The sequence below is a fragment of the Eutrema salsugineum genome, unplaced genomic scaffold, assembly GCF_000478725.1.
Source record: "Eutrema salsugineum unplaced genomic scaffold, Eutsalg1_0 scaffold_23, whole genome shotgun sequence".
NCBI lineage: Eukaryota > Viridiplantae > Streptophyta > Magnoliopsida > Brassicales > Brassicaceae > Eutrema > Eutrema salsugineum.
The window spans coordinates 795,419-867,507 of NW_006256805.1; the positions used below are offsets into that span (position 1 = coordinate 795,419).

At 39.8% G+C, this 72,089-nt stretch overlaps 2 protein-coding genes, 2 non-coding genes and 1 pseudogene across 4 annotated transcripts; all 5 read right to left on the reverse strand.

The window, feature by feature from the left end:
• Nucleotides 1-4,502: 4,502 nt before the first annotated feature.
• Nucleotides 4,503-5,978, reverse strand: LOC18015364 (pentatricopeptide repeat-containing protein At5g18475). Its single transcript, XM_006397400.2, has 2 exons — nt 5,925-5,978; nt 4,503-5,252 (listed from the first exon to the last, which is right to left on the reverse strand). The coding sequence occupies exons 1-2, from the start codon at nt 5,976-5,978 to the stop codon at nt 4,503-4,505; spliced, it is 804 nt and encodes a 267-aa protein (XP_006397463.2).
• A 16,243-nt stretch (nt 5,979-22,221) lies between these two features.
• On the reverse strand, nt 22,222-23,547 carry LOC112086118. Its single transcript, XM_024154894.1, has one exon. The coding sequence runs from the start codon at nt 23,545-23,547 to the stop codon at nt 22,222-22,224; it is 1,326 nt and encodes a 441-aa protein (XP_024010662.1).
• A 4,770-nt stretch (nt 23,548-28,317) lies between these two features.
• Nucleotides 28,318-30,351, reverse strand: LOC18015365 (annotated as a pseudogene).
• A 7,419-nt stretch (nt 30,352-37,770) lies between these two features.
• LOC112086171 lies at nt 37,771-37,878 on the reverse strand. Its single transcript, XR_002899349.1, has one exon. It is a non-coding gene; the product is annotated as a small nucleolar RNA R71 (small nucleolar RNA).
• Nucleotides 37,879-56,912: 19,034 nt separating this feature from the next.
• Nucleotides 56,913-57,018, reverse strand: LOC112086152. Its single transcript, XR_002899332.1, has one exon. It is a non-coding gene; the product is annotated as a small nucleolar RNA R71 (small nucleolar RNA).
• Nucleotides 57,019-72,089: the final 15,071 nt, after the last annotated feature.

The following is a 72,089-nucleotide window of genomic DNA, read 5'->3' on the forward strand; positions in this document are numbered from 1 at the left end:
CTTTTTATTAGGTTTACGATTGTTTTTAAAATCAGTTAGAAGTCCTCAACACACAAATCCCTGTGGGTTTGATCCCTAAGTACTACTGCGTTTGCTGTGCACTTGCAGCCTGTTTAGGGTAAAACTTGTGTTGTCCACTACACTCACATCAAGTTTTTGGCGCCGTTGCCAGGGATTTGTCGCTGTTGACTTGATTTCTTAATCTAATTTAAACCTCAAGATTTTCGAGTTCTGCTGGAGATTTTCTAACTCCTCTTTTTATCTTTGCTTTCTTTGCTCACAGGTGCATGAAAACTAGGAGAAATCCTTACGACATCGTATTGCCCTTAGACGAGATTAACAAATACGAAAGAGCACTTAGAAAACTCAGAAGAAAAACGCTCAAGATGGCCAATCTGAATGCCCATCGGTAAGATCTTTTAAACCATGATCAGGAGGATCACATTAGAGAAGCTGACCGTGATTCTATTCATGGTGACGACTTAGATGCTGCCCATGAAATAGATGGCCAGCCACAACTCACTGAAGAGGGAAACCGAGTCCCTCTGAATCCTGCTCAAGCCGCTGATGACCGAAGGAGACAAGACAAAAGCAAAGGCTATGAAGAACCAAAAAAAAAAAAACATAAATCTGTGAAGAAAATAATGATATGAAAAATTCTGAATGATCCATTTTTTCTTTGTATTTATTATTATTTTTAAATTAATTAAGAGATTATGATCATTTTATCAACCATTGCAACTCTTGAGTTTATAGTTATTTACTAAATATTGCAACTCTTGAAATTAAGGTTTTTTACTATTGCACCTATTGAGTTTATGATTATTAAACTATTGCAACTATTCAAAATTTAAACAATTTATTTTTTAATATTGAAGCATTGTATCTTCTCAAAATAATGACACAATTACTTATTGAAGATGCACAACTTTTCATTAAGAAGATACAACTTGCCAAATTATATTAAATTCTACGATTTTACTATTATTAAACAAAGAAAGTATTCTTTATTAAATAATATGATCAAATTTAGTTATTATATATTGGCTTTATCAGTTTTTAAAATTTACTCATGTAGGTTGCTTTAAAACTTGGCTGATAATGTTTGAATTGTTATTGTGTTATCCTCCATTTAAGAGTGTAAAAGTCAATATGAAATTAATATAATATATTTTTAAAAATATTTTGCTTGCGGTAAAGTATAAAAAATCAATGAATACCGGAAATTTAATAGAATTAGAAAATTTCTCCCAACAACAATATTCGATTAACAGTACATCATTTAAATTAAATATTTTTGTAAAAAAAAATATTTTTGGAACGTTAATTTATATATATAAATTAAAAATTCATTTTTGAATAGATGGTGATTTTCAACCAAAATCAAACGATAGCACTATCCAAAAAAAAGGTTGGAATTGTGAGTATTTCTATTGCTAGTCATAATATCATAAGTGTTTTTTTATATAAAAAATATTAAAACTAATAATGTTAAAAATTTAAAAGAAACAGAGGAACACCAGGAAAAAAGGAACTAAATAATAACTTAATTCCATGTCCCGATATGAATGATTGGATTTGGTCATTAGAAAGTACTGAAACCAGATGCAATTAGTAAACAACCATTGTTCTCAATTTGTTGCAAACAAGATCGTGTTTGGAGATTTTAATATTTCATATCATGATAGTGTTTTTAAAAATTTGTCATTGTAAAAGTATAACTATCAACGATTGAGTTCTATCGATAAAAGTGATCATGTTGATTATAATTTTTTTAAGTTCTTCTCAATGTCAATTGTATAATTGTCTTTTATATGGATGTATATGTTGAGTTATACATTGTTACATTAATTGTAAACTATGAACTCAAATATAAATGTATTTTAATTGATTTGTATGGCTTCGTTCGTCTTTGTATCTTTATATTTTTAAAAATTATATCTATTTATTTTTTATAATAGTAGGTATTTTTTTTTCAAAAAATTGAATATTTACATCTAAGTGTTATCACCTTTTGTTATATGTATGCTAACTTCTAAATATTTAAAATAATTAAAATTTAACCTACCTTATTTCCCTGCAATTTCGCGGGGGGCTCGAGACCTAGTTGCTCCAACGGAAGTTAGTCATCTGACCTTAGGGTGTATGTGGCAATTTGATCATGACACGTGCCATTATGGGGAGAAAACACTTACAGTTTCTTGTTTGAAATTTGCAAGATAATCCTACTTCTGACGCCAGAACTGTGTTCTCTTCTGCTGAATGCAAGCTACGTTAAGGTTTAATCTCTAACCACGAAAGCGGCTAACTCACATCAAAACCGAGTTTAAAGAGTCAAGATTTATGCTGGATCTGCTTCCTTCCTCAACCAAATCCACTACCGCCGATCATGCATTTCCACAGGCGTTTTCGAATCTTCTCCACGAGTTTACAGACATTTTTCCAGGTAATCGGCCTTTAAGTTTACCTCCTTTATAGGACATACAACATCAAATTGGCCTTGTACTGGGGGCTATATTACCAAATCATCCTAATTACCACATGAGTCCTCAAGAACACGAAGAATTACTTCACCAAGTGGAAAGTTTACTCGCCAAAGGAGACATTCAGGAAAGTTTGAGCCCTTGTGCTGTCCCTGCTTTGTCAAGTTCTATAAAGATGGATCGTGATGAATGTGTGTACGCAGTCGTGCTATTAACAAAATCACCATCCGTTTCCATTTTCCTATCCTATGTCTAGATGATTTACTTGATCAGTGATGTGTCGTGTGGTGAGGGTGTCAAGTTTTATCCTAAATGAAATTAATAGCCGCAGTGCACAGCTGATCGATTGTAGTACTTAGGGATTGAATTCACAGGGAAGGAGGATATTTCCTGCAAAAGCCTTCGAAAGAAATATAAAGTAAGGAAATCTAGAACAAGGCGATTTTTGTAAGGGTTTTGGTGGTGTCTTTAAAACGTAAAAACTAATATTAACGAGAAACTACAAAAATTAAAATGACCTAATAACTAAACTTAATAAAATCGACTAAAAACGAGAAAAACGGCTAACCTAATTGTTTAAATAAAAATCGACTAAGAGAATGAAAATGATGAACTAAAGCTTGAAATAAAATCTGTGAAAATCAATAGAAAAGAGGGGTTGGGTTTCAGGGAAATTCTCTCCGGGGTATGAATGATTCAAAACATTGCTAAAGAGTATATTTAATAAGATCATAGCTAAAACTTTTCGAACTCGAGTCACGGACGTATGAATAGGCCACTGTTGTGATCATAGACAACTATGTCTCTCAACCTTGACCTGTAGGTTTCCACTCTGGCCATAGAAGAGAAAAGATGCAATATGTTTAAGACTCCTCAGCATTCACAAATCGCCCATAGGTAGGTTTCCACTCCTATGTTTGTTTTGCTCTCCCAATCTATATCTGACACCAGATGAATACTTTCGTATCACCAAGGATCTGAATCAGATTGTAGTTTATGACGCTACTCCCATGCATTAAAAGTACATTCAGAAGAAAAATTTCTAGGACTCGGCTTCAATAGCTCATGGAACCCTCATCGAACACATTTATCCCCATTGAAAATCCCTTTCACCCAACAATAAAACTACTCAGACATAATGAACAAAATCAAAAACATAGTATTAAAAAGTTGAGCAATAATCAAAATTGAAGAAGAAAGAAAAAGGGTTCAAGAGATAGATCTCTATCTCCCTAAAAGCAAAAATATGAAAAATCTAAAAAGTATTCTAAAACAATAAGAAAATAAGATGGCATATGAATTAGGGTTCCTAAAACATGTATTTATAGTGCTCAATACATTTCTGGGCGTCACTTAGGGTTTCTCCAAATGAGAGAATCATTTTGGGCTTCAGAAATGGGCCTTCTAACTCGGAGATGGCTGGCCACGGTCGGAAGGCACGTGGCGACGGTGAATGGATGCTTGGCTGCGGTCTTGTTGCCTATGACCGTGGTGAAATGACTGTTGGCCGCGGGATGAAATGCTTGCTGGCTGGTTTACGGGACATCTTGCTCTTCGCGTTTGATTGAACCGTTGGATTGTCAAGCTGTAAAGTGTGGTGGAAAGCTGATAGTTCCATCTTTGAGATCTCCAAATTTGAGCTGGATCAGAGGTGAGAAGGCCTTCAATCGGGGGTGAACTTCTGACAGTTTGACTCTGAGCTGAAAATCTGGCCTTCTATCCATTTTGTTAAGTTTTTCCCTAAGTTTTCTGAAAAGAGTCTTAGAACTAAAAATACTAGAAAAACATAATAAAAGTACTTGAAAGCGATAAAATACATAGAAAAAGTATTTCCAAACGATCCACAAAAGTGGTCAAAATACGGTGTTATCAACTCCCCCAGACTTAAACCTTTGTTTGTCCCCAAACAAATCTTAGAGACATAAACTCCTAAACTAGGACCATAGATTGTGCATCAATCCACAACTTAGTCTAGAAAATTCTCACCAAGGCACAAAAGATACTTGTCCACTTTTTCTGTCATGCAAACCCATTCATTAGAGCCGAGTAATTGAACATGTTGAGGTTGCATCCATTCTTCTTCATGAATTCTATAATCATCTTGGCTTTTTGAACTTGCCTTGCACGACATACCCCGTTAATCATAACGTTGAAAGTCATGGGATCCGGCGAAATCCCTTCTTTCGAGATCATATCTTCGAACAATGCCATGGCTTTTTTCGACCTCGAGTGTGCAAACAGACATTCCATTAGCGTTGAGTAAGTGATCAAATTGGGATACGAGATTTCAGATCTTTTCATCTCCTCCACAACTCGAAATGCAGAGTCGACATCACCGTTCTTGCAGTGGTGCTTCACTAGAATGTTGAACGTGCAAGTATTTGGGTGCAATCCAAGATGATTTTTAGCATACAAGAGGAGCTCCCTCGCCAACTCGACCTCCCATGAATCGATAAGTAGGTTGAGACAAGTAGTTATGGCATTAAGAGAAAGCTTCATACGAGCAATCACTTGGATCAAGTTAAACATCTCCATGACTTTATCATGCAAATCGAACCTGGAGTAATGTCTCATTAGGTTGAGGAACACACCTTCCTGGAACCTGCAAGTCTCATACTTCATCTGGTTAAGAATCGCATCAACGGCTTGAAACTTCTTGTGCCTTACGAGATTATCCAAAAGAAAAGAGTATGTAGCACTGTTGTTGTAACATCCCAAACCCAGCCCAATTAGAGGAGGCCCAGCAAATTCAGGCCCACTCCAGAAACCCTAATATAAATAGGGAATTAGGAGTTAATGAGCCTCATTTTGCCTCTAATTATCCTAGCCCCCAAAGAAAAGAAAGTGAGAGAGAGAAGGAGAAGCTGCACGCCGCCGCCGAGGAGAAGAGCCGCCGCCGCCGGAGAAGCTTGCCGCCGCCGCCCCTTGCTGAGAGAAGAAGGAGCACTCGCCTGCCTCCACCTTCTCAGAAGCTGCTTGATTCTTTTGCCTCTTCTAGTTCTCCTTAATCTCAGAGGATTAGATCTAGGTCTTTCTTCTTATCCATTTATCTTCATCTAGTGTGTTGAGTCTAGATCTAGTGGGACAGGTCTGTCTTCTTGTGCATCTAGGCAGATCCATATATATATATATAAAACTAATAAGATCTAGGATCTCATTAGAGGAAGAACCAGCATGATTGATTCATAACCCTGATGATTAGTTAGTGATTGGTAGAAGTCCTAAAGGTCATAGTCTGTTTCTGGTATAGCGATGTGCCGAATGCAGGCTTGTTTGCTGGGTTATGTGCCGTCTGTGTGACCGTGGCAATAATCCATTCATCCGGTGGAGTGATGACCCACGGGGCTGTCCATGTGGCATGCCAGGATTGGATTGTCTGTGTGATAGGGTCTCTGTCTGTGTGACAGGGTGTCTGTCTGTGTGACAGGGTGGGATGTCGACCTGTGTCCGAGTGACAAGGTGGTTTGGCCTATTGAGGGGCGGGATCGGAGACATCGCTGCTTGTTAGTTGCTTGTGCACTTGTAGAGTGCTTGTTTGGTTTCATTAGATTTATTCTTAATATGTTGGTGGAAATAAATGAACAAGGCGGGAGGCTGGTTTGGTTCTCGCTGAGTAATTCTCCCAAATTACTCATCCCTCTCTCTCTAAATTCTGATGTGCAGGTGATTGTGATTGTGATTGTGATGATGTCTGGGAGGAACTAGACAAGTAGTTCTAGTGTGGTGTGCCTCCAGAAATGGAGGAAGTTTTATTGTTTTTAAGAACTATTTCACATTTTTTTTTAAGACAATGTTTCTATTTTCTTTCGGATTTAATAAGTTATTTCCTTTCTATTGTAAAACTTGGATTTAAATTTGGATTTGAATAAAGAACAACTGGTTATTTGAAATTTATTTAGTTTAGGTTAGTTAATATTCCGGTTTATTCTGGTTTCCTTCGGAACCAGGAATCGGGGTGTTACAATTTGGTATCAGAGCATGGTTCGAACTAGGTGTTAAGGGAGCTGAGTCTAGAATAATGGGAATGAGATTCAGATTTCAAAAGGAAAATGGTTTAAAAAGTTTTTTAAAAGTTTTCAAGTTTTCAAAGTTCAAATATTTTCCAAATGTTTTCAAAGAAAGAAAACCACCACCTAGATAAGCCTCTCTAGTTTTTGTTGTTCTTTTCTTTTGTAGGAAGTTAGTATTTACGGGACCGGGCTAACTTATCTGTCTCCATGTCTTGTCAGATGCCCCCGAGGGCAAAGAATGCGCGCAAAACCCAAGCTCGTCGTTCAGGTGGTGCTGATGAGTTCACGGACACATCAGGAAGTGTTGCCCCAGTGACTCAGCAGACTGTGCCTCCAGCTCCAGTGGATCAGCAGGGAGAGAACCTTACGAGAGGTGTGCCTGTTCAAGTGCCTCCAGCACCAGAAGCAGCTCATGCTGCAGTCTTGGAGGAGTTGCGCCGTTATCGGGAGACGTATGGCGACTTGAACCCTGGAGTGGGAGTGAATGCTCAGCAGGAGCAGCAGCAGCATCAGCAGCAGCAGCATGTGCAGCCGCCAGTGTTTGAGCCGCCGCCTGTGGTAGTGCCGCCTGTGTTTGTTCAGCAGCAGTATGTGCCTCCACCGTCTCCTGCGCCTGTCAATGTGTTTGGGCTGACCTATTATCAGGCCATGAAACATTTGAAGGATATGGGAATGGATGCCTTTGGCGGGAGGTCTAACCCAGTGTCTGCGGATAACTGGAGGAAGAGGTTGGAAAAGAATTTTGAAGCCATGAGATGTCCGGAGGGTTACCAGAAGGATCTAGCTGTTCAGTACCTGAAGGAAGAGGCGCTGATATGGTGGGATGGTGTGGTCGAAGCGACTCAGGGTCGTTATGAGTTGACCTACCGGGATTTTCAGGAAGCTTTTGCTACAGAGTATTTTCCACCTGAAGCCTTAGATCGGATGGAGAGTGCTTTTGAGGACCTGCGTCAGGAGAACCGTACTGTGAGGGAGTACAAGGAGGAGTTCAATCGGTTGAGGAGGTTCTCCAGGAAGCAGTTCACGCAGGCAGATTTGGTTCGTCAGTTTATGAAGGGCTTGAAGTTGGAGCTGAGGAGCAGGTGTTCTCTTAGGAGATATGCCACCCTGGTGGAGCTTGTGGAGACAGCTGCCATCCAAGAGACTTCGCTTCAGGAGCTGAGGAGAGTCAGGCAGGTTCAGTCTCGTCCAAACCGTGCTCAGGAAGGGCCAAAGAGGACTTGGGACACTATGGCAGCTCCAGGGGCAGCTGTAATGTGTCAGAGGTGTGGAAGGAAGCACCCAGGAAGGTGTGGCGCCCACAAATGTTATGGCTATGGTAGTATTGGCCACCATGAGAGGAATTGCACAGTCGTAGGAACTAACCGGTGCTACCGTTGTGGGAAGAGTGGCCATCAGATGAGGGATTTCCCGGAGAATGCGAATCCTCAGCAAGGAGTGGGAGCATTGCCAGGACCACCAGCTAAGAGGCAAGCTGTGGAACCCCGTGTTTTCGCCATCGGAGATCCCGAGAAGGAGCAGCAACGATCGCTGGTTAGTAATGTTTTGTGAGATTCTATATTTTTGCTTGTGAATATGAATGTAGAATGGAAATGCATGCCTAGATATAAGTAATCATGTAGGATCGGTCTCAGTAGGGGGCGCGATTGCATATACCTTGTTCGACACCGGTGCCACACATAGCTTTGTGAGCCCGAGGTTGACCAAGTGTTGGACCTTCTCTGGAAAGTTCACCCCCAGGTTGAAAGCAGTGGAAACTGCTGGAAGTGAGCAGGTGGAGACCATTGGAATCCATGAAGAGGTGCCTATCTTGTTGGAAGGAGCAGATTTTCCTTGGACTCTAGTGGAAATGAATTTGGGCCACTATGATGTTATCCTTGGAATGGACTGGCTGAAGCATTATGAAGTTGTCCTGAATTGCCGGAAGTCGAGGGCCTATGTTCCGCATCAAGGAGGTTGGATTGTCTTTCAAAGAGTAAAGACCGACACAAGAGTGCCAGTCATTTCGATGATTCATGCCGAGAATCTTATAGAGGAAGGATGTGAACCTTTCTTGGCGACAGTCTCTATGGTAGGAGGGGGAGTGATATGATCATGGCCAGCAATAAAGAAATTGGTCTTGCACCAGAGCCTGAACCAGAGCTTGGACCAGTGGATGAGCTAGAGAATGAGGCATTGTTTGATCCAGATGGTACTAAGACCCGAGTTAATGCCGAGAAGCTCAAGGGAACAAATGGAGGAATACTTGTTCAAAACTATATTCGGCCAAGACACTTGGACCAAGAGGAAGAAGAGGTGTTTACAACTACTCTGGTTGTAAAAGAATCCCAAGAAGATCAACAAATGGCTAAGTGTCCCAGTTGTACTCTTTTTCCCTTACCTTTGGTTTTGTCCCAATGGGTTTTCCAAAGGAAGGTTTTTAAGGAGGCAATGGTGATCACTTCTCTTCAAGCCCAGTTTGTTGATTCAAGACTTATGCCCAGCCAGAAGAACAATCAAATTTCGTCCAAAGGAAGCCTAAAGGTCATGGCAAGTGGAGATGAAGAGTTATTCAACCTTAGTCATTATTTCTAGTCTTTGCACTTTAATGCTTTGAGAATTTCGTGCCTTGCTTTGTTTTTGGCACTTTTATTTCTTTATAAACTCATGTAAGATCCCAGAAATAATCATCCTGGATTGGATCACCAAAAATTAATCATTCTTTTTTTATCAAAAACTCTTTCTCTTATCAAAACTGTGAGAAACTTCTCTTTGTCTTTTGAGAGTGATTTGTTGTCTTGTGCAACATCTTTATCATTTCTCATCTATCTCAGAGAGTGACTCGTTGCTTTGTGCAACATCTTTATCCTCTCTTATCTCTCTTTTGTGATCGATTCGTTGCTTAGCAACATCTTTATCAATTTATATCTCAGAACAGAAGTCTATTCCGCACCTTCTGTTTCTATTTTAGCTCTCTCTCAAGCCTCTTTGTGCCGATCTTTGGGAGGATCACATCAGTTGGTATCAGAGCACACATAGAAGCTTGGATCTGTTTGCAGAGTGGTCTTTTCAAATTCGGATCTGTCTTTTAGATCAATTGCTAGGTCATGGATGATCATCAAGATGAAAACAGAAGCAGCAATGATAACAACAAACTTCTGATGGAAGCATTGGCGGCTCGGTTGGAGCAGATGATGAAAACTCAAGTAGAAGAGATACATCAACGGATTCATCAACTACAAGGAGAGCCTAATCCAAGGAGAATTCAAGAAGGAAATGCAAATGGAGTGCCAGTCCAGCAGAGACAGCCTAGAAACGATGTTGGTGATGATATTTCTTCACAAGGCAGTCCAAGACGTGGGAGAGGAGCAAGAGAACGTGTTGATGATGACATGAGGGGCATGAAATTGAAAGTTCCTCCTTTTCATGGCAAGAATGATCCAGACGCTTACCTGGAATGGGAGAAGAAGGTCGAGATGATCTATGATTGTCAAGAGTATTCAGATCTCAAGATGGTGAAGCTAGCTGCTACAGAGTTTTATGGCTATGCTATAAACTGGGGGATCAGATCACAACAAGCCGCAAACGCAATAGGGATCCGCCTGTTGATACTTGGGATGAGTTAAAAGCACTCATGAGGAAACGCTTTGTCCCTAGTCACTATCACCGGGAGCTACACCAGAGACTTAGGCGCTTGACTCAAGGGAACAGCAGTGTAGAAGATTATTTCCAAGAAATGGAATCTCTGATGATCAAGGCTGGTATTGAAGAAGATCAAGAAGCAACCATCGCTAGGTTTTTGAGTGGGCTAAACCGAGAAGTTCAAGACAGAGTGGAGATGCAAAGCTATGCTGATCTAGAGGAGATATATCACAAAGCTATTTTGGTTGAACAACAGCTTAAGCGGAGAGGATCTAGATCAACTTTTGGAGTTAGTTCATCTACGGCTAAACCAAGCTTTGCTAAAGAAGAAAAACCAAGTGCTGAGTTTGTGGTGTCTACTAAATCAGTCCCTGCTAAACCAGAATTCAAGGTCAAAACCGAAGCATCAACTACTAGAGCTCGTGAGATAGTCTGCTTCAAGTGTCAAGGAAGAGGACACATTGCTAGTGAATGTCCAAACAAGAGAGTTCTGGTTCTCTTAGAAAATGGAGAGTACGAATCAGCAAATGAAAAAGAGATATCTGAATCAGTAGAAGAGCAAGAAGAGTATGCTGCTACAGGAGATCTTTTGATGATGAAAAAGATACTAAACGTGCAATCTAAGGCAGATGAGGAAGCACAAAGACAGAACCTGTTTCACACAAGATGTCATGTCCAAGGCAAGGTGTGCAATCTCATCATCGATGGAGGAAGCTGCACCAATGTAGCAAGCGAATACATGGTTAATAAGCTTGGCTTGACTGTGAAGAAGCACCCCAAGCCGTACAATCTGCATTGGCTCAATGATAAAGGTGCAATGCGAGTGAACAACCAAGTAACGGTTTCTCTAACCCTTGGAAAGTATGAGGACAAAGTTTTGTGTGATGTTCTACCTATGGAAGCAAGTCACATCCTGTTGGGAAGGCCATGGCAGTATGATAGACGAGTGACTCATGATGGCTCAACCAACAAGTATTCTTTTGAGTTCAAAGGCAGGAAGCACACTCTTGTTCCAATGACACCCTTCGAGATTTATCAAGATGAAAAGCGGAAAGGGAAAAAGGCTGAGGACAACATCCACAAGCGAAACAACTTCCTTGCTAAATCTGGTAATGTCCAAAGAACTCTAATCTCTCCATCACTTGGTCATAAGCCTGTTTACAAAGAAATTCTTTTGAGTTATGATGCACCGGAGCTGCCGAGTGGAAGATCTCTTGTTATACAGGACTATGAGGACCATCTTCTCAAACCCGATGAGCCTTTGGAAGAGAGTGGGTGGAACAGGATTCAGTTTGGGCAAATCGATTGCATCTTTCCTTTGAGAAACCCATCTGAAGGTCTTATCTTCACTAAAAAGAGTCTTGCACTCAAGGAGCTTCGACATAAACAAGACACTACTGCAAAAGTTAGTCCTGATTTGAGGACAAATCCTTTTCAACTGGGGGAGGATGATATGATCATGGCCAGCATTAAAGAAATGGGTCTTGCACCAGAGCCTGAACCAGAGCTTGTACCAGTGGATGAGCTAGAGAATGAGGCATTGTTTGATCCAGATGGTACTAAGACCCGAGTTAATGCCGAGAAGCTCAAGGGAACAAATGGAGGAATACTTGTTCAAAACTATATTCGGCCAAGACACTTGGACCAGGAGGAAGAAGAGGTGTTTACAACTACTCTGGTTGTAAAAGAATCCCAAGAAGATCAACAAATGGCTAAGTGTCCCAGTTGTACTCTTTTTCCTTTACCTTTGGTTTTGTCCCAATGGGTTTTCCAAAGGAAGGTTTTTAAGGAGGCAATGGTGATCACTTCTCTTCAAGCCCAGTTTGTTGATTCAAGACTTATGCCCAGCCAGAAGAACAATCAAATTTCGTCCAAAGGAAGCCTAAAGGTCATGGCAAGTGGAGATGAAGAGTTATTCAACCTTAGTCATTATTTCTAGTCTTTGCACTTTAATGCTTTGAGAATTTCGTGCCTTGCTTTGTTTTTGGCACTTTTATTTCTTTATAAACTCATGTAAGATCCCAGAAATAATCATCCTGGATTGGATCACCAAAAATTAATCAAACTCTTTTTATCAAAAACTCTTTCTCTTATCAAAACTGTGAGAAACTTCTCTTTGTCTTTTGAGAGTGATTCGTTGTCTTGTGCAACATCTTTATCATTTCTCATCTATCTCAGAGAGTGACTCGTTGCTTTGTGCAACATCTTTATCCTCTCTTTTCTCTCTTTTGTGATCGATTCGTTGCTTAGCAACATCTTTATCAATTTATATCTCAGAACAGAAGTCTATTCCGCACCTTCTGTTTCTATTTTATCTCTCTCTCAAGCCTCTTTGTGCCGATCTTTGGGAGGATCACATCAGGGAGCATCTAAGAACCTTGAGGAGATACCAGTGGTGAATGAATACGCGAACGTATTCCAACCATTGACTGGACCCCCCGCCAAGATGAGGAGTTGACTTCACTATCGAATTAGAACTAGGAACAGCCCCTGTTTCGAAGGTTCCATATCGATTGGTACCAGCAGAGATGGCTGAGCTAAAAAAGCAGTTGGAGGACTTGACGGATAAAGGATTTATTCGGCCAAGCAGCTCGCCATGGGGAGCGCCCGTGCTATTTGTAAAGAAGAAAGATGGAAGCTTTCGACTTTGCATTGATTATAGAGGGCTGAATAAGGTGACCATCAATAATAAGTATCCCTTGCCAAGAATTGATGAGTTATTGGACCAGTTAGAAGGAGCTTCATGGTTTTCTAAGATTGATTTGGCGTCAGGCTATCACCAGATTCGGATAGCAGAGGAGGATATTAGTAAGACAACATTCCGAACTCGATATGGTCATTATGAGTTTGTGGTAATGCCGTTTGGATTGACTAATGCGCCTGCATCTTTCATGAAGTTGATGAATGATATTTTTCGAGAGCACTTGGATAAGTGTGTGATTGTTTTTATTGATGATATCCTGGTCTATTCAAGGTCGGAGAGAGAGAGCATGAATGGCATCTAGGAATGATTCTGCAGAAGTTAAGGGATCAGCAGCTTTTTGCGAAGCTAAGCAAGTGTAGCTTTTGGCAGAGGAAGATGGGATTCCTTCGGCATATCGTCTCAGAAGAAGGAGTAGCGGTGGATCCTGAGAAGATCACTGTAGTGACAGAGTGGCCTGTACCTAAAAATGTTACTGAGGTCCGTAGCTTTTTGGGTCTGGCTGGATATTATCGCAAATTTGTGCCTAATTTCTCCAGTATTGCCAAACCCCTCACCAGCTTGATGGTGAAGAATGTTAAGTTTGAGTGGACGGATAAGAGATCTCGGAGTTTTGAGAAGTTGAAGCAGAAACTCACAGAGACTCCGATATTGGTACTTCCAAGGTCAGGAATACCATATGATGTATACACCGATGCCTCTGGATCTGGGCTTGGATGTGTGCTTATGCAGGAGAAGAAGGTCGTAGCCTATGCATCTAGACAGCTTCGGAAGCATGAAGTGAATTACCCGACTCATGATTTGGAGTTAGCAGCAGTAGTCTTTGCTCTTAAGATTTGGCGTGCTTACCTGTATGGGGAGAAGGTGCACATATATACTGATCATCAGAGTTTGAAGCATGTGTTCACTCAGGATGATTTGAACCTAAGGCAGAGAAAGTGGATAGAGTTGTTGGCTGATTATGATCTGGAAATTTCCTATCATCCTGAAAAAGCCAATCAAGTGGCATATACTTTGAGTAGGAGGAGAAATGTGGTTTCTGAGGCTAAGGAAACGCAGGAGCTGATAGTGACTTTGGGGAATTTGAGTTTGTGTGTCGCTGAAGTAGAGGATGATCCGTAGGATTGAAAGCATTGGACAATGCAGACCTGCTAATGAGAATTCGTCAGGAGCAAGCACATGATTTGTCCCTTAAGGAGATTTTTGAAAAGCAAGTGGTTGGGTACCACAAAGCAGACAATGGGACATACATGTATAGGAATCGAGTCTGTGTTCCCATGAATGATGAGCTAAGGAGGGAAATGTAAAGTCAGGCTCATCAGTCGAAGTTTTCTATTCATCCAGAGAACACCAAGATGTATCGGGATCTGAAACGCTACTACCATTGGTCTGGTATGAAGCGTGATATTTCTGCTTGGATATCTCAGTGTTCTACATGTCAGCAAGTGAAAGCAGTGCAGATGGCACCAAGTGGACTTCTCCAGAACTTGCCATTACCAGAATGGAAATGGGATATGGTAACTATGGATTTTATGACGGGATTGCCCAGGACACTAAGTAAGAAGAATGCGATTTGGGTAATCGTAGACCGCCATACTAAGTCAGCTCACTTCTTGCCAATTAAAAAGACGGATGGAGCGGATTGCGCAGAAGTATATTGATGTTATTGTGAGGTTGCATGGAGTTCTAGTGAGCATAGTTTCGGATCGGGATCCAAAGTTAACAGCTAGTTTCTGGCAAGCTTTCCAGAAAGTATTGGGAACAAAGATTCATCTCAGCACAGCATACCACCCTCAGACAGATGGCCAATCGGAGAGGACGATTAGGACCCTGGAGGATCTGTTGAGAGCGTGTGTCCTAGATTGGGAAGGAAGTTGGGAGAAGCATTTGCCTTTGGCGGAATTTGCTTATAATAACAGTTATCATGGTAGCATTGGAATGGCACCATATGAGGCTCTATATGGTCGGCCTTGTCGCACACCTTTGTGTTGGACAGAAGTAGAAGAAATGAGAGTGCTAGAGCCAGAACTTCTTGAGGAGGCGTCTAAGCAAGTGGAAATGCTTAAGACAAGGTTGAAAGAAGCTCATGATCGCCAGAAGAGTTATGCAGATCAGCGAAGGCAAGAATTGTCTTTTGAGGTTTGTGATATGGTGTATCTGAAGTTGAGGACCTTCAGAGGAAATGATAAGCATCGGAAGATGAAGAAGCTTAAGCCTAGGTACATGGGACCGTACCCTATCCTGGAAAGGATAGGAGAAGTGGCTTACCGCTTGGAGTTGCCCAAAGAGTTAGCTGAGTTCCATGTTGTGTTTCAAATCTCTCTCCTGAGGAAAGTTGTGAAGGAGCCAAAGCTCATTTTGCCCCAGCCGCCAGCAGATGTAAGGAAGGACTTCTCAGCAGCATATCAGCATGTGGCAGTGTTGGAATTTCGAGAAAAGGAGATGAATGGTAAGAGGAAGCCAGTGGTTAAGGTATGTTGGGAAAGGGATGGAATCCGCGAGGAAACCTAGGAAGTAGAGCAGGAAATGCGGAAGGAATTCCCGGATCTCTTTAAGGACAAGGGAGAAACCGGAGGAGTGGAAGAGAATTCGGAGACGAATTCTATGGAAGTAGGGGAGAGCTATAACATCCCAAACCCAGCCCAATTAGAGGATGCCTAGCAAATTCAGGCCCACTCCAGAAACCCTAATATAAATAGAGAATTAGGAGTTAATGAGCCTCATTTTGCCTCTAATTAACCTAGCCCCCAAAGAAAAGAAAGTGAGAGAGAAGGAGAAGGTGCACGCCGCCGCCGAGGAGGAGAGCCGCCGCCGCCGCCGCTTGCCGAGAGAAGAAGGAGCACTCGCCTGCCTCCACCTTCTCAGAAGCTGCTTGATTCTTTTGCCTCTTCTAGTTCTCCTTAATCTCAGATCTGCTTTTAGGCCAATGTGAGGATTAGATCTAGATCTTTCTTCTTATCCATTTATCTTCTTCTGATGTGTTGAGTTTAGATCTGGTGGGACAGGTCTGTCTTCTTGTGCATCTAGGCAGATCCATATATATATATATAAAACTAATAAGATCTAAGATCTCATTAGAGGAAGAACCAGCATGATTGATTGATAACCCTGTTGGTTAGTTAGTGATTGGTAGAAGTCCTAAAAGTCATAGTCTGTTTCTGGTATAGCGATGTGCCGAATGCAGGCTTGTTTGCTGGGTTATGTGCCGTCTGTGTGACCGTGGCAATAATCCATTCATCCGGTGGAGTGATGACCCACAGGGCTGTCCATGTGGCATGCTGGGATTGGATTGTCTGTGTGACAGGGTCTCTGTCTGTGTGACAGGGTGTCTGTCTGTGTGACAGGGTGTCTGTCTGTGTGACAGGGTGAGATGTCGATCTGTGTCTGAGTGACAAGGTGGTTTGGCCTATTGAGGGGCGGGATCGGAGACATCGCTGCTTGTTAGTTGCTTGTGCACTTGTAGAGTGCTTGTTTGGTTTTATTAGATTTATTCTTAATATGTTGGTGGAAATAAATGAATAAGGCGGGAGCCTGGTTTAGTTCTCACTGAGTAATTCTCCCAAATTACTCACCCTTCTCTCTCTAAATTCCGATGTGCAGGTGATTGTGATTGTGATTGTGATGATGTATGGGAGGAACTAGACGAGTAGTTCTAGTGTAGTGTGCCTCCAGAAATGGAGGAAGTTTTATTGTTTTTAAGAATTATTTCACATTTCTTTTTAAGATAATGTTTCTATTTTATTTCGGATTTAATAAGTTATTTCATTTCTATTGTAAGATTTGGATTTGGGTTTGGATTTGAATAAAGAACAATTGGTTATTTGGAATTTATTTAGTTTAGATTAGTTAATATTCTGGTTTATTCTCGTTTCCTTCGGAACCAAGAATCGGGAGTTACAGTTGTGGTTGAAACCTTTTTGCTGAGACATTCTGTTGAATACATCGAGCGCACGCTGAGGAGCTCTCTCGCGTTTGATCAGATTGATGGCAGATTCGTGAGAAATGAACTTGGTTTTGGGGTTTGTTTTCACAGGTGAGATTGATGATTCAGGTGGTGGGACTGGTTTCGTCTCTATAAAGCAAATAGAAGATACCCATGACCGTGACGATGATGAGAATCAGCGATGCTCATTGATAATCGAATTTGTGAGACGCATAAACATCTCCTGTTTTCACAGAAAATCAACTGTAAACTTAGGTTAAGAAAAAACTCGGTTCACCAAAATCGCTCAAAGTCATCATCTTAAAAGTCCCAAAATTTTGCTATAAACCCTAACTGCAATCAATTCAAACAACAATACCTAGTTCGAATCCAACTTATGGATTGACAGATTTTGGACTAAAATAAGAGATAAATCGAAAGTTTACCTTTATAGATCGAGCAAGGTGAATAAGCGATAAAGGGAATAGAAAAGGGTAGCCCAATTAGTCGGCTAACGAGGCACTCAACGGACCATGGCCGCTGCGATTGGCAACACTAATCAGACCATCAATCAACGATTATTAAGCTTAGTCGACGATTATAGCCACGTTAAGTACTTTAAAATTCATCTTTTAATGGGCTTCTAATCGGTATGTGTCCAATTGCAATTAATTTCTTAGGGGAAAAATGGTTATTTATAGAACCTGTTGAGCATCACTTTCATTCTTCTTTGTCGATGTGGGACATCTATCAATTCCCTTTACAACAAATACTTAATTACTGTAATAATTATATAAATATTAAATCTGTACTTTTTTGGAAAAGAGAATTGATAATGGCGATGATATTAAATTAGACAATTCAAAAACTGTTAACAGGTTATACTTATAATAATATGAATTGTGAAGTTGTATACATATATTTTCATGAAAGTGTATAAATTATTCAATAAATTTCAAAATTCTTCTTACAATTAAATTTATAATGTCTTTTACTTAACATCTATGTTTATTTTATTTAATTAAAACATTACTAATACATATTTCACATATTATTTATTCATTTAACATAATATTTTTTTAATAGAAATTAAATTAAATAAAATAAAAAGTAATCCCCGATTAACCCCCGACTAATCTCCAATTTTTGGTCTAGGCTTTAGACGGATCTCGGCTGCCCGATCAATGCCTAGCGCAATTTTGAACTTGGGGTAAAACCAAATATCGTTCAACTACATGAAGAATTGAGAAAGTTCTAGTTTTTCGGAAGTCCACAGCCTTTATCTTTTTTAGTTCTGAAGAAAATCTAAAACTCAAAAATGCTCTCCAATAGAGTCAGAGGCTGAAATATCATATATCTAAGAAAGTAGAAATTAGGCTTCTAGCAAAGACTAACTGATATTTGCAAAATTACTATTCACTATAGCTACAGTTGTTGGAAACAAATTCAATCTTTGCAAAAATTAGGCTGACGTCCATAATTTTTTGCTGGTATGACTCTCCTGGGCCAAATTAGGACGTGTATTAGACCGCCGGTCCACTACGCCCTAAGTTTATAGCACCGGACCGCCGATTCGATAGATCCCATATGATAGGCCACCTGTTCTCCGAATTTCTTGTGACTGATATCGCAGACCACGCTGTGAGAAATAAGAAAATCGGAAACTGAGTGACCAGGAGGAAAAAATGCCACATTCTTTTTTTTTTAAAAAAAAAAACCTAGAACGTATCGGCCAACCAAAACGGTGGAATCGAGTTTACATAAATAATATCTTGTGGATGGGCACGAGCGCTCCTCGCAAGGTTGTCCGCCTTCAAGTTCTTTGTGCGTGGAATGTATGTTAGAAGGAAGAAGCTGAATCTGTCCTTCATTTTTCTGATCTCTTCCAAGTGTAGGACGAAAGCTGGCCATTCGTCAGGTGTAGACACCATCTTCACCAAGTCTGAACAGTCTGTTGCAAATGCTACTTCCGTCTTCTGGTTCAGAAGCATGCAATGCATTGCCCAAATAAGGGTCTCTGTTTCTGCATGTAGAGGCGTAAGACTCCGTCTTACCTTCTGTGCACCCACTATTTTGTCTGGTATTCCTTCCTTAAAACAATATACCATCCTAGTCCCACATAAGGATCCGTATCTTTCCAAGAGCCATCAAGATAACACCACCAACCCTCATAGGGTGTATTAAGTGACAGGTATTGAGCATTGCGTGTATCTACTGTGGATGGATCTTGTCCCTCCTTTTGGGCTTCTTCCCACAAAGTCGCTTCTGTTTCCGCTATCTTTATTGTAACCCTCGGGTCGACGTCTTTATTCGAATATACTTTTTCATTTCGTGCCATCCATATGTACCATACAATCCAAGGGTAATATGTACTTTTCGCCTCTTGTGGAATTCTCCAGAAAAGATGATCAAAATTTGAATAAACCGATGACCCCGGGAAAGTCTCTGGAGGTGATGGGATTTGGGATAACGCCCAAGTTTGTAAAGCCGGAGGACATTCGAACAAGACATGATTAATGGGTTCCTCCTCCACTTACATTGTGTGTCGCACATTGTGTGTCGCATTGTATTCCTCGAGTACGTAATCTAGCTGATACCGAGAGACATCCAGTTATAGCTTTGGGTAGTAATTAATACCCTTACAAGTGGCTGGTCTCAGGCGAGAAAAAGGTATCCATGGATCATTCCAGACAGAAATAGAACATCCTGAACCAACTCTTTTGATGAGTCATTTAATAACCAGAGATCGAGCCGAGAGGATACTTCGCCATCCATAAGACGGTGAGTAGGATTTCACTGGGTCCAAAGGACTCATATTCCAAAAATATCGTCCTTTAAAGACCCGGGCGAACAGGGAGGTTGGTCTATCGATGAGCCTCCATAGTTGCTTTGCCAATAAAGCTGTATTAAATTCCTCCACATCATGGAAGCCGATTCCTCCTTCATTTTCGTTTTTACACAACTTTGTCCATGCCATCCAGTCCATACCTCGGTTATGTCCGTCTGAACTCCACCAGTATTTTGCCGCTGTACTAGTTAACTTCTTTGTTGTGGCTTTAGGAAACCGGAAACAAGACATGACAAAATTTGGCATCGCAGATGCTACCGATTTGATTAGGACTTCTTTACCCCCTTTTGACAACAAACGTGATATCCAACTGTTTACTCGGTCTTTTTGTCTCTCTGCTACAAAATTAAATACCTTAGTCTTGGCACCATCTAGACTTTCAGGGATACCGAGATACGATCCTGACCCCCCTGTCTCTAGAAATTCCTATAATCTGCCGCATCTCATTTCTAGTTTGATCTGGGACCTTGTGGCCGAATTGAATCGAAGATTTATCAACGTTAATTTGTTGTCCCGAAACACATTCATACTGCTTTAGTATGGCCAGTATCTTCTGACATTCATTTGTATTTGCTTTGCAGAAAAAAAGACTATCATCTGCAAAAAGCAGGTGTGAAACCGGGGGACTTGTCCGTGCAACCTTTAGACCAGTTAATAGTTTATCCTCTTCGGCCTTCTTAATATTTGCTATTAATACTTCCGTGCATAAAATAAACAAATACAGGGATAAAGGGTCCCCTTGGCGTAGACCTCTTTTCGGGATTATTTGGCCCTTTGGTTGGCCATTTAGAAGAACTCTATATTTTACTGAGGTAATGCATCTCATCACCCATATAACCCATCTTTCTGCAAAGCCTAACTTGCGCAAGAGTTCCTCTAGAAATGTCCATTCAACTCGATCATAAGCTTTACTCATATCCGTCTTGATTGCCATGTAATTACTTTTGCAAGATTTATTAGTTCGTAGACCATGGAACATCTCTTGGGCTATAAGGATATTATTCGAAATCAACCGTCCAGCCACAAAAGCTAATTGTGTTTCGGATATTAGGGCCGGCAGTAGTTGTTTTAACCGTTGACAAAGCATCTTAGATATAATTTTATACACGACACTGCAGAGGCTAATAGGTCGCAGCTCAGTCATACGTGTAGGGCGTTCTGTTTTTGGAATCAAACAGATGTTTGTTAGGTTTAAGCCTTCTTCGAAAAAACCCGTCTCCAAGAAGCCATTGACTAACCGTACTAGATCCGCCTTAATAATCTGCCACGAGCGCTGGTAAAATAGTGCTGTCATTCCATCGGGTCCCGGAGCCTTTTCGGGGTGCATCATAAATAAAGCTTATTTAACTTCTTCCTCTGTGGCTACCGCCGTGAGCATGGCATTATCTGTTTCTGAAATTAGTGGTCTAATCTGACCCAGCGCGTCCTTAAATTCCGTTGGGGAGGTGGTGGTGAATAGTTTCTCGAAGTATGTAACGGCCACCTGCTCAATCTCTTTTTCGGATGTAACCCACGTTCCCACCTCATTTATGCAAACCAATAATCCGGTTACGTGCTCTTCTTTGTTTAACTAGGGCATGGTAAAACTTAGTATTTTTGTCCCCCGCTTGTGCCCATTGAGTCCGACTTTTCTGTTGCCAGTATAATTCTTCATCTTGATAAGCTTCCTGTAACTTTTTGGCTATATCTTTCAGTTCCTCTTCCGATCGTGTATCATCGTTCTGTATTTCCTCTAATGTTCGTTTCAACTTCTCGATTTCGTCTTTCCCATATGGTATTAGGGTTTTCCTCCATTTGGAAATTATATTATTCGACGACAGTTTCGTATTTTTTCCATGAAATTCACTTCCTCACCACCAGGATCTAGGTTCCAACCTTTGGTAATGGATTCCATTAAACCGTTTTTTCCTAACCATCGTTTATCAAAATGAAATTGTGATTTTTTGCGACAATTGGCCTATGGTCCGACCCAATTATTGCCAAATACTCAACAAAGGAATGTGAGAAAAGCTCATGCCAATCTTCATTTGCCAGGGCCCGATCAAGTCTACACCGTACAACTTTTGCGTTTTTTCTCCCTCTCCAAGACATTGTATTCCCTAAACACGGAAATTCCAAAAAGCCACAGTCTCTTATCATAAGATTAAAGGGCACAAATGTGGACGCATGCCTTAAGTTGCCTCCTTGTTTTTCATTATTACCAGTAATTTCATTCATGTCGCCAATAATAAACCAAGGATCTGTCCTTGTAAGACTTATCCGCGTTAACCTTTCCCAAACTTGGTCCCTCAATTTTGCCACCGGGTCTCCATAAATAAAGGAAAGAAATACCTTTTTTCCAAGAATATTTGCCTCAATATCAATAATTCGTTTATTTGAAAATAAGATAGTAACATCAAAAGTATCATTATAAAATAAAGCAAGTCCATCACTTGCACCAGACGGTTCAACCGTGAACAATTTATTGTAACCAAAATGAAGTTGAAATTTTTGTAAAAAAAAAAATTCTTGCTTGGTTTCTGAAAGAAACAAAAACTCTGGTCTATGTTTCTTCCAAACCTCTCTAAGAAAACTTATTGTCCAATAACTCCCTAAACCCTGACAATTCCAACTCAAAATCCTCATATGATAAATTTTTATAGTTTTTGTTCCTCCTGCGAAAGTGAGGGACCTTTTGGAGCTGCCGGACGTGCTCCTTCTCCTTTGCGGTTTGTTGTTTTAGTAACCTGCTTCTTCCGCGGAGAGACCATCGCTTGAACCATTCTCTTTTTAGAGCCTCCACCAATGTATTGCAGACTGGATTTAGTTGGTTTCTTCTTTGGTTCTGGATTAGTTGGTGCAGCTAATTGCTTATTTTCCTTCTCCATTACGCTCGTCTGAGCACCGACCTCACTCTTATCCATCACCATAGTTTCCACCGGTGATTTAACCTGCTCCACTATCATCGGCATCTCCATTTCTGAGTCCTCAATAAACTCACCATCTTCTTCTCCCAGGTTACCAAAACTGTTATCAAGACAAAGTTGAATTTCACCTGGTTCAATTCCTGAGTTCACCTGTTGCAGAAATTCGGTTATGGCATCACAAGCCTCATAAGTATCGCCTTGTGCTTTCACCTCCTTGTTTAATACCGATGTATCTGCATTCCCATCTGGAAATCCCAAGTCCTCGATTTCCGTATCACCTTTGCCCCGAGATACAAGACTCAGCAAGTCATCATCCTCAAATGACAAGCTTTTCCTCACTACTGTTTTTTTAGATCCCGCTGTAACATCCATACCCGATCCGTCTTCTGTTCCTTGCATCATTACTGATCGTACACCATCGTTCTCTTTGATCACCTGAGCTGCTTGGACCGGCGAGGTTCCCTGATTCTCAGCGACAGAGATTGTTAAATGCGGCTGAGTCACCGTTTCAGTGTTAGCCGGTGTATCGTCTTTCTTCTCCTCCGTCACTGGTCCCTTTTTATGTTCCTTCGGAGGAGGGTGACTCGATGGCCTGTAGCTTCGTGAAGCTCCTTCGCCATATTTCCTCTCTGTTCTCCCTTTGTACGGCCTGCCTTCAATACTTCCTCCATTGTTTTTCACCACCTCCTTGCCTCCATTACCTCCGTATTTAGCCGCCGTTTTAAACAAAGCTGGTCCCTGCCCCTTTGTCTGTTCATCGGGAAATTCTTCTCGACTCCATCGCTCCTCCGAACCGATCCGAGTTGGGCACCGATGATAATCATGGCATAGGCTCAAGCAAGTCTTACATAAACCAGACAGATGCCCATACCTTAGGTACACCGTAGTTTCCTCACCACCGTTGAATTCCACCGTTGTTTCAAAAACTAATGGTTTGAAGCCGTCGATTATCACCTGGATTTTCCCCTCATCCAGATTGATTGCTTCCACTGCTCCAAGAGCCTTGCCGATACTTTTGAAAGTGACATCCGCCCAGTAGTGGAGTGGAACTCCCATCACTCTTACCCAAAATGTAATCTTCGATGGGTATTGTGGATCGACCACCGGACTCCACCGCACTAGCGACAACATCCAGTAATCAAAATGGAAGGGCTACATTTTCATCACCTCTTGAATGTCTTCCTCCCTCTCAAAATCGAACTGAAACTTGCCCATTCCGAGATCCGCACCGGCTACACGATCTTCCAATTTCCAGATTCTTGGAAGCATGTGTAGGAGAGCGTTCATATCCTGCATCTGAGAGTTCATGCATCTGCCAATGAGAGTGCGTGAATACCCTTCAATGAGGCTTTTGTTGTCGAATTTTGGAAAAATGATCTTCAGTCGCTTGATTGGAGCTTCAACATCTTTTTTTGAACCCAATTGTTTTAGAACCGCACTTTGTGACATCTTGTTTTGTTCACTGAGAGAAAAACGTAACTGGGAGAATAAGGATTGGAGATTTGAAAGCTCTGAATGGTGATGAAAAACTTCTCCATCCACCTCTTTTAAATACTGCTCGTGATTTCCTTGTTTATGGTCGTCATTGATTTCTAATTGATCTTCATTATTCTCCAAGATTATACCGCATCTTTTACCGCGTGTCTTAATTGTCCCCCGAGATTTCTGTCTGAATTTTATCACACTGGAATTCACATCTAGGATGAGATTGTGTTCCTGATTTCTCCCGTATTCACTCCATAGGGGATCGTCCTGTAAAACCATTGATAACCAGGATATCGATCTGATTTTCCTCCAATCAAGCCGAGTATTGGCCTTGCCGTTGCAGAGATCCTCGTTTCCTTTATCCGTCGAAGTTCCCTTTGTCATTTGATTTGTATTATTACACCGGATCTGCATTTCCATTCTCACCGTTAAAACCCATGTGCAAATCTTATCAGATCCACTCTGATTCAGACTCGCTCCTCCGTGATTAATCCGCGACACTGAAATGGGATCCTTAGGATGTTACAAAATCCCAATCAAATCCATCCTCAGTATGACCGATTTTCCTCAGTCTTCATTTCTATAGAGAGAATTTCGAGAGACAAAGTTTGATGAATTGTTATAATCACTAAAATGCCACATTCTCTATGTCCTATACCTAAATTCAGTGATCCGGAAGAGTCAGGATATAAAGAAGTGTGGTTCGCACAAGTGCCTAGAGAGCGAAGTCATCCATCCACGGCAGAACAGTCCCAGTATCGAAGGAACCAGGCCAGGTATGAATAAACTTCTTAAGCGGGAACACTATTCAAATTTCACTCCATTGGACAATAGGAATATGTCTTAGTCTGATTTGATTACCCATACCCTTACAAACCCACGAGATTGACACTTAATGTATTTTCTTTACGTGTGTCAGGTGACAGTGACCTTTCGCAGGAGCCAAGGGTAAAAGCAGAAGTTCAGCGAAGAGTCATACAGGAAAAAATGGAAAACAAGTCAGGAAAAGAAAAACAAACTGGCTGCGGGTAGCTTTGTCGCAGCCGCGGTGGGAGCATGTTCCCCTGCGGGTGAGGCGACTCAACCGCGGTAAAGTAAAGCTCGGTTGCGGCTGAGCTTGTCTTGGCCGCGGCAAATGGCTTCGGCTATTTTGCCTCTTTTTCTTCCTTCTTTCAATTTTTCAGGAAATTGCTTGATACTTCCTCCTATCTTTTTGTATGTTTTCTTTTTTTTTTAAATGTTTTTGGTTTTTTAGACACTTGATAAAATTAGGAGTGAGAAGAAGAAGCATCTTCTAGATTAGAAGTCCTTGGGGTCCTCTTAAGCTTGAAGAGGGGATCTCCTTCATCTTGTATCAAAATCTCCTTTTATTTTCTAAGGATCCTTGCATTCTTGAAGATATGTTTGATAAAATTGAAATAAGATAAAGGATTTGAGTATGAGAATCGCGACGAGTAGGTGATTAGTTTTTAATTATTTTATAATATCTAAATAGTATTTAATCAATTTTCAAGATTATATTTTTATTGATATATATATATATATGTATATATTTCAATTATTTTAGTTATTTCCTTTGATTTTGATGATCTACTCATGTCAATTTAGCTACCATCTTCCTAGTTTATTTGAGTGATGAAGAATTTCAAGAGTTTACAGTTTTGAGAGGGCTAAAGTAATATATATATATATATATATATATATATATATATATATATATAAATTAAAAACGATGATTTTCGAAAGAAATGATAATGCTAAGGCTTTGCATTTCGCCTAAGGTTTTTTCCATGGGCTTCATCCTCCTCGACCTCGATTCGGCCACAGCAAATGAATCAGCTCGGCCCATCATGAAGGGACGCATCTCGGCCCAATCAGGAAGAAGCATGGCTCGGCCCAATCAGGAAGAAGCATGGCTCTGCCCACTTATTATCCTTCACGTCTCGGCCCACTTGTTTTTCCTCTCACAGATCGGCCCAAGCATCGCACTGGGCGGCTCGGCCCATATTCTTTCACAGGCGGCTTGGCCCATCTGCTCTTTTCTCCTACGGATTTGGCCTACTCTCGTATTCCTTTGCTATGGCTCGGTTCTCCTGGATACTTAGCCGTTATGAAGATGGTTTAACCGCTCGGGGTAAAAACCGACCCCGAGAGTTAGCCCCCCAGCTCGTCAGTTTTAGAGACGGGAGTGACAAGCTTCATCGTTCTTAGCTGCAAGGTTAACCATCGGGCTGAGTCGACGAGGCGTTTCAGTTTGGAGTTGCCGATCCATGAAGGGTAACTATGATGAGGTTTTGTAAAACCATACCAAGCTGTTTAAGAGATGATGTGGCGCTCTTTGGTAGCAGATCATGCTGAGCCATTTCGAGCCGACGAGGCTTTCGAGACGAGTGATAATGCCGAGCTGTTTGTTTAACGACGAGGCGATTTAGGCAAAAGAAAATTCCAAGCCGTTTTGTTAACAACGACGAGGGGATTTAGTTTGGTAACGCCAAGCCGTGTTTTGAGGTAACGACGAGGCGATTTTGTTTGAAAACGCCGAGCCGTGTTTCAAGATAACGACGAGGCGATTTTGTTTGACAACGCCGAGGCGTGTTTCAAGATAACGACGAGGGGTCGTCGTACCGAGGATGTTGAGTCACGAGGCGTTTTCAATTAAGTAAAGCGGCTCGGGATCCTTTATCGAGTCTAAGTGGGCTCGGTCATACTCGAAGCGCTTCCCTTTTGATGATTTGCTGCGTGTGCATCGAACGCACTCTGTAGTAGGTACGTCTCTTAATGAGGCCGTGCGGATTCCATGCGCCATACTCATAATTTTGCTGATTCCCGAGGTTGATGTGGACCCTACATGCCTTGGAGCTTCTATATAAGGGACTTCCAGCCGTCATTTTCTCATAACTCCAGCTTCTCCAATTCTCACAAAGGTAGCTCTCCCTTCTATCTTCTTTCTCTCTCTAAATTATTTTTCTTTCCGGTTAGGGTTTTTGCCTTCTATGTCGGCTCTCCTCCGCGCTGTTGATATCACGCGGCAACAGGTTCCTGCACCATCGACTTTCTTCGGCCAACCTTTCAGATCCTAAGTGACGAGCCGAGCTGTATATTTGTAAATCATGTACCGTCGTACCCCACTATGTCGAGCCGAGCTGAGGAATCCTTGGATTCCCTTTTTGATTACGGAGCGCAGATCAGGACAAATCGAGGCGTCGCGATGAACACCGCTTTGAGCCGAAGCGAGAGGGACGCCGAGGCGGATGCGTCTTTGTTCCGAGGTGGTAACGGTGCCGATGCGAGCTTCTCATCCAACCGAGGCGATGAAGGCGCCAAACCGCGAAACCCTACCAATCGTGGCGATGATGGTGGTAACGGTGCCGAGGCGAGCGTCTCTTCCAACCGAGGTGATGGAGGCGCCGAAGCGCGAAACCCTACCAATCGTGGCGATGATGGTGTCGAGGTGAGCCCTTTCGCCGATCAAGGCGACGAGATCACCGACCGCGAAACCCTACCAATCTTGGTGATGATGGTGTCGAGGCGAGCCTTTTTGCTGATCAAGGCGACGAGATCGCCAAGATGGAATGTCGTGACAAATCCTTCGAAGCTGAGGCGAGATCCTGTGCGAACTCTAGTCGCTTCCATCATTTCAAAAATGGAATGTGTTCCTGCAAAAGGATACTGGTGAACCTGATGTTGCTCCCTCTATGCCCTCAACCAAACACTGTTACCTTGTATTAGAGCAATTTCATATTTACCTGAACGGGTCACATCACACAGGTTATAAGAGACCTCAGTGGAACCATATGTTGAGGATTTGCACATGGATACTGCAGACTTCAAGGACGTTCCTGAAGGGACAAAGAAAAGGATAATAGGCATTTTGCTTACAGATCCCAAGTTGATTGTATAATTTAAGCAAATTTTGTAAATGAATAATTTTGTCTTCTTTATTTTTGGTAGAGAATATAGATATAATCACACTCAGTAGCATGGGTTTCTATTCAATAAAACAAGATTTGTTGTTACATTTTTTTAGTTTTCAAAAAAAGTCAACACTATCTCCTAGAGTGGCATTAGAACGACCCATTTTTTTAAAGTTCCAAAAAAGGCTTGAGATGCGTTCGTTAGGTCTGGTTCTTTGTTGGATATCGTTTCTGGCCATATCAATTTCACTCTCTGTTTCTTCATCGGATGATCAATTCAACGTCGACGGAACAGTACTGGAGCTCACCAATATTGGACAATGCCAATATTAAGGAAAAGGGTCAAAGTTTGTGTCTTATGATAGCTTCAACTTCGATCACAAATAACTCATGTTCTTGATTCTGCAAAGTGATGTGTGGTTGTAATGGCCAGTTTATATCTATATTCTCTACCAAAAATAAAGAAGACAAAATTATTCATTTACAAAATTTGCTTAAATTATACAATCAACCTGGGATCTGTAAGTGGTTGTAACTAATATCAAATAAAGGGCTTTATCAAGAAATTAAAGAATCAACCAGTTCAACGACATGCAACAACTTCCTGTCTTGATTCAACGATGGCTCCCCAAGACTCAGACTCTGGTTTGAAACCTATCCCCAGAAACCCTTTCAGAACTCGAACACCGATGTATGCGTTCCCGGATCCGCAAAGCCGAACCACCAACTCGTTCTAAGTCGCATGGTGTGGCTAAACCCCTTTCTTCGACATCAAACTCAGAAACTCCACCGCTTTCTCGAGCTCGCCGTTCTTGCACAAGGCATTTAGTATGATCCTATAACTACCTTTGTTCAGATGAACTCCTTCGCATCGCCATTGACCCAGCATCTCAAGAGTTTGCCCTTCTCTTCCTTCGCTGGACAAGCCCCTGAGTATTACATTGTAAGTTAAAGCATAAGCTTTGCACCCTGATGCTTTCATCTCTACAAGTAACTCCATAGCCTCATCGATCTGACCATTTTTACATAAGCAGTTCATTAATGTGGTATAACCAACTGTGTCGAGTTTCAACCCGGTTTCCTTCACCTCGTCAAAGATTGATTTAGCTTCTTGGATCTTTCTCTCTTTGCAAAACCCATTCATTAGAGCCGAGTAATTGAACACGTTGGGGTTGCATCCATTCTTCTTCATGAATTCTATAATCATCTTGGCTCTCTCAACTTGCCCTGCATGACAGAACCTGTTAATAATAACATTGAAAGTCACGGGATCTGGTGAAATCCCTTCTTTCGAGATCATATCCTCGAACAATGCCATGGCTTCTTTGGACCTGAGTGTGCAAACAGACATTCCATTAGCGTTGAGTAAGTGATCAAGTTGGGATACGAGATTCTAGATCTTTTCAACTCCTCCACAACTCGAAATGCAGAGTCGACATCACTGTTCTTGCAGTGGTGCTTCACTAGAATGTTGAAAATGCAAGTATTTGGATGCAATCCAAGATGATTTTTAGCATACAAGAGGAGCTCCCTTGCCAAATCGACCTCCCATGAATCGATAAGTAGGTTGAGACAAGTAGTTATGGCATTAAGAGAAGGCTTCACACGAGCAATCACTTGGATCAAGTTAAACATCTCCATGACTTTATCGTGCAAATCGAACCTGGAGTAATGTCTCATTAGGTTGAGGAACACACCTTCCTGGAACCTGCAAGTCTCGTACTCATCTGGTTAAGAATCGCATCAACGGCTTGAAACTTCTTGTGCCTAACGAGATTATCCAAAATAACAGAGTATGTAGCACTATTGTGGTTGAAACCTTTCTGCTGAGACACTCTGTTGAATACATCGAGCGAATGCTGAAAATCTCTCTCGCGTTTTATCAGATTGATGGCAAGTTTGTGAGAGCTGAACTTGGTTTTGGGGTTTGTTTCCATAGGTGAGATTCAGGATACCGGTGGTGGGTCTGGTTCTTCTTCTCTATAAAGCAAATGGGAGATACCCATGACCGTGACGACGATGAAAATTGGCATTGCTCATTGATAATCGAAGTTATGAGGCGCATTAGTATCCCATGTTTTCACAGAAAATCGACTGTAAAATTAGGTTAAGAAAAAACTCGGGGGAAAAAAGATAATCTAATTCCACCATCAATAACATAGACTCATGAAAAACTCATTCTAAGTTCACCAAAATCGCCCAAAGTCATCATCTTTCTTTAAGATTCCCAAATTTTTGTTATAAACCCTTACTGCAATCCATTCACACAAATACAAGGCGTTTCTAAGCAATACCTAGTTCGAATTCAACTTATAAATTTACAGATTTTTTGAATGAAAAAGGTAAAAATGGAAGGGGTTACCTTTACAGATCGAGCAAGGCAATAGAGGGAACAGAATGCAGTGGAACCAAATATGGTTCAAATACGTGAAGAATTTAGAAAGTTGTGTTTTTTTTTAATGTCCACAGCTTTTTTTTGTTCTGAAGAAAGTCCAAAGCTCAAAAATGCTCTCTAATACTGTGTTTGACAAAAATTGAAAAAGAAAGATGATTTGATTATCAAAATCACGACGAGTAGGTAGACCGGAGAAACCCGAATAGAACCAAGAAAAGGAAAATTTGTTGGAATTGTGGTTTGTTTTCCTTTTTTGTATAGTAATTTGCTGATGTGTCATAATTTTAGAGCATTTTTTTTATGTGTTATTATTTAAAAGAATTTCTTTTAAATTTTGCTCACGTATCATAATTTAACTTAAAACGAACTGATTTAGATTTAAAATAGAACCAATAACAATTTTTTAACATTCTTGAATTATTTTGGTTTAACTTTTAAATCGGATTTGAGTATTAAGTCTATATAATCTGTTTTATTTGTTTTGATTGGTTGATCTTCAGTCGTAATACTTATTATCGATTTCTTATGATTTTTAAACTTGTATCAATTATCAGTTTTGTGTTTCGGAGAGCTAGCCGATTTATGTATTTGTCAAAGAAAAAAAGAGTCGAAACCCTAACTTGTTTATGTGTATAAATATAGGTTTTGTTCTCTATATTTTCGAGTTTCGAAGTACCTTCTTCTTTGTTTTATGTTGTTAGGGTTTTTTTAGTACATTCGCATTATCGCTTGGTTTTTAGAGTAGTTCGTTCTTCTCTGCTAAAAAATTGACTGTTTTTTTTTTTCATCGTATATGTGCCTTTGATTCTAGATATATCTACTCGAGGTTTGCATCTATTAAGCATTATTGAGGTATACATTTAATGTGTATCATGTCACCGAGTTTGATTGTATTACCATTCATTATTTTGTTTTGGTCTCAGTTCAATTTGATTAATCTAAGCTAGTCCTATTTGATTTGATTTTTCAAAAAAATATAACACCCCCATAATTTTAATTTGATATATGATAACAGAGAAGTGTAATTAGTTAAATAATCTATTTTTAAAGAAATTACGACAAGAATCAAAATTACAATGGAATAGTAAATCGCTCAAATTAAAATTATAAAAATATCAATATCATAATGTTTAAAGATTTAAAATTCAAATATTGAAAAGAAAAAAAATATTTGAAAATTGTAAAGATTACATATAGAGACGACGAAAAATTATAATATTCAAAAACTATGAAAAAAAATTCATAAAATCATTAGCAGAGAAGAATGCATGATGGAGCATATACTATTAGTTCGATAAAGGTTTTAACAATGTTAATATAAGTATATTAAGAGACCAATAGAGAGAAGGTGAATAAAAAGATGAACATTCATGTGATTTTTTGACTAGTGAAAAATTGGAGGATACTGAATTCATATTACTAAACAGTGACAAAGGGAGTTCGCCAATAGTAAAGACATTGGCATTGCATGTAAACTGTGAGAAGAAATGAGGATAAAAGGATAACAAGAAGAAAAGCAGGAAGAGGAAGATTGAGAATACAAATGGTAAAGATATAAGATGGTAATAAAAAGAAGAAAAACAAGATATATTGGATGTCATGTACAAGAAAATGGTAATGGAGACGTTAAAAATATGGTCGACTGAATAGAATTGGATTATTTAGATAAAATAAGATGATAATAAGTGAAATAAGAATGTCGGGTTTTTTTCTAGCATCATTACCAGGTTCAAAATGACTCATTTGAGCTATTTCTCACTTTTAAATATATGTATCGCAACTGACAACAATTAAGCTTATGAATCACCATAAAACAAATTAAAATGTTAAATGGTAGAATTTCCTAATTTAACTGAATATAAACCTAAAATCTCAGTGAATTTTGGTATTTGATGGTTATAAATCATTTATAAAATATTAACATCTTCTAATTATTTGGTTTAAAGTTTACTTAAAATGAACCAAAGTTATTTAAACTAAGCCAGCATTGTAATGAACCTAAATCAATTTTTTTTTGTTTCTATTGGTTCAAAATTCACTTAAAACAAACCAATATATATATATATATATATATATAAACTAAACCAAAATTGTAACAAACCGAAATCAATTATTATTTTTTTTTGTTTTGATGGATTTTATCTCCAATTGAAATACGGATTATCAATTTTTTATTTTTCAAAACTTATATCGGTTATTGGTTTTGTGTTTCGGAGAACTGGCTGATTTAGGTATTTGTGAAAGAAAAAAAATAGATGAAACCCTAACTTGGTTTATGGGTATAAATATAGGTTTTGTTCTCCACATTGTCGTGTCTCAAAGTTCTTTCGTCTTTGTTTTATGTTGTTAAAGGTTTTCTTTGTACTAGCAGTCTATATATATATATATATATATATATATATATATATACGTTCTTGCATCCTCGCTTGGTTTTTAGTGTAGTTCGTTCTTCTCTCCTAAAAGATTGACTGATTTTGTTTTTTTTTATTGTATATGTGACTTTGATTCTTTTACTCAAAGTTTGCATTCATTATGCACTTTTGATGTATACATTTCATGTGTTCGTGTCTCGAAGGACTTTCGTCTTTGTTTTATGTTGTTAAAGGTTTTCTTAGTACTAGCTGTCTAATATATATATATTTACGTTCTTGCATGCTCGCTTGGTTTTTAGTGTAATTCGTTCTTTCTCCTAAAAGATTGACTGATTTTTTTTTTTTATTGTGTATGTGGCTTTGATACTAGATATGTTTACTCAAATTTGGCATTCATTATGCACTTTTAATGTATACATTTCGTATGTATCACATCGCCGAGTTTGATTGTATTACCGTTAGTTTTTTTGTTTGTTTTTTATCTCAATTCGATTTGATTAATTTATGCCAATCATATTTGATTTCTTTTTTCAAAAAAAATATTTAACACTCTCATAATTTAATTTGATATATGATAACAGAGAAGAAAAATTAGTTAAATAATCTATTTTTAACCAAATTACAAAGGAAAAATAAAATGTTCAAATTATAATTATAAAATTATCAATCTTATAAAGTTGAAAGATTTAAATTTAAAATATTGAAAAGAAATAAAGTTAGCAAATTGTAAGATTAGATATAAAGACGACAAAAAATTATATTATTCAAAAAACATAGAAAATCATTAGCGGAGAAGAATGCATGATGGAGCATATACTATTAGTTTGATAAAGGTTTTAATAATGTTAATAGTGGTATATTAAGAGACCAATAGATAGAAGGTGAATAAAAAGATGAATATATATATATATATATATATATATATATATATATTTGTGTGTGTGAGATTTTCGACCAGTGAAGAAATTGGAGAATATTAATTTCATATTGGTGAATAGAGATATAATATGTACTTGTATTAATCTTTAGAATATAATTTATGTGAAAGATGGTTACAAAAGGAGTTTGTCAATAGTAAAGAAATTGGCAGTGCATTTAAATTGTGAGAAGAAAGAAGGATAAAAAGAAGAGAAGGATTAAGAATACAAACTAGGTGATTATCCGCATCTTGTGTAGGATAAATATTAATCACAATTTTTTTGTTCGAATATGCAAATATATATATATATATATATATATATATACAATTAAAAAATGTCAACTGATATTTATAATTACAAATTTATGTACTGATTATACAATTACAAATACTAGTTACAATTATATTTATTTTGTAGTATAATTACATAAATGCTAGATAATTGTTGGTTTTATAATTAACTATAATAGTATCTTTTATATAAATAAAATTTCACATTTGAATATACTAAATTGGATTAATACATTTTATCTAAAAGGTTCAACATCAGACTAAGATATTTAAATTTTAATAGAAAAAAATAATTATAGTATTGCATGAAAAAATTAATTTTTTTTATTAAATGGATAATGTGACTTTTTTAACAAAATTAAGGTCAAAGAAATATGATATAAAAAAATATGGTGTTTAGTAACCTAAGTACTATTATGTATTAAATTTTTATAAATCTGTTTATAAGAAATAGAAAGAGTAAATAATATCTTTACAAATTAAATATTAAGTATTAAATATATAATTGATATAAATAAATTTCTAACCAAATTAATGCTCATAGCAAATGATGTAATTACTCTAGTAAAGCAGGTATTTTTTTATGTGTTTTGAGAAGCTCTCTTATAATGATACATCAGCATGGCACTCTTGTAAATAACACATGACATAAAGGTCATTTTTAAAGTGTCATTCTCAAATAATAATAGAAGATAGTAAAGATGTAAGATGGTAATAAAGAAAATATATATATATATATATATATATATATGTCAAGTACAAGAAAATGATAATGGAGACGTCAAAAATACGGTCGACTGAATATAATTAGATTATTAAGATAAACTAAGATGGTAATAAGTGAAATCAGAATGTTGGATTTTTTATTTTTATTTTGTAGCATTATTATCGGGTTCAAAATAACTCTTTCGAGCTCTGTCTCACTTTAAACATATGTATCGCAAACGACAACGGCTAAACTCCTGATATAGTCTTTATACTAGACCAAGAGAGTCCAATATTGCATTTTAGCCTACCATTCTCAAGTGGAAACCACTTCTCTTCCTCCTTGTGAACTCCTAATGTAGTCTCATTGTTTCTTCTCTGTACCACCATCCATTGACGTCACTACAAGAAAATTAAGTATTCTTAGCACCGGAAAATTGCAATATAATGATACTATAGCGGTTTTAAAAGTGCTTTATTGATAATAGGTTTTTAGCCTACTAAGGTCAATTAACCTCTTGTGTTGTAGCATTTGAGGGTCAATCCAAATGGAGATTACCTAGACACCAAGACTATGAGGATCAATTCTTAATCCAAGTCTAATAAGCAGATGAGTTGGTGACAAAGTGATCTAAAAACAGGAAACAACATCAAGAAACAAGCAATACTTAAGAACTAAACAAGCAAGACAACAAAGAAAAGACTCAGATTCAAAATAAAGATAAAGCTAAACCTCTAGATGTGATCATTGATCAGGGTACTTTCCATGCCTAATTCATGATGCTAAGGAAACAATGCAACACTTGCAACTCTTTAGTCTAGACTTCCAAAGCAGATTAATTCATTCCCATGACAGAAATTCCTTTGCAAATTACTTAATCAAGACTAATTCCCATTAGTGAATAAGCAATCAACAAGCATAAGGTTCCAAGTCTAAAATGACCAGACAGCCTCTTTGTGCATGATAACACCGTATTTTGACCACTTTTATGGATCATAATTGTATCTTATGCAGGTGTTTTAACTCTGTTTTCAATTTTTTTAAAGTGTTTTCAATGTTTTAGAGTTTCAAAAGACTTTACAGGAAACTTGGAAAAAAGATATGCAATTTGGAACAAATGAGCAATTTTGGATAAATGCAGACCGTCAGAAGTATGACAAGCGATGAAGACCTTTTCACCGTCTGATCACCCCCAAAATTTGAGACAACATAGAGGATCCAACCAGCTTTCTAATGCACTTGGTTTGGAGACAATCCAACGGTTAGATCTTCAGATACTCCCGATGCAAGTATGACAGAAAATGCAGTTCCGCAAGAGAGCATGTGCCGGGACCGCGGCCAACACCCATTTTCCCGCGGGTAGAGCCACCGCGACCGCGGACTTTGGTCGTTCACTTTCCCGACGACTTAATTAAATCCCAGATCAATTCTTTTCGTTATTTTTGAAGCCCTAAGTGTCCAGAACCACCCCAGAAGCTATAAATACCCTCTTTAGGTCATTCTAAAGAGGCAGAGAAGAATGAAAACGAAACACTTAGAGAGAGAGAGAGTTCGTGTGCTTCACAAACCCTAGGAGCCGCCACCTTTGAAGGAGGAGCCGCCGAGGAGAGCATCATCGCGCCTCCATCTGCGATTCCGTTCTTCGTTCTTCTTCCTTCTTTTCTTTAGTTTCCTGCACTTTCAATTTCGTTTATGATGCTTTGTTACAATATGTTTGAGTAGTTACCCAGTTGGGTTTAAAGGGATTTTTCAAAGGGAATTTCATGTGTCATTGCTTTTTAATCGATAGATTTAGGATTTATAATCTTCTAGATGTTCTTCGTTTGCCTTTAATCTTACTGCGTGATTCTTTGCTGGCCACTTAGAAGACGATCTGATATGATATGTTGCGAAAGCTTTCATTGATTGTCTGAACTAGGGTGAAACGAGCAATTCTTCTATAGGAGTGGAAACCTACCTGTAGTTGAGTTGTGAATATTGATGAGTCTTGTTCTGCTATTGCATCTTCTCCCTTCCAGAATCAGAGTGGAAACCTACTGATTAGGGTTGCGAGAGATAGTTGTTTAGTGCTGCGAAAGTAGGTTATTCATACTTCCGAGCCTCGAGTTCTAGAACATACGTAGTTGATTACCTTTATCACTTGTTTAAAATTGACCTAGCATAGACCATGAACCCCTGCGAAACCCCTTGAGCCCCAACGTTTGTCTTTCATTGCTTACAACCTTAGATTTCCATTCTACTTTTTATTCGCTTTTACTTGCTTCAATTCACCTCTTGTTTAAATCGCTTACTACTTGCTTTACTTGCTTTCGTTTTTGTCAATTGCTTTTTAGTTTTTAATTGCTTTCTAGTTTAGATTTAGTGACAACCAAAACCCAAAACCAAAACCCAAACCTTTTTAGTTCTAGTCTGATTTAAGCGTTGCAGTGAATTCGTACTGAAACAACTAAGTCTCTGTGGATCGATACCCTAAGTACTACAGCGCACATCTGTGCACTTGCAGACATTTAGGGGTTATAAATTTAAAACCTGAAGCTTAGTAAAACGAAAACAACAAACCCCATTTACAACTCGCATCAAGTTTTTGGCGCCGTTGCCGGGGACTTAAATTTGTTTCGTTGCGAATCCCAGCTTAAATCCATTAGAACACTTGTTTACTTTTACTTTTTCTTTTGAATTTTTCAGGTTTCTCTGGGATTAGAGACCGGGAACATGTTCCCGGAACTCTTGGTGATCCACCAAATCGTGTGGATGGTGATCCAAGCGATGATGACCTGACTTGAAGAACCAATTTATGATGACAATGAGCTGATCGGATCGGTCAAACACAAAGATGATGATGAACTGATTGGAAGTTTCGATTCACTCGAAAAGTGCATGGGACATCGAAGAGCTATTCAACCAGCCTTACCTGAGGATGGCAAAACCGAAATTAAGGTACCCCATATCCATTTAGTTCAACAAAATCAATTCTCTGGTTATTCATTCAAAAACCCGATAGACCATATCGAGACTTTCGAAGAATTATGTGCAACCATTACAGCAAATGGGGATTACCACAAGTGTAGTCTTTTCCCATTCTCTCTTAGAGATAAGGCCAGCAAATGGCTAAAATCTTTGCCACCTGCTTCACTAAAAACGTGGGCAGCGTGTAAAACTGCTTTCCTAAATCGTTTTTACACTAGAAATCTTGCAAATCTCTTAAGAAAGAAGATAAGAACTTTTAAACAAAAATAAGATGAAGACCTTTTAGATACTTGGGAAAGATTTAGGGAATACCAAAGAGATTGTCCACACCATGGATATGCCGAGGAATACCTGCTAAGTATCTTCTATCGCAGTATAACTCCAGAGTTACGACACTTTTTTGATATAGCAAGAAATGGAGATTTCACAACTAGATCTGTAGAAGATGCTCACGTTTTCATTAAAAACTTAGGAAACAGCATCCGAAATCAAGTAACCTTTGGTAATTCTGCACTTCCTGAGAAGAAAGAAGAAATTTCGGAAGTTATAAAGTGTCTCCGTCACATAATGAGTCATCTTGGATTGCAACAACCAAATAGGGTACACAATACGTGTAACTTTGATGGCTGGGACAACCCAATGGATTCTTATGGTCAAGGGATGGTGAACACTGCAGAAGTCTATCAAATTCAAGATTTTCCATTCGTTTCTGATCACCGCGGGTCCATTCAATCGGACCGCGGCCAAGCAAGCTTTCACCGCGGTCGTGCTGGTTCTGACCGCGGCCAAGACATGATTCACCGCGGTCGTGAGCCACCTGACCGCGGGAAAACGTCTTCCGAGCCTGGTTGGACACCACCTTCCGAACCAATCTCGGCTATTCAATCTAATCCTGTTTCATACCCTAGTTTTCCCTCTTCTGAAGCTGAAAACCCAAACAAAAAGAATCTAGAGCTTGAAAAATCTATGTCTCAAGAGATTAGTGATCTTAGATCTGAACTAAAAGAGATGCAGAAGGATTTCGATACCCTCTTTAGCATAATGGTCAAAACTAATTCTAAAAACTTAGAAAATTCTGAAGAGGAGCCAAGTGAAAATTCTTTCGAAAGCTCAAGTGAAGCAGATCCCTCCGATCATGTGAAAGCTATCACACATAGGAGTGGATTAGCTTACAAAGAGCCTGAATTTCCTAAAGATCCCGAAGTTGAGGAAAAGGGTAAGGAAAAGGAGAAAGAAAAAGAAAGAATCACGAATGAAGATGTTGAAAAAGAAGTGGATGCAGAAGAAGTAAAAGAAGATACATCCCGGGAAATCCTCGTAGAAGACCCAACTCCACCTCCACCAACTAGTGTCTACAAACCTAAACCTCCATATCCTAGAGCCTTAGGAGCCCCTAAGAAAGAAAAAGAAAAAGCTAAGCTTAAAGAGCTAATCGATCAGTTAAATGTGAGATTACCTTTTGTAGAAGCTTGTGCTATGATTCCTGCTTTAAGAAAATACATGAAGGGTATTCTAACAAATTCTTTAACTCTTGAAGAAGGCGTTATGATGATAACCCATGAATGTAGTTCTATCCTGCAAAGCCAAATCCCTGAAAAGAAATACGATCCTGGAAGCTTTGTACTTTCATGCACCATCAATGATGTAGTTTTTGAGCGTGCTCTCTGTGAGGTTCTAGCATAAACATGATGCCTCTTTCAGTAGCAAAACGTTTAGGACATCACACTTTCAAGCCCACTAGAATTTCTTTAGTATTAGCTGATCGTTCTGTTAGACAACCAGTAGGTATCCTAGTAGATGTTCCTGTAGAAATCGAAAAATGTTCCATACCTACCGATTTCGTAGTTCTAAAACTAGAAAAAGAGCCTAAGGATCCACTTATTCTTGGACGACCATTCCTATCTACAGCCGGAGCCATAATCAATGTTCCTGAAGGAAAAATCGACCTTCATCTAGCCGGTCTAGTTATGCAGTTTGACATGAACAAAAGTTTCGATAAACCAACATTAGATGGCAAAATTTGTTGGGTTGATGAGTTAGACGGAATTATTGAGGAAGTCTCTGAAGATCTGCTTCTAGACGACCCTTTAAGTGTCACGCTTTCACCCGCAAAAGATGAGCGCAATTTCCTTGAAGAAATTTCAAGTGAGTGCGCACGTATGCTTGATAAATCCGAAACTTATAGGAAACCTCTACACTATCTAGATCTTAAGGACCAAACAAACATTCCTACACCTCCTAAAGACAATGCTGCAGCAATTAATGATCCTTGGAGCGAGCTTAAAGCCCCAAAAGTCGAGCTTAAACCTCTTCCCGTCGGACTTAAGTACGCTTTCCTTGGACCAAATTCTACTTATCCTGTCAAAATAAACTCTGGTTTGACGGAAGAAGAAACCACAATGCTGTTGATTGAGCTGAGAAAGCATAGAAGAGCCTTAGGATATTCACTTGATGACATACCTGGAATTTCTCCAGATCGTTGTATGCACAAGATAAATCTAGAGGATAATGCTAAAAACTCAATCGAAAGTCAAAGGAGACTGAACCCCAATCTCATGGATGTTGTCAAGAAGGAGATTATGAAGCTTTTAGAAGCTGGAATAATCTTTCCTATCTCAGATAGCACTTGGGTTATCCCAGTTCATGTTGTTCCAAAGATAGGAGGATTCACTGTCATTAAAAATGATAAAGATGAAATGATCGTTACAAGAACAGTAACTGGACATCGTATGTGCATCGATTACCGGAAACTGAACGCAGCAACTAGGAAAGATCATTTTCCACTTCCCTTCATAGATCAAATGCTAGAAAGATTAGCTAATCATCCTTACTATTGCTTCCTTGATGGATACTCCAGATTTTTCCAAATTCCTATTCGCCCGGAGGATCAAGAAAAAACGACATTCACTTGTCCATATGGCACGTTCGCTTACAGACGTATGCCTTTTGGATTGTGTAATGCACCTGCTACCTTCCAGCGGTGCATGATGTCGATCTTCACAGATTTTATTGAGGATTTCATGGAAGTGTTCATGGACGATTTCTCTGTCTATGGATCTTCTTTTGAAAAATGCCTAGGCAATCTTGGTAAAGTTCTGCAAAGATGTGAAGATAAGCACTTAGTATTAAATTGGGAAAAATGTCACTTCATGGTACAAGATGGAATCGTGCTTGGGCACAGAATTTCCGGAAAATGTATTGAAGTTGACAAAGCTAGAATCGAGGTCATGACAAGCCTACAACCTCCCACAAACTTAAAAGGAATTCGTAGTTTCTTAGGACACGCAGGATTCTATAGGCGATTCATAAAAGATTTTTCTCAAATAGCTAGACCTCTTACGCGTTTGCTTTGCAAGGAAACGAACTTTGAGTTTGATGATGAGTGCTTAGCCGCGTTTCATAAGATCAAACCAGCTCTTGTCTCCGCTCCTGTCGTGAAAGCACCTGATTGGGAACTCCCATTCGAAATCATGTGCGATGCAAGTGACTATGCAGTCGGAGCAGTGCTTGGCCAACGAAAAGATAAGAAACTGCACGTAATCTACTACGCAAGCAGAACTCTTGACGAAGCTCAATGCAATTATGCTACAACAGAGAAAGAACTTCTAGCTGTCGTATTTGCATTTGAGAAATTCCGTTCTTATCTCGTAGGATCTAAGGTCATAGTTCATACTGATCATGCTGCAATCAAGTATTTAATGTCTAAGAAAGACGCTAAACCGAGATTGATAAGATGGATCCTCCTACTGCAAGAATTCGACATCAAAATTCGAGATCAGAAAGGAGCAGATAGTGGAGTTGCAGACCATCTTTCACGAATTCGAGTTGAAGAAAGATTGCCTTTAAATGACAGTTTGCCTGAAGAAAACATCTATGCAATAGATACTACCCCCACCAATGCCAATACCGCACCACCACGTCCACTCATGCGACGAGCAGATGCTTTCAACACCCCATGGTTTAGGCACATAGCAAATTACTTAGCAGCTGATGTAGAGCCCCCGCAATTTTCCGGTTATAGGAAGAAAAAGTTCCTGAAAGACATAAGACATTATTTTTGGGATGAACCCTATCTCTATAAGAGATGTGCTGATGGGTTATTCCGAAGATGCGTGGCTGAAGAAGAGATGGAAGGAATTTTATTCGGATGCCATAGCTCGTCTTACGCAGGACATTTTGCAACCTTCAAAACTACTTCAAAGATCTTACAAGCAGGTTTTTGGTGGCCTACTTTGTTCAAAGATACTCAAGCTTACATATCGCGATGCGATAAATGCCAAAGGATGGGCAATATAAGCAAAAGGAATGAGATGCCTCAAAATTTTATTCTCGAAGTCGAAATTTTCGATGTCTGGGGAATAGATTTTATGGGACCCTTTCCTACCTCTTTTGGAAACCAATACATCTTGGTAGCAGTAGACTACGTCTCTAAGTGGGTTGAAGCAGTCGCTAGCCCCACAAATGATGCAAAAATTGTCATGAAGCTGTTTAAATCTGTTATATTTCCGCGTTTTGGAGTTCCTAGAATTGTGATTAGCGACGGAGGATCGCACTTCATCAACAGAGTTTTCGAGAACCTTCTTAGAAAGAATGGAGTTACACATAAAGTTGCTTCCCCATACCATCCCCAAACCAGTGGTCAAGTTGAAATCTCAAACAGAGAAATCAAGTCGATTTTGCAGAAAACAACTGCAGTTCATCGCAAGGATTGGTCTACAAAGCTTGACGACGCATTATGGGCATATCGAACAGCATTCAAGACACCATTAGGAACAACACCATTCAACCTAGTTTATGGAAAAGCATGTCACCTTCCAGTAGAACTCGAGTATAAGGCGCAATGGGCTATCAAGGAGATGAACATGAATCTGAAAACAGCTGGAGAAAGAAGACTACTTCAACTTCATGAGTTAGAAGAAATCCGACACAATGCCTACGAAAAGTTGAAGATCTACAAGGAGAAGACTAAAGCATATCATGATAAGAAGATTATTCATAGAACTTTTGCTCCTAACGATAAGGTACTTCTTTTCAATTCTCGTCTTAAGCTTTTTCCAGGAAAATTACGTTCAAGATGGTCAGGACCCTTCACGATAAAGGAAGTCAAACCATACGGAGCTATTCTCCTTTGGGACAGAACCGGAAACTCATTTACAGTGAATGGACAGCGTGTAAAGCCATATCTGGCTGAAGAAACCGAAGACGAGAGAGAAGTGATGTTTTTGATTGATCCATCATCGTCCAATGATGAGACCAAAGAGTGTCACGACCCCGGTTAAGTCTAATCAAGCAACAATGTCAAGCTAACGACTTGAAACAAGCGCTTAGTGGGAGGCAACCCACTTGGTATTTTATCTATTTCCCTTTGACCTTTATTTTCTATTTCCATTGCTTTGTTTCTGTTTCATTTAATTTCAGGTTTTCAATAAGGAAGAATAAATAAAAAAGACGAGCAGCACTCTCCAGCACGATAAGTTCACTTAAACATTTCAAAATTTCTATTTTCTTTACCATTCTTTCCAAGATTTATCACACTGAGGACAATGTGAAATAAGTCTGGGGGAGGATGTTCATCCGTTACTAATGAAATTTGATTTGTTTTGAGTTTGTTTTGGACACATAAAATTTTTCAAAATGTTTTTCAGAAATTTTTTTCAAAATGTTTTTCAAAAAAGTTTTCAAACCAGGAACACAATAAACAATACTATGATGAATTAGACCAGTGTGCTTCTACGCTATTTCCTCGTTTTTTTGCTCTTTTTGTGATTTAGGCCTAGACTAGGCGGTAGCTAAGTACTTGCATTACGAAATCCCACCAGAGGACTTCTATTCATGGAGATTCTTTCTGATAGGATATATTAGCTCATTTTATCTGGACTTAATTTTCTCATTAAAGCGTTAGATCAGGGAAACGAATCATACATTCAGGACTCCTTTACCCTTTTACCACTCTTTGTTGATCCTGAATGGCTAGTTTATCTTTAGCTAGTTCCCCACCGAACCTAACCTCTTTCGAACCACATGCACTCTTGTTTTTCATTGTCCTATATGCAGATATGTGCAAAAACGTCGGAGAAAGAGGATCAACGCGGTTTTCAGTCACTGAAGACGGAGACCTGCGATTTCATTGGAACGATTCAACAAAAGGAGATAATTCAGTTTGCCTTGGAAAAACTTCAAAATCTTGGTACAGTTTTGTCCCTTACACTCTCTCTTTATGAAAGGTTATTTCCTCTTTCAAAAAAAAAAAAAAATCCGAAAAAGAAAAGAAAAATATGAAGGGAGAGGAAATTTAAAACCTTAGAGAGTCTAGGAGGATCGAATTTTATACTTGAGGCAAGCTTGATCTGATTATTTAGAGTTTTGGAGATTATCTTTCTGATTCCCGGAAAAGATCTAAGTCTGGAGGAACAGCTGTTTACAACAAAGGAGGAAGATTATGCAGCAACATTTGGCAAAGGAGAAGTGACTGAAAATCTGCGGTCATCAACAGGTCCTTCTCTCTCTTGCGGTTTTGCATAATATCTTGCATCCTCCATATTCTTCAGGTAACCCGAAACACTTAAACTCCACCACTTAGCCTTTAATGCCAAACGCCGTCTACCCTGAATAATGTCTTTGATGAGAATTCACTACTATACTTAATGAATGTAGAGAGCTGGTTGACTGGAAGTTAGATCTAAGTGTGTAGATTTTCGCATGACGGATTAACGGACTAGTTTGCTTGTATTTTGGTGAGAATTTTCTAGACTAGATCCAAATAGATGTTTCACGATAAGTTATGGTTTAGAAGGACGGTCACTGAGATATTGTTTACTTCCTGTGATTTTCAAAAAAATTCTTTCCTGACTTAAGTTTGTTTGAGGACAAACAAAGAGTTAAGTCTGGGGAGTTGATAACACCGTATTTTGACCACTTTTATGGATCATAATTGTATCTTATGCAGGTGTTTTAACTCTGTTTTCAATGTTTTTAAAGTGTTTTCAATGTTTTAGAGTTTCAAAAGACTTTACAGGAAACTTGGGCAAAATATATGCAATTTGGAACAAATGAGCAATTTTAGATAAATGCAGACCGTCAGAAGTATGACAAGCGATGAAGACCTTCTCACTGTCTGATCACCCGCAAAATTTGAGACAACATTGAGGATCCAACCAGCGTTCTAATGCACTTGGTTTGGAGACAATCCAACGGTTAGATCTTCAGATACTCCCGATGCAAGAATGACAGAAAATGTAGTTCCGGAAGAGAGCATGTGCCGGGACCGCGGCCAACACCCATTTTCCCGCGGGTAGAGCCACCGCAACCGCGGACTTTGGTCATTCACTTTCCCGACGACTTAATTAAAGCCCAGATCAATTCCTTTCGTTATCTTTGAAGCCCTAAGTGTCCAGAACCACCCCAGAAGCTATAAATACCCTCTTTAGGTCATTCTAAAGAGGCAGAGAAGAATAAAAACGAAACACTTAGAGAGAGAGAGAGAGTTCGTGTGCTTCACAAACCCTAGGAGCCGCCGCCTTTGAAGGAGGAGCCGCCGAGGAGAGCATCATCGCGCCTCCATCTGTGATTCCGTTCTTCGTTCTTCTTCCTTCTTTTCTTTAGTTTCCTGCACTTTCAATTTCGTTTATGATGCTTTGTTACAATATGTTTGAGTAGTTACCCAGTTGGGTTTAAAGGGATTTTTCAAAGGGAATTTCATGTGTCTTTGCTTTTTAATCGATAGATTTATGATTTATAATCTTCTAGATGTTCTTCGTTTGCCTTTAATCTTACTGCGTGATTCTTTGCTGGCCACTTAGAAGCCGATCTGATATGATATGTTGCGAAAGCTTTCATTGATTGTCTGAACTAGGGTGAAACGAGCAATTCTTCTATAGGAGTGGAAACCTACCTGTAGTTGAGTTGTGAATATTGATGAGTCTTGTTCTGCTATTGCATCTTCTCCCTTCCAGAATCAGAGTGGAAACCTACTGATTAGGGTTGCGAGAGATAGTTGTTTAGTGCTGCGAAAGTAGGCTATTCATACTTCCGTGCCTCGAGTTCTAGAACATACGTAGTTGATTACCTTTATCACTTGTTTAAAATCGACCTAGCATAGACCATGAACCCCTGCGAAACCCCTTGAGCCCCAACGTTTGTCTTTCATTGCTTACAACCTTAGATTTCCATTCTAATTTTTATTCGCTTTTACTTGCTTCAATTCACTTCTTGTTTAAATCGCTTACTACTTGCTTTACTTGCTTTCGTTTTTGTCAATTGCTTTTTAGTTTTTAATTGCTTTCTAGTTTAGATTTAGTGACAACCAAAACCCAAAACCAAAACCCAAACCTTTTTAGTTCTAATCTGATTTAAGTGTTGCAGTGAATTCGTACTGAAACAACTAAGTCTCTGTGGATCGATACCCTAAGTACTACAGCGCACATCTGTGCACTTGCAGACATTTACGGGTTATAAATTTAAAACCTGAAGCTTAGTAAAACGAAAACAACAAACCCCGATTACAACTCGCATCAGTGCATCAAAATAAGAGGTAAGATAGACTGAATCTTACACAGAAATATATAGAAAGCAATCACATGATCTCAATTCCAATTAACTTAGAACTCTAAACTAGACTAATCCTCTCATGAAGGCATTAATCTCTATACTAATCCACTTTCAAACCAAATTCCTATTTGTAAAATATGAATCAATAAGCATTAAGAGACAGTTCTAATATGTCATTTATGCATCAAACAACATTCCCATGTCGTTCAATTAACATAAACCCTTAAGTTAGCTCATTCAGGCATTTCATCAAACACCTTGTGGGTGGAGAAATGTCTAAGCTCTAGATCAAGCTTATAATGAGAGATCTAGCATTAAGAGCAGCTAACTAAGGAAAGGAAATGATAATCTAGAACCTAAACATCATAAATCAAACATCTGAGCACCCTAATCTACACACCTAGAAGCTTAAAAGAAGATTACTCACTAATCATGCTTAACACATCTAATATTTTGCAAGAGATGATGTTAAACATGATTAGGAGCAAAGATAAGAAGATGAGATGATAAGTAACAGCTTTGGAATGATCAAGTGCCTTAGATATCTCTTAAAAAACTCGGTTTTACACAAAAGAAGTAAAGAAAACTAAGAGAGAATGAAAAGTTACTTAGGGTTTTTTCCAATAAACTATTTATAGCAAAAGGGTTTGGACCGGGTCAGCCCAGGAAAAACTGGGTACTGACCCATTTCAGCTGGGTCTTGTGTCTGATGTGCTGACACCGGGATTCTTTTTCCAGGTGTGGAGGCCGGTGTTGTGCAGATAACTTGGACGGTGGAGCTAGCATCGGGATGCTTCTAGCCGATGTTGATGCCGGTGCTGAAAAAATGCTGAATCGATGGGGATTACACCGGGCAGGCTTTGGCCGGTGTTGGGAAGATGCTGGAATGCTGGGATTAGCACCGAGGACTATTTGTTCGGTGTAGAGGTCGGTGTGGCAGAACAGGTTGAAACGGAGCAAGTTACACCGAGGTGCTCTTCTCCGATGTTGTGGCCGGTGTGGACCTGAAAAGAGATTGGTGCACGGTTTGACTAGCACCGGGGTGCATTATCTCGGTGTGGACCACGTTTTTAGGCTCAATGTAGCAAAATTCTCAAAGTATGACCAGCACCGAGGTTAGTCTGCTCGGTGTTCATCTCGGTGCCAGGAACCTCTACGCACTTAAACCGTTATAACTTTCTTCTCAGTACTCCAAATTACACAAGATCAAGTCCACATGAAATATGACTCAATCATCTCAAACTTTGGTGAAGACCTTGATTGCATCCGGGGAAAGAAAGGTCTCCAGGAGGGTCGATCTTTGAAGTGTATCGGATCGGTAAGAAAGTAGCTCATGGACCCGTGTTCACTCCGGAGATGGTATCTCTTAGCAGACAGCTCTAAATCGGCTGATCTCAGATTATATGGAATGAGGACTCAAAGATTTTGAATCATGATGAAGGCCCTGACAACTGAATCTAAACGTAAAGGCATCGTCCCTCGCAATCTCTGAAGCTCATCGGATCGGCTTAAAACGGATGCGAGACAGGCGTATCTTCTGATGGCCTTAACTCTCTGCTCACTGGTCCGAATTCAGTAATTCCAACTCTTATGGAACCCCGCCTCGATTCTCTCCAACTTTGATGAGGACCCTGACAACTTAATCGGACGGAAAGGTTCTCGGGACAGGCAATCTTTCAGACGTATTGGATTGCTTCAGAATGGGTGCAAAACAGGTCTATCTCCCATTGGCCGTATCTTTCAGCTCGCTGCTCCAAATGCATTGATTCTAACTGTTCTGGAATCTAGACTCAATTATTTTGATCTTTTCTGAATACCTCGGAAGTTGAATCGGCCGGCAAGACCTTCCGGTAACGTGATTTCGGAGATGTATTTGCACCCGAGATTTTTGGCCGAGAAGCTTAACCAGACTGTACGTATTTTGGCCGAGAGATCTACCCGCAGAATGGATTTTAGCCGAGAATATTCGACCATCAGTACAGAATTATGCCGAGAAACTTAAAATTGCTCCTCTACACCATTTTTGATCATTTCCACTCCATTTCTTCATCTGAATCACACTCTCCACTCCAAATAGGCTCCAAAAACACCTGAATAACACTCCAAACCATGCAAAACTCTCTTGGACCTAATGAAATCTCCTAAATCCTAAAACAATGCCTAAAGACCTAAAATGTCTGGAAATGAGACATGATTTGGATTTAAATATGTACATTAAATGATGCAATTTATGAATATATCATTTATCATCACCCGCGATAATAGCTCTGACACATTAGATAGCGATTTTTGGCATTTTTATTGTTTCAACATTAAATATAATGATTTCGTGCCTGCAATTGTATATTCTACAATAGCACTTTCAATTTTTTTTTATTAATGTTATCATTTATATTGATCTGGATTTGAATTTTAAATTTTAAATTTTGAATCTTTATTTTAAATTCTAGAAGCTTCAATTTTAATTAAAAGGGACAAAAGTAATTAATAATAGTACTAAAAATATTACAAAAGATCTAGATATGGTCAAAGACTTCATCTATGAAAGAGACAAATACCTGCAACTTCATCTCTCACCAGGTGGGAGAGACATCACAGTCAAAGACTCAAGCTACATACAGAGCCTTTGACCTGTGTCCCACTTTGAATCCACTCCCTTAACAGTTTTCATCTCCTGCACTGCAAGAAGGAAGAAGTCTGAGATGTTCCCAAGAGACCTCTCGAGACAATATGACCGTCTCTGCAGCAAGCTTATCCCCAATCCCTTCTGACCTACTCCAAAGCAAGGATCCTTCTGTCATGGGCCAAAACAAAGATTCTAACCAAGGTGACCATATCTCCCCTGAAGAAGAAGGTATAGCAACTGGGCCGCAACCAAATGTAACAAAGAAAAGGGGTCGTTCACCATCAAGGAAATCGGCAAACAATTGCCCTCTGAGACTCCATAGGGCTTCCTCTAGAAAGATATCACACAACAGAGGAACAACTGTCCCGACAATTCAAATAGGAGGGAATAGACAGTCTACTACATCATCTTCAGAGATCAATGGTCGGAGTGCACCAGAGGGAACTACCTCTCGCGTTGCAATGAATGGATCTAATTCTGCAATCAGAACTTCTCCTCCGGCGTGCACTTTTGTTCCAGCAACCAAAAAGAAGGTGGCAAATTTTTGGACTCCGCCTCATCCTCTTCCTTAAAGATGTCGAGTTGGAACTGTTGTGGGTTGGGGAATCCCATGATGGTTCAGCGGCTCCGGAAAATGCAACACAACATTTCCCCAGATATTCTATCCTCATGGAGACCAAAAACCTGGATGCTTTTGTTATTAAAACTTTAGATTTTTTGGCTCCCTCGTCTCATGTTTTTGTCCCTTCACATTGTCATGGTGGGGGTGGACTCGCTCTGTATTGGAAACACGAAATTGATTTGGAAAGTCTCTATTGCTGCAACAAGTATATCGATATAGTCATCTCCTACAAAACAAGCGTTTCTTTAAAAGTTTCACATATGAAGAGCCGGATCAAACAAAAAGGAAAGATATATGGACTGAGCTCACAGATTTGGCAAAAACTCGCGATGCTCCTTGGTTTTTAACCAGGGACTTTAACGATATCATCGACAATTTCAAAAAGATGAGAGGACCAGCTAAAGCCGATGGAACTTTTGGAGATTTCAGAGCGTTTATGCCAGAATGTGATCTCTACGATCTCAGACATTCGGGATATCCTCTCTCATGGAGATGCATGCGCCATACGCATCTTGTTCATTGTTGGCTTGATCGGTCATTATCGAACAGCTCCTAGGCAGAGCTCTTTCCTTTGAGGGCTCAGATCATTGGCCCATAATATCTTACTTTGAATCAACTACACCACGGAAAGGAAGACTGTTTCGCTATAATAGATGCATGAAAAACAACGAGCAGATAAAGCTCCTAATAGCCAAAACTTGGATGTATTCTGCTTCTGCATCAGTGGAACAGAGAATCTCTCACTGTCGAAAGGAAATTTCTAGGTGGAACAGGGAGCACCACAACAACAGTCAGAAAACAATCGAAGGAGAAAAAGCTAAATTGGAAAAAGCAATGAGTTCACACATTCCCAATGAAGCCTTGATCCGTGAGAATAGTACAAAAAGGAGGAAGAGTATTGGAAACAGAGGAGCAGAAATCTCTGGCTAACTCTAAGACGGCATGCCATGAATAAATTTTCGGTGATCAAAGATAAGGATGGATGCATCGTTTTGTGTAATTGGAAATTTCCATAGTCATCACAATTCATACTTTCAAGACCTGTTTGTCTCCCAATCAACAGACAGCACTGAAACTTTTCCACCAGGCCCTCACACCGTGCATCTCGGAGCAAACAAACGCAACTCTCATTGTTCCTCCATCGCCGAAAGAAGTCAGAGATGCTCTTTTCTCAATACATTGGGACAAAGCTTTGGGTCTAGATGGTTTTTCAGGGAGTTTTTTTTTCCACTCTAACTGGAAGGTTGTGGGTCCAAAAATTACTGAAGAAATCCAAAGGTTTTTTTCTTCTGGATCATTGCAGAGCTCCATCAATCACACACATGTTTGACTCATTCCCAAGATCAAGAGCCCGAAAACGGTCTCGAATTATCGTTCTAAAGCGTTGCGTAACATGTACTACAAGATCTTCTCCAAAATCCTTACTAGAAGACTTCACAAGGTTCTCGCGGCTGTGATCCCGGAAAACCAATCAGTTTTTATTTCGGGCAGGGCAATAGCGGATAACGTCATGATCACACACGAAACTCTTTATTTACTCAAGCGATCGGGTGCAAAGAAGCACTGCATTATTGATACAAGCGCCAAGCTGTCAAGCACTTGTATAAACTCGGAAGCAAAGCTATAGATCGATTGCCAAGGGGTTGATCACTTGATCCAAATAATGAGCAAATCTAACACTTGAATCTATGGAAGCGGCTAAGTAACAAGGTGGATCGATGTGTACCACACAAGTTGTGAAAAACCTGTGACAAAACACGAGAACTTTGATCTAGGATGTATTGGTCTCGACTAGAGCAAAGGGTTAAAAAAAAATTCTCTCAAAGAAAACTGGTTTGAAGAAACGTCGATTTTTATTGATGTCAAAGGTGAAAAATTACAAGGCTGTAATGGGACCTTATATAATGGTCCAAGCAGCTTAGACTCACAGAAATAAAAAGACTCAAAACAACAGGACTTTTAAAAATAAAAACTCGAAACAACATGACTTGTGAATTGAAAATGCAACATTAAAGGGAAATAAAAAAGAAAGAGAGACTGTCTAAACTATATGGTTTCTGCGAAGAATCAAAGACAAGAAACTCGTTAGTCAAAGGAATAAAGACTGACTGAACACTTACCTAATTTGATGGCTGAGACTAGTGTGTCTTTGACTAGACTTGAATCTTCCCTCTTAAGTGTCTTGGTTCATTGGCGAGATGGCCAGCATAAAGACTTGGGCTTGATTTGGCAAAAGGGGGCACACATCTTGATTCTTTGAAGCCGGGCCGTTTGTTAGCTCTTGGTATTCTTCAATTAATCCGATCCAAGCTTGTTGTTGATGGGCTTCATTATGCGGCTCCACTTGATCATGGTCTTCTCTCGGCTTCTCTTGATCCACTTGAGACATTGCTTGCAACATACTCTGGTTGTACTTTTGTTGAAGGATCTTAGCTCTTTGTCTTGTTATTGGGCCTTCATGAATGACAGGTACTTCGACATCTTGTAGTTGTGGTTCGGTTAAGTCTGGCTCAGCTTGAATGGCCTCATCAACTATGGCGGTGATGACGGATATGAGCAAAGATTATGAGCGACTTAAGTGAGTTTTCATCGATAAGGTGCTCTCACGGTTTGAATTTCACCCAAAGTGGATTAACTGGATAATGCAGAGTATCACTACGGTCGCTTACTCAGATCTCGGGTCGGCTCAAGATCATGTAATGACGCAATATGGAATACGACAAGGAGATCCACTCTCACCATATATTTTTTATACTTTATAATGAGGTTCTCTCAGGTTTATGCAAGCAATCGCAGGCTAATGGACTTCTCTCGGAGATATGTGTGGCTAAGAACAGCCCCCGCATAAGCCATCTGCTGTTTGCTAATGACACTATGTTTTTTTGCAAAACAAAACCTAGGTGTTGTGAAGAACTTATGAAAATATTATGCAAGTATGAAGCAGCCTCAGGTCACCAGATCAATACGCTCAAGTCATAAATCACATTCTCTAAAAAGACACCGCCTGAGGTTAGAGATTCAGTAAAACAGTCTCTCGGTATCACAAAGGAGGGTGGTCAAGGCAAATACTGAGGCTTGCCAGAGCACTTTGGTAGACAAAAAAAAGGACTTATTCACACTCATTATTGACCAGATCAGACAAAGAGCGATTAGCTATTCCTCAAGATTCCTGTCAAACGCCGGGAAAGTCACTTTGCTGAAGTCAGTCCTCTGGTCCACTCCCACATATACTATGTCTTGTTTTAAGCTGCCGGCGAGTTTGTGTAAAAATTCAGTCCACTATTACTCGCTTCTGGTGGGATTCAAACCCAGAAAAGAAAAAGATGTATTGGGTGGCATGGACAAAGCTCACAAGGTCAAAACAAAACAGTGGGCTCTTGGCTTTCGCGAAATTCAGAGCTTCAATGATGCTCTGCTTGCAAAACTCAGTAGGAGAATCCTCCAAATCCATCTTCTCTGATTGTTCGGGTCTTTATAGGTCGATATTGCAGTAAGGAAGGGTTTTTAAAGGCTTCGACACCAGCATCAGCCTCTCACGGGTGAAGAGGAATCATGATAGGCCGAGAACTTCTAGTTACTCAGCTTGGAGTTGCCATTGGTAACGGAAAAAACACAAACATCTAGTCTGATCCATGGTTATCCCTTTCTACTCCAACGAGGCCTTATGAACCGCCAACTTATGCAAGCAAAAACCTATGTGTCTCAGAACTTCTTATGGATAGTATTAAGGAATGGAACATAGCAAAAATAGATTAGATACTACCAGTATTAGCCTCTGATATCCTTTGTCTAAAACCAAGTCAAAAAGGAGCTGAAGACTCTCATATCTGGCTCCCTAAAAAATCTGGAGTCTACTCAACAAAATCGGGCTATCACGCTGCAGTGGAGAGAAGTCTGCAGTCCATTGCAGACATTGTCACAGAATATAACAACAACTGGATTAGAGATGTATGGTCGGTCAAATGTTCTCCCAAGTTAAAAGTCTTCTTATGGAAAGTTGCACAAGGAGCTCTCCCAATTGGCGAAAATCTTCTAAGACGAGGCCTTGCTGCTGGTGCTCAGTGTCCCCATTGCGGAGAGAATGAATCCTCCATCCATTTGCTGGTCCACTGCAGTTTTGCTCAAAAGGTTTGGCCCAGAGCTCTTCTTGGAGAAACCCTGGATTCAAATTCCATTGCTGATTTCCCTTCAGAGATCAGGGCTGGCAGAGACTTGGTTTGCTTACCACCATCTAGAATCATGGGACCGATTTTCCCTTGGTTATGTTGGTATATTTGGACTTCTCAAATTCTTCTTCTATTTGAAAACAGAGCTATCTATGTTGATAACACCGTATTTTGACCACTTTTATGGATCGTTTTGAAATACATTTTCTATGTTTTTTTATTGCTTTCAAGTACTTTTATTATGTTTTTCTAGTATTTGTAGTTCCAAGACTCTTTTCAGGAAACTTAGGGAAAAGCATAACAAAATGGATATAAGACCAGATTTTTAGCTCAGAGTCAAACCTTCAGAAGTTCACCACCAATTGAAGACTTTCTCATCGTCTGATCCAGCTCTAATTAGGAGACCTCAAAGATGGAACTATCAGCTTTCGAGCACACTTTACAGCTTGGCAATCCAACAGTTCAATCAAAAGTTACGCGAAGAGCAAGATGTCTCGTAAACCAGCCGGCATGTATTTCCAAACGCGGCCAACAGCCATTACACCACGGTCAGAGGCTACACGACTGCGGCCAAGCATCCATTCACCGCGGCCACGTCCCTTACGGCTGCGGCCAGCCACCTCCGAGTTAGAAGGCCCATTTCTGAAATCCAAAATGATTCCCTCATTTGGAGAAACCCTAAGTGACGCCCAAAAATGTCTTGAGCACTATAAATAGATGTTTTAGAAACCCTAATATATGCTCTTATTATTTTAGAATATTTTTCGGTTTTTTCATACTTTAGCTTTTAAGGAGATAAAGATCTATCTCTTGAACCCTTTTTCTTTCTTCTTCAATTTCAATTATTCCTCAGCTTTTTAGTACTATGTTTTTGATTTCGTTTATCATGTCTGAGTAGTTTTATTGTTAGGTCAAAGGGATTTTTGATAACACCGGATTTTGACCATTCTTATGGATCACTTTAATATCTTTTACAGGTGTTTTTACTCCATTTTCAAAGGTTTTCAAAGGATTTCTATGTTTCCGGATTTTAAAAGACTTTTCAGGTAATTTGGGATAAAGCCGCACAAATTGGAACAAAAAGACTCTTTTGGATAAATGCAGACCGTAAGAACTCTCATGGAGAGACGAAGACCTTCTCACCGTCTGATCACCCTCAAAATTGGACAACTTATAGAACAATCAACCAGCTTTCAACACTTGGTTTGGAGACATTCCAACGGTTGGATCTCAAGATATTCCATTAGCCCCGGAGCCACTCGAAGATGGCCAGCAAGTCACGCGACCGCGGCCAACAGCTTATTTCCCGCGGTCAGAAGCCTCCCGACCGCGGCCAACCACTAAATCCCCGCGGTCACGTCACTCCCGACCGCGGCCATCAAGCTCTGAACTAAAGCCCATATTTCTAAAGCCCAAAGTCATTCTCAGCCTCAATCCCGGAACCCTAGAGACCATGGAGTATTGAAGACTATAAATACTTGTCACTTAAGTCGTTTTTAGAGAGAACCCTTGATACTTTACAGAAACCCTTTTTCCTTTAGCCGTTTTTATGCGATTTTTGTGGAAGATTGTTCAAGACCGAGTTCTTCAATAGAGAAGCTTTCTTCATCTCTGTTCTTTACTGTTTTTCATTACTTTTATTAAAACCAATGATGATGTCGACCTCAGCCATGTCTGAGTAGATCCCGAGTTGGGCTTAGGGTTCCCAAAAGGGGCTCTCATAATCGATTAAGACATCTAGGTTTATAGATCTGGGATTTCGACTTGTTCTCTGTTTATTCTTGTTCTTATTGCATGTATGCTTGAGTGACCACCTAGTATCTGATCTAGATAGTTAGTGTTACGAAAGTTTTCATTAAGTATCAGCCCTAGAATGAAACAGGCGATTTTTCCGTAGGAGTGGAAACCTACCTGCGGCGAGATCGTGAGTATTGACGAGTCTTGTGCAGCTCTTGCGTTCTCTCCCTTCCAGGGCCAGAGTGGAAACCTACTGGTCAGGGTTGCGAGAAACATTTGGTTACGATCACGACAGTGACGTAGTCATACCGTCGTACTCTAGCTCTAGAACCCTATATATCGATATCCGTCAATCCCAATCTATCTACCCTAGTGTCAAAACCGATTATGTTCCCTTAGAGTTCCCAAAAGCTCAGCGTTTTTAGCCATAGTTTACAAACCAATCGATTTTTATTTGCTTATTTAGATCTGCATTTCAATTGCTCTAGTTCGATGTTTACTTGCTTTACTTGCCTTCCATTCGATTTTTCTACTTGCTTTCTAGGATAGATTTATTTGCTTTCTTTTGTTTTAGTTTAATTCGTGACAAACAAACCTTTAAATCCAATCTAGTCTAGACATAAAGTTAAAAACCGTAGAAGAATACCAGGCACACAAATCTCTGTGGATTCGATCCCTAAATACTACAACTGATTAGTTGTGCACTTGCGGCTTTCATTTGTTTTGTTAAGGGTAAAACTTGTTCCCTCAGGCAGTTGACACGACATCAAGTTTTTGGCGCCGTTGCCGGGTATTTGTTTCGCTGCCTTTTGCTATTTTTTTGTTTTAACTTCTGTTCTAGACACCTGATCTCTAGTTCTTTCTTAAAGTTTTGCTGAATTATCTTTCACTTCTTTTGTTTTTCTCTGAATTGCATGAATACCAAGCGCAGACCTGTAGAAAACATTCCAATTCTAGACGAGATAGACAGACACGAAAGAGAACTTCAAAGACTTAGACGAACGCAAGGAATGGCCAACGACGACCAGCCTGGAGATCCTATCAACCAAGCTTTAAATATGGACCAAGACGGGTCCGAACATGGAGAAAATGAAGAGAATGATCACATAGGAGGTGATCATGCTCGACAAGATGGAGAGGAGGATGAGGTTCCTCCAAGAAACCACCAGAACCGCGAGAGAGAAGAACGTGAAGACCTTGATGCACCCATCAATGCAGCCGATGGTGACCACCAAGGAATGCAGCCGAATGGGCGCGTTAACCGCCCTGTACAGCCAGCAAATCAACACCGAAGACAAGCCAGAAACCATTGCATAGCCGATTTTGATGCACCCACTCAAAATTTTCAGAACCGATCTGCAATTCAAGTTCCATTTCCGAACCGGAATGAGTTTGAAGTCAAGCCTCAAATCATCTCATTGGTGAAGCAAAACCAATTCCATGGAGTTCCTTCTGAACATCCAATGGACCATATCGAGCTCTTTGAAGAAATCTGCAGCATGATGAGAACAAACCAAGTTCCACCAGACTATTTAAAGTGTAAGTTGTTCTCTTTTTCATTAGCAGATAGAGCTCACCGTTGGTTGAAATCTTTGCCTGCAGGATCGATCACTAATTGGGAAGAATGTAAAACTGCTTTTTTGAACCAATTCTATACTAAGTCAAGGTCGAATCAGTTGAGAACAAAGATCTCAAACTTTCAACAAGGGCCAACTGAATCTTTCTATGAAGCCTGGGAACGTTTTAAGGAGTATGAACGTGATTACCCTCACCATGAATTTCATGGATCAAGCCTGCTAAGCACATTTTACTGAGGTTTGCAACCAAAATACAAACTTTCACTTGATACAGCTAGCAATGTAGATTTTGGACAAAAGACAATAGCCCAAGGAAGAGCCTCATCGAAAATTTGGCTCAAGCCAATAGCAATGATTGTCCTGAATAAGATCGATCGACGAAGCAAACCGGTACAGAAAACAAGGAGATAACCGAGTTGAAGAACATGATGAGCCAGCTTTTGAAGAGCAACAATCGCCCAATCCATGCTTGTGTGACCAATAATGGCGCAGAAGATGAAGGACCTAGTGATATTGATCACATTAATCAAGCCTTTCAAGAAGAAGATGTGAACTATGTAGGAGCACTAGTACCATATCAAAATCGCTTCAACAATGGCTTCAACAACAACTTCCGGAATGCAAATTACAACAATCTCTCTTACCGTAATCAAAATGTGGAGAATCCTCAAAATCAGTACTACCCACCTCAGAAAAAATCCTTCCAAAACAAGTTTCAAGGTGGAAACTTTGGAGGAACAGGACCATATCAACCGTGACAGCCATATAACTACCAAGGTACGGGTTTTAACAATCAATTTGTACAACAGCAGGGAGTCACGACGAACCAGCTAGCTTCACAAATCGGTAGACTTGAACAGTCCATCCAACAGCTCGTTATGACGAACGAAAAAGCATCTAAAGACGTGAACGTGAAAGTCGAATCCATGTACAATGATCTGAACGGTAAGTTAGAATCTCTATCTTCGCACGTCAAAAAGCTAGACGTGCAAGTTGCCCAAATAGCCGACTCTATGAAGAGGCAAAGTGGAGTTCTTCCAGGAAGAGTTGAAGATAACCCTAAGAGGTTTTGCAATGCCATAACCACATTGCCAGAAGAAGAGGCCAAAACCGATGGAAAGAAAGAAGAAACCCCAATCTTTGTACCACTGTACAAAGATGTCGATGCCAAGCAGCCACCATTTAAGGTACCTGAACAATCACCGTTTCAAAGGCTTACAAAAGCCGACGATCCGGGACGTTTTGTTTTTCAATGTACGATTCCGGAGCCAATGTCAACATCATGTCAAAGACATTTGCCGAAAAATTGGGCATAAAAACCTTAAGGACATCGACGGTTAAGGTTATTTTTGGAGATTCATCTCAAAAAGATACTGAAGGGGCGATTCATGATCTGCAAGTTCTAGTGGCAGACAAGATTGTTCCAGCAGATTTCCAAGTCCTGGAGATGGATAAAGACAAGGAGAGGCCACTCATTTTCGGGAGACCATTCCTAGCTACCGTAGGAGCAGTAATCGATCACGCAAACCGGCATGCTGTTTTCCTCAATATGGATCGCAGAAGGTACTACCCGACTATCCTAGACGATTTTCCAAGCAAAGGAAACAGGCCCAAGGAGAAAGAAAAAAAGAGAAGCCGAAAGCTTTCACGAAGATCAAGATCATCATTCCACCAGATGCAACAGAAACTAGTGAGGACCAAATCCAGGAGCTGATCGAAAACACAAAAAGGGTTTTAAACAATGTTAAAGTCCGGAAGAAGAGTAAAGGGAAGAAGACGGCTCCTCAAGGAGAAGAAGTAAAACCTCCAGCGACCGGAAATGATAAGGGCACATCAAGTGGAGTGCCATTCAAATCAGCCTGATTCTTCATGCCTACGTCGAGCTAAACGACTTAAAACAAAAGCGCTTAATGAGAGGCAATCCATTTAGGTACTCTTTCTTTTAGTTTCCTTTTCCTTTTTACAATTTATGCTTTCTTTTTCTTTTAAGTTTCAGATATTTTATAAAACAAAAACACAAAAAAAATCAGAAAATTAGAAAAAAACCAAGAAGAAAAGGGTAGGTTTTTAGCTGCTTGGCCCAGCAAAGACCATAAAGATGGACAAAGGCCGCAGGAGAAGGAGCCGCGGTCGCGACCGACCGACCCGCGGCCAAGGGTGTATCGACTGCGGCACTGTGAATGTGACCGCGACCGAGCCCTCAATCACCGCGGTCGCGTGTCTCCTAACCGCGGGACCGCGGCCGTTGGTTGTTGAGGTGACGACGCGGATTTCTACCGCTTTTTGAAGTTTCCCGGTGTTACCTGGTGTTTCCCGGTCTTTTCCGGTGTTACCTGGTGTTTCCTGGTGTTTCCTGGTGTTTCCCGGTGTTACCTGGTCTTTCCCGGTGTTTCCCGGTGTTACCTGGTGTTTCCCGGTGATTCCTGGTGATTCCCGGTGATTCCCGGAGCATTCCCGGTAAAGCATGTTAAGATTTTCCGTAAGCTTTAAATTCCTTTGCGTGCAAGACAAGAAAGGTAAGTTCCCGTAAACCTAAAAATTTCCGGAAATTTTTAGTTTTTGCTACAAAAACGCTTTTTAAAGAAAAGAAACGCATTTTTTGGATCAAAACTCCTTTTTCTCTTCTCTTCCAAAAGACTTGGAGATTTAGGAGATAGAACACATTTTTCAATTTTTAAGCTTTTTAAGAGGTTCTTGGCCCAAACCTCACTCTTTTTCAAAGCTGATTTCAATTCTGCCATCAAATCTCACTTTCCAACAAGGTATGAACCTCAAACTCGCCATTTTTACTTGATTTTAGAACTTAGGTTTTCTTAAAAAAAAAACCCAAATCTCAATCTATTGATGGTGGAAATAGCTTAAGAACAATAGATTATCCTTTTACGTTATCTAAAAATCGTTTTTAACACCTAGCTTAAGAGGAATTGAGATTTTTGAAACTTGGATTCTACATGCTTTATAAAAATCAAATTTGGAACAGCAAAATTGATGAATCTGATTAAGTCTTGTGTGATTAGTGATTATTTTTGGGTAATCTTTAGACTTTACATGGAAATTGCTCATAAAAACCGATTTTTAGAAGATTTTTATGTTGAGAACATCAAAAATCCGAATCTAGTCATGAACTACTTGATTTCTTTGATTTAATGTCAATTCTGCTTGCTCATGGTTTTAATTAATCTCTTTATACTAGTATTAGTATAACTGATCTTAATGTGTTAAAATCAGCATCCATATTCACTCTTTTTCCAAGAATCAATTCGTTTTGCAGAAAAATGGAACAAACCAGATCCCGAAGAAGCCGTCGCACTGGTGACAGCTCTGAGGACATTCCCGATGGTGCCACTCTAGAAGAGTACATGCTGAACCAAACCAGACCGAGAAGGAGAAACTATGTGATGAGATTGCTCCAGCACTCAAGAGAAACACGAGCAGCTCCCGAGGCACCACAGATTCGATACATTGGCAGGGAGACAAACCCGAGAGTGGACTATGCAAGACGTTTCAAGAAGCTGAACATCAAACCCACGCCTTGCATTGATTATCATACACTTGAGATGCTTGGAATCAGAGAGGATGTGATCTGGTACACGATGCACTTAAGCTGAGACCCTACATGGAGCTGAACCTTCCGACTTATCCTGAGTTAGTCCGCGAGTTCTTAGCAACTATTACACTCAACCACACGAAGAGGAGGAACCCTAGAGCATCAGATGACATCCTGTCATTCTCTATCCGCGGACAGCCTTACTCGCTCACCATTTCTGAACTTTGCGAGGCTCTTAAGCTTCCATACACCGATGGCATTTACCTTGAAGATGAACCCGATTTTAACTTGTGGAGAGAGATGGGTCATGGAGTCTATGATAGCGGGAGATCCAAGTCAGCCCTCCTTACTCATCCAGCAGTGAGAGTTGTGCACAAACTCTTAGCACACACGATTTTCTCTAGAGCCAACATGGGATGCGTTTTGAAGTCTGAGCTCATTACACTTCAGATTTCGTATATGGACGACCCACGACTTGCTTGCTTTGCCTGGATCATAGCACAGAACATGGTAAAGGTGAAGCATGATTTACATGGTTGCGAGGACGCTACTCCAGCTTACGGGAGTGCTATTACAGCGATACTACAGGCTGTAGGATTCGATTTCTCATCTGATGATCCACTTCCCGATGTCTGGTATGACCTACTTTATCTCTCTCGCGATCACACTATCTCTCGTGCCGCTTTCGATCCAGACAGGTTTGGTTACAAGTATTACACTGGCACTGAGGAGCACCGAGTCAGCTTGCCTTCACCATCAGTTCCGAGATTGTGCAACGGAAGACGTCCACGATGGACTCCGGAACCCGATGATTTTCTGCCATCTGTACCTCGTCTACCATTCACCATTGGCCAATACATAGTGGCCAAGGCGAAGCGTGATGCAGCTGTAGCCCGTACTCACTTTCAGCCATCTGTTTCGACCGGCCACACCTCATCATCGACATCATCGCACACACATTCTGATCTGGAGCGCAGAGTTGAGAGACAGGGACGACGCTTTGAGCGCGTTGTCACCTTCCTACAGGAGCAGCACCAGTTCGCAGCAGACACATCGGAGGATGAGTGATTGATCAGCACTTCACTACCATCACGGTTCTATCATCATTTTCTTTTCTTTTATCTTATTTTATTTTGCTTTTATTCACCATTTTCTCACCAACTTTTTCACACTGGGGACAGGGTGATTTAAGTCTGGGGGAGGATGACTATCCGTACTAATCATTTTCTTGCTTTTGCTTTTAAATTCAAGCACTTTTTAAATTTTAATATGTAACCTATTCGACATTAAGTATTTTTCAGGAATTTTTGACGCAAAACTATGATGAATTAGACCTGCACACTTCTACACTATGCATGATAGCTCATATGTGGTTAGCACTAGACTAAGCGGTAGCTAGAGTACTTGCACTACGAACTCCCACCAGAGGACTTCTATTCATGGAGATTCTTTCTGACAGGATATACTAGCTCATTTGATTTGACCTTAATATTGACATTTAATTTTCTCAACACTGATTTTAAGCAGGCATCGACATACACATCTAGGACGTCTTTTACCTTCACTTTTACCACTCTTTGTCGTCCTAGATGACCAGCTTATCTTTATCTGGTACCATACCCTAAACCCAGAACCCTTGTTTTCAATCCTCATGCATTCTCTCTCTAGTTTATATCAGCAGATATGTGCAAAAACGTCGGAGAGAAGAGGAGCGACGCAGTTTTCAGTCACTTGCAAAGGAGACTGAATGGAATTGGGAAGGAATAGTATCAGAAACCTCATAAAGCTTTACAAGACAGATATTAACTGGTAATTTTGTGCTCTGTAAGACTCTATATCTAAAGGTGTTCCCTCTCTTCAAAAAAAAAAAAAAAAACGAATAGAAAGAAAGAGGGAAACAAAAAGCCTAATGAGTTTTAGATTGTCGAAATTTGTGGAACAATAAGCAACCACTATTCATTTAAGGAGCTATGGTTTTGAAAGATTTACAAAAATCTAAGTATGGGGGAGTTAGGAGAGAACCTGAGGAAGAAGACCAAGAATCTATGGCAAGAAGAAAGTGACTGAAAACTGTAGATACCAAGTTCACTCTCTCTTGCGGTTTTACATAATAACTTGCATTCTCCAGATCTTCAGGTAACCCGTAAACACTTTAAGCCTTACCCCTAGAATAATCCTTTTTGACACCTAGCCTAGATTGCCTTAACTAGACTTTCTTTGATGAGAACCATCGAGATTTTTAATGAATGTTAAGAGCTAGTTGACTGGAAGTTAGATCTTAGTGCATAGATTTCCGCATGACGGATTAACGGACTAGTTATGCCTGTATTGCTAGTGAGAATTTTCTAGGCTATTCCCGATTGATTCATACTAATTGATATTGGTCTAGAAGTTTGGTCTCTGAGATTTTGTTTAGTTCCTGCGTTTTCAAACCTCTCACCGAGATTTAGCCTTTGTTTTGTTTGAGGACAAACAAAAGACTAAGTCTGGGGGAGTTGATAACACCGGATTTTGACTATTTTTATGGATCACTTTAATATCTTTTACAAGTGTTTTTACTCCATTTTCAAAGGTTTTCGAAGGATTTCTATGTTTCCGGATTTTAAAAGACTTTTCAGGTAATTTGGGATAAAGAGGCACAAATTGGAACAAAAAGACTCTTTTGGATAAATGCAGACCGTCAGAACTCTCATGAAGAGACGAAGACCTTCTCACCGTCTGATCACCCTCAAAATTGGACAACTTATAGAAGAATTAACCAGCTTTCAAATGCACTTGGTTTGGAGACATTCCAACGGTTGGATCTCAAGATATTCCATTAGCCCCGGCCGAAGACGGCCAGCAAGTCACGCGACCGCCGCCAACAGCTTATTTCCCGCTGTTGTTATTTCCCGGGAGACGTCAGAAGCCTCCCGACCACGGCAACCACTAAATAGCCGCGGTCACGTCACTCCCGACCGCGGCCATCAAGCTCTGAACTAAAGCCCATATTTCTGAAGCCCAAAGTCATTCTCAGCCTCAATCCCGGAACCCTAGAGACCATGGAGTATTGAAGACTATAAATACTTGTCACTTAGGTCGTTTTTAGAGAGAACCCTTGATACTTTACAGAAACCCTTTTTCCTTTAGCCGTTTTTATGCGATTTTTGTGGAAGATTGTTCAAGACCGAGTTCTTCAATAGAGAAGCTTTCTTCATCTCTTTTCTTTACTGTTTTTCATTACTTTTATTAAAACCAATGATGATGTCAACCTCAGCCATGTCTGAGTAGATCCCGAGTTGGGCTTAGGGTTCCCGAAAGGGGCTCTTATAATCGATTAAGACATCTAGGTTATAGATCTGGGATTTTGACTTCTTCTCTGTTTATTCTTGTTCTTATTGCATGTATGCTTGATTGATCACCTAGTATCTGATCTAGATAGTTAGTGTTGCGAAAGTTTTCATTAATTATCAGCCCTAGAATGAAACTGGCGATTTTTCCGTAGGAGTGGAAACCTACCTGCGGCGAGATCGTGAGTATTGACGAGTCTTGTGCAGCTCTTGCGTTCTCTCCCTTCCAGGACCAGAGTGGAAACCTACTGGTCAGGGTTGCGAGAAACAGTTGGTTACGATCACGACAGTGACGTAGTCATACTGCCGTACTCTAGCTCTAGAACCCTATATATCGATATCCGTCAATCCCAATTTATCTACCCTAGTGTCAAAACCGATTATGATCCCTTAGAGTTCCCAAAAGCTCAGCGTTTTTAGCCATAGTTTACAAACCAATCGATTTTTATTAGCTTATTTAGATCTGCATTTCAATTGCTCTAGTTCGATATTTTACTTGCTTTACTTGCCTTCCATTCGATTTTTCTACTTGCTTTCTAGGATAGATTTATTTGCTTTGTTTTGTTTTAGTTTAATTCGTGACAAACAACCAACCTTTAAATCCAATCTAGTCTAGACATAAAGTTAAAAACCGTAGAAGAATACCAGGCACACAAATCTCTGTGGATTTGATCCCTAAATACTACAACTGATTAACTGTGCACTTGCGGCTTTCATTTGTTTTGTTAAGGGTAAAACTTGTTCCCTCACGCAGTTGACACGACATCAATTTTCGATGGGGATACATATGTTCGATGAGAATTTCATGAGCTATTAAAGCCAAATCTTAGAACTTTTTCTTCTGAATTTAGTTTTAATGCATGGGAGTAGCGTCACGAACTACAATCTAATTCAGATACTTGGTGATACGAAAGTATTCATCCGGTGTCAGATCTAGTTTGGGAGAGCAAAACAAATATAGGATTGAAAACCTACCTATGGGCGATTTGTGAATGCTGACGAGTCTTAAACATATTGCATCTTTTCTCTTCCAGGGCCAGAGTGGAAACCTACTGGTCAGGGTTGAGGGAGATAGTTGTCTATGATCATGATAGTGGCATATTCATACGTCCGTTACTCGAGTTCGAAAAGTTTTAGCTAGGATCTTATTAAATTTACTCTTTAGCAATGTTTTCAATCGTTCATACCCCAGAGAAAACTTCCCTGAAACCCAGCGCCTCTTTTCTATTGATTTTCACTGATTTTATTTCAAGCTTTAGTTCATCATTTTCATTCTCTTAATCAATTTTTATTTAAGCAATTAGGTTTAGCCGTTTTTCTTTTTTTAGTCGATTTCATTAAGTTTAGTTATTAGGTCATTTTAATTCTCGTATTTTCTCGTTTAGATTAGTTTTTACGTTTTAAAGACACCACCAAAACCTTTACAAAAATCGCCCGGTTTTAGACTTCCTTACTTTATATTTCTTTCAAAGGCTTTTCCAGGAAAGATCCACTTTCCTTGTGCATTCGATTCCTAAGTACTACAATCGATCAGCTGTGCACTTGTGGCTATTGATTTCATTTAGGGTAAAACTTGACAACCCTCACGCAGCAGACAACATCAAGTTTTTGGTGCCGTTGTCGGGGAAGGCACGCGTTTTCTTTTCCGCAAAACCCGAAGAAAGGTTGGTAAATCGACTATAGAACCCTTTTTCTGCATATTTCCATTTTTTGGTTCTTTTTGTTTCAGTTCCCGTAGCAATGAACCCTATAAATCAAAATTCCTACTACGAGGGAGGTTTTTACAACACTCCTCAAGCCACCAGATGCAGAGAACAACATCAAGCTTGAGGTCTCAGCCACATGGATCGATACACCCAGCCGAACCATCTGTATTACCCGCGCAGAGAGCCTACTCGCCGCTGAGAAGATCATTATGGTCCTCCTCCGACCTATTTCGAGCCACACGCCTTTCATCCTCCACCAAAGAACCCTAATCAGCAAGAGGACAACTTGAGGATCAGCAAACGCCTGGGACATCTCGAAGGAATGATAAACCAGTTCCTTGATCAGCAAATCCTCACCAAAAACATCCTGCTCAAGCAGATTGATTCAATCTCTAAAGAGTTCAACAGAAAAAATTTGATGATCTGGCCAATCATGTACGAGTTCTAGATGAACAAACCCACAAGGGCGCACAAACACTAGCCGGGATGATCAACCAAGTCGCACCAGAGCAGACAAGGCAAGGGTATGATATCATACAAAACTCAAGTGATATTTTCGAATCAAAACAGGAGATCAAAAAAGTTGGAGAATTTGCCTCCTGGTATAGAGAGAAGACAGACGAAGAGTTGCAAGAAATGGAGTACAGGCTAAACAAACTCGAGCTCAAGGCACGGTAGATTGATGCAAGAATGGGACAGATGCCCAACATTGAGCCAATTGTGAGATTTAAGAAATCTCCCAAAGATCCTGATGAGAAGGCACAACAACACCCTGGTAGGAGTTCAGAACTAACCAGTAGACGACCAGATGATGGTAGTTTACCAAAGAAAGAAGCTGAAGAGGTTCGTACCAACTACAAGAAAGAAGAAGCAAACTATGAGCAAATCACTTTTGGAGCCACAGGTCCGCCCTCTGACCGCGGCCAAGGCTCCTTTTCCCGCGGTCGCGAGACATCTGACAGCGGGGATTGGTCGTTCAGATTCACCTCCAGGATTTAAAAGAAACAATGTGCACCTTCCAGCCCAAACTCAACCTCCAGCATCTAAAAAAGCAACTCAGGAAGAAAGAAATCAGGTTTCAGATGAAGAAACAGATAGGCAGGAATCCATACCTTGTATGATGGCAATGGAATATGCCGAGGATTCAGCTGACTGAAGCCAAGAGGACCCAATGAGCAGCAAGGTCGAGATGCCATACATCGATTCAATCATTGAATACGACGCTGCAGCTTTCTTTTGTGAGTCCTATTCTGCGTTTAAAACATCAGCCAACACTTACGCAGAGAGGCAAGTTCGAACTCTCCATAGGTCAAGACTAAAGGTCAGTTTCTCATCTCTTGTTCCATTAGAGGTGAAAGTTTAACAATATACTTTGTGATTCTGGAGCTTGTCTTAACATGATGTCCTAGGCAATTGCTTTGAGACTTGGTATTAAGCACCTGCGCAGGACTAGAGCAAAGATTAGTCTAGCTGATGATTCCAATGCAACACATAAAGGAATAGCCCATGACATTCCTTTGAGGATAAGAGAATGCATTGTGTCTGTCGACTTCTACATTGTTGAAACAAGAGACGTAGCACATCTAGTGATTTTCGGATGGTCTTTTTTAGCAACTTCCGAAGCCATAATGGACTGTCCAAACCGGAGGATCTCATTTGGTAATATCGACAAAGATGTCCATACAACAGCAAAACAGGAAAACATTATGAAACAGAAGAGTTTGAAGAAGAACTTTGGAGTGACGAAGAACCTGCGAGGCAAAGCAAAAAGATTTCGAAAAAGACTTGTCTTAGGACATGATCTTCCTCATTGGACTAAGTCACGTCCTACACCAAATTCGAGCTAAACGACTTAAAACAAAAGCGCTTAATGGGAGGCAACCCATTTAGGTATTGTTTTCTTTAGGATTTTCTTTCTTTTTCTATTGATCTTTTTCTTTTTCTTAGTTTCAGGTGTTTCTTATAAATAAATAAAAAAACCAAAAAAAATCAAAAAACCAAAAAAAAAAAACCAAAAAGAAGGATGGTCCCTGACAGCTCGGCCCAGCAGGAACCAAGGAGAAGTAAAAAACAGGCCGCAGTGAAGCCCCCGCGATCACACACTTCCGGACCGCAGAAAAAAACACTTCGACCACGGCCGCGTCTTTCTGACTGCAGCCGAGCACCAGTTTACCGTAGTCGCGTGACCTTTGACCGTGACAATTGGTCGTTCAGATGAAACCCGACCCCAAACCACCCACTTCACCTCATTCCACCTCACCAAGCCCCATTCCACCTCATTCATCACTTCCCACCACCTTTCATCACCACTTATAACATTCCCAAACCTTTCCGAATGGATCCGTCCATCTCCACCTGTATCCCGGATTCAGGTTAGTTCTCTTTGGCTTACCAAATTCAATTATCTATGCATTTTTCTCATCCAATCTCGACATGTTTCATACTGAGGACAGTGTGATTTAAGTCTGGGGGAGGATTTCATCCCTTTATAACCACTTTTTTTCATGAGTCTTGCATTATCTACAGTTTTTGCATTTTCCTTAAAGTTTTTCAAAAACGGTTTTCAAAACAAAATATGTTTTAAAGGGAATGGTGAACATGAATCAATGATAGTTGACTATGTGCTTTTAGACTGTTCTAGTGACATGCTCATTCATGATTTAGGACTAGACTAGTCGGTAGCTAAGCACATTTGAAACGAGGTACTCCAGAGGAATTTGAATGATTTCAATTTAGATGAATGAATACACTAGCTCTGTTTTATTTGGACTTAACATAGACTTAATTCTCTCATTAAAGCTTTAGACCAGGGAAACGAATCATAAATTCAGGACTCCTTTACCCTTATACCACTCTCTGTTGATCCAGAATGGCTAGTTCATCTTTAGCTAGTTCCCCACCTTAACCAAGCCTCTTTCAAACCACATGCACTCTTGTTTTCTATTGTCTTATATGCAGATATGTGAAAAAACATTGGAGAGAAAGAAGAACGACGTAGTTTTCAGTCACTAAGACGAAGAACTGCGATTTTGCCGGAAGATTTACCAGAAGGAGTCAACAAAGGATAAAACTCAGCTTACCTCAGAAAAAAATCGCCTAACATTGGTAAATTTTCGTCTCTTTATACTTTCTCTCTCTCTAAAAGGTTATTTCCCCTTTTCAAAAAAAAAATATCGAAAAAAGAAAAGAAAAAGATGAAAGGAAAGGAAATAAAACCTTAAGAGAGTCTAAGAGGATCGATTTTACCCTTGAGGCAAGCTAGAGTTCGATTTTATAGAGTTTTGGAGATCATTTTTTTTTCTGATTCCCGGAAAGAATCTAAGTATGGGAGAATAGCTGTTCACAACAACTGAGGAAGGATTATGCAACGACATTTGGCAAGAAAAAGTGACTGAAATTTGCGGTCATCAACAGGTCCTTATCTCTCTTGCGGTTTTGCATATTATCTTGCATCCTCCAGATTCATCAGGTAAAACCAAACGCCTTAACTCCACGACTTAAACAGCCCTTTAATGCCAAACGCCGTCTACCCTGGAGCATGTCTTTGATGAGAAATCACCTTTGCACTTAATTAAGAGCTAGTTGACTGAAATCGAGATTTAGATTGTTTAAGTTTTGCATGACGAAAAAAATGGACTAGTATCTTTTGTGTCTTGGTGAGAATTTTCTAGACTAAATTGTGGATTGATGCACGATCTATGGTTCTAGTTTAGGAGTTCATGTCTCTGAGATTTGTGCATTTCCTATTTTTGTTTTCACTTAACCATTTTAGACTTTTACTTTGTTTGGGGACAAACAAAGGTTTAAGTCTTGGGGAGTTGATAACACCGTATTTTGACCACTTTTATGGATCGTTTTGAAATACATTTTTCTATGTTTTTTATTGCTTTCAAGTACTTTTATTATGTTTTTCTAGTATTTGTAGTTCCAAGACTCTTTTCAGGAAACTTAGGGAAAAGCTTAACAAAATGGATTGACCAGATTTTCAGCTCAGAGTCAAGCCGTCAGAAGTTCACCCCTAATTGAAGACCTTCTCACCGTCTGATCTAGCTCAAATTTTGAGACCCCAAAGATGGAACTATCAGCTTTCCAGCACACTTTACATCTTGGCAATCCAACGGTTCAATCAAAAGTTACACGAAGAGAAAGATGTCTTGTAAACCAGCCGGCATGCATTTCCAACCGCGGCCAACATCCATTTCACCATAGTCAGAGGCTACACGACCGCGGCCAAGCATCCATTCACCGCGGCCACGTCCCTTCCGACCGCGGCCAAGCATCTATTCACCGCGGCCACGTCCCTTCCGACCGCGGCCAGCCACCTCCGAGTTAGAAGGCCCATTTCTGAAGCCCAAAATGATATCCTCATTTGGAGAAACCCTAAGTGACGTCCATAAATGTCTTGAGCACTATAAATACATGTTTTAGGAACCCTAATTCGTATGTTATCTTATGCTATTATTGTTTTAGAATACTTTTAGGTTTTTCATACTTTAGCTTTTAAGGAGATAAAGATCTATCTCTTGAACCCTTTTTCTTTCTTCATCAATTTCGATTATTGCTCAGCTTTTTAATATTATGTTTTTGATTTCGTTCATCATGTCTGAGTAGTTTTATTATTGGGTCAAAGGGATTTTCGATGGGGATACATATGTTCGATGAGGATTTCATGAGTTATTAAAGCCGAATCCTAGAACTTTTTCTTCTGAATTTACTTTTAATGCATGGGAGTAGCATGTGAACTACAATCTGATTCAGATCCTTGGTGATACAAAAGAATTCATCTAGTGTCAGATCTAGTTTGGGAGAGCAAAACAAACATAGGAGTGGAAACCTACCTATGGGCGATTTGTGAATGGTGACGAGTGTTAAACATATTGCATATTTTCTCTTCCAGGGCCAGAGTGGAAACTTACTGGTTAGTGTTGAGGGAGATAGTTGTCTATGATCACGACAGTGGCGTATTCATACGTCCGTGACTCGAGTTTGAAAATTTTAAGCTAGGATCTTATTAAATTTACTCTTTAGCAATGTTTTGAATCGTTCATACCCCGGAGAAAACTTCCCTGAAACCCAGCGCCTCTTTTCTATTGATTTTCACAGATTTTATTTCAAGCTTTAGTTCATCATTTTCATTCTCTTAATCGATTTTTATGTAAGCAGTTAGGTTTAGCCGTTTTTCTCGTTTTTAGTCAATTTCATTAAGTGTAGTTATTATGTCATTTTAATTCTCGTAGTTTCTCGTTAAGATTAGTTTTTACGTTTTAAAGACACCACCAAACTCCTTACAAAAATCGTCTGGTTCTAGACTTCCTTACTTTATATTTCTTTTGAAAGCTTTTGCAGGAAAGATCTTCTTTCCATGTGGATTCGATCCCTAAGCAATACTATCGATCAGCTGTGCACTTGCGGCTATTGATTCACTACAAGAAAACAATCGTTTTCCAACGGTCCATTACGACGGTTTTCAAATCGTCGCAAGAGTACAACGATTTTACGACGATCTAACGTCTAATTTTAAAACCGTCGTATATAAAAATCGTCGTAAACTCGACATACAATTTACGACGAATTACGACGATTATACATCGATAACGAGAGATTTTCTAGTAAATGTAAAATCGTCGTAAATTCGTCGCAAAATTACGACGAATATACGATGACTACATTTCGATGTACATGTTACGACGATTGTACGTCGAAAAAGGAGTTAGGTGAAAAACATTTAAAACATGTTTACCTAACAATTGTAGATGACAAATTTTATCGCAAAATCGTCGTAAACTCGTCGTAATATTATTGTTGAATGTAAAACCGTCGTAAAAAGTCGTCGTAAAAGCGTTGTAAAGCCCGAAATTTTTCTATAATTGAAGTAGAGTATCCTGGATTGTTAAGGCTGAAAACTGTTCTCTTCAATTGTGATTGGTTTGATCCAACTGTTGGACGAGGGGTACGTCTAAACAAGTTTGGAGTTGTTGACGTGAACAAATCACGACGGTACAACAGGTTTGAGCCTTTTATATTAGCTTCTCAAGCAGAACAGGTAACGTTTCTGCCATACCCTCGAGTTCGATCAACAGGAATTTCATGGTTAGCTGTAGTTAAAGTGGCTCCGAGGGGCAAGATTGTAGGGGTTGAGGATGTTCCACTTCAACAGGACACTTGCGTAGATCTGTCTGAACCAGATGTTGATGAGGAGATTTTCTTAATAGACCCTCGGAACAGGCAACTTGAAGATCTTCCCGATGATACAGAAGAAGAAGGTGATGATGAGTTTGCTGAAACCGATGATGACGATTTGGCGGAAGAAGACGGTGATGGTGATGAAGTAATAGAGGAAGATGAATCTGATTGAGTTTCATGCATTGTATTTAGTGAATGTTTGTTATTATGTAATTTGTAACTTTGTTTGTTTGAATTTTTTAAAAACCATAAAATTCGATTTTACGACGGTTTTACGACGGTTTTTCTAAACCCTAAACCCTACGTCTAGGTTTTAAGCCCTGAATGAATAGGGTTTCAACATTACGACATCTTTACGACGAACCATCGTAATATCGTCGTAAATTTACGACGGCTTTACGACGAGTACACTATTTCGTCGTAAAAGCGTCGTAATGCCTAAATCCAAGAATTTGAATCTTTTATATCTTATTGGTTGTAAGGTATTTCACAATTGTTTTTGATTGGTT

What these genes read in the sequence shown, in the direction of transcription:
- LOC112086118 (XM_024154894.1), bottom strand. Translation starts at nt 23,547, where the DNA reads ATGGGAGTTCCACTCCACTACTGGGCGGATGTCACTTTCAAAAGTATC.
- LOC18015364 (XM_006397400.2), bottom strand. Translation starts at nt 5,978, where the DNA reads ATGTCTCCGATCCCGCCCCTCAATAGGCCAAACCACCTTGTCACTCGG. An exon ending in ACCTTGTCACTCGGACACAG is followed by an intron (nt 5,253 to 5,924) that starts GTCGACATCCCA and finishes TATTTATATTAG; the next exon opens with GGTTTCTGGAGTGGGCCTGA.